Source organism: Triturus cristatus, chromosome 6, assembly GCF_964204655.1.
Source record: "Triturus cristatus chromosome 6, aTriCri1.1, whole genome shotgun sequence".
Lineage (NCBI taxonomy): Eukaryota > Metazoa > Chordata > Amphibia > Caudata > Salamandridae > Triturus > Triturus cristatus.
The window spans coordinates 1,147,308,487-1,147,380,575 of record NC_140589.1 but is presented as its reverse complement, the minus strand read 5'-3'; positions in this window follow the sequence as shown (position 1 = coordinate 1,147,380,575).

Below are 72,089 nucleotides of genomic sequence, written 5' to 3'. Positions count from 1 at the left end.
AAGCATTGGTAAAGCCAATGAAATTGTTGTTCAGCCTTTTGGCTTTGTCAATGCACAACTTGTCTTGCCAATATTTTCATGAAACCTCATTGGTGTGGGTGTTGCTGGGCCCTCATCTTTATAACAAACATTGGCAAAAGCAGAAACTGTTTTGGCCTCAAAAATCACACATTGCACAGTAGTTCCTGGCACTGGATAAAACAACTGTGTGTGAATGTGCTCCTTGTGAAAGAACAGAATGAAGTCACTCACAGTGAAGCTAGCCAAGAGAGGGAGGGAGAGACAACATTTTACTAAACATGAAAGGTCATTGTTACTGCCAGACCTACTTAGGGGCAAAATCATGAAATAAAGTGCACCCATGTCCTTGAATTAATTGCAGATATACACCTGTTGTAAATTCATAAGACTACAGAAACCTATTGTCAAACACCCCGAAACATCGCACCTATATATTAAAACACACATCAAATCTGCACACATTGTTTCCTTGAAACATTACGCAATTACGAAGCACATAATTACAAATGATCAATACCTAAACACAATATAAACACAACATTACTACTTTTCTTTACTCCTATCCTCTGTGTCCCTGGCAAATGTACTGCATCTGAGAATGCATTATAGCACATTCACCTTACACGGTAATCTATTCTTCCCATATTCTTGTGAAGATGGCGATGTTCCTGTTGTGGCTGATCACCTGTCCTCTTCTTCTTTGGACTCAGGGATGATGGGGCGGACCCTTCTCCTTCTGCCTGAATACCTTAGTAGAAAGAAACTTCGCAGCGGGTGTTAATTTATACAAAAACATGCTTCTTACATAATTTCAATGCCACTTTGATGCTCAGTTGATGTGACCTATACATATATTAATTGATCAGGGAGAAGTATATGGGGCGTTAAGTTGTTGTCAGAACGTTGTAATATTTGTGAGTGAAAACAGAGTGATCCATGGGCAATAAACCATTTTTGCTTTCTCTCAATTTATTCCCTTTAAACAGTCCATTTAGGCATTGCTGAAAGCTGTTGCTGCTTTTATATCAAAATGGTCACATGGTCTAGCTGTCAGCCAAACGTATAGGAAAAAGTGGTAGGCTTGAGCCTGTGGTAAATTTCCCTATTTGTATTCTATTTCTAACCAGACACGAGGTGATGAAAACAAAAAACATTGAGCCCATGTAAGCAAACATCCCAAAGACAGGAAATGCAATACACTTCTTGGAGACACAGGGAAGAATCCAATAATAATAACCTCTAATCATTCATTAACCAAGAAAGAAGAACCCAAACAGAAGATAGAAACTTTTAAGGGAGATAAAAACTTGTAGTGGTCGAACTGCAAAATATATGCAACCACCTCTAAAATCTGCAACTTTAATTTCAGAAAGCCTCTCTAAACTCACACCTTTTATTCTGACAATATTGCAATACTGAGCATTGCTTACTCTATGCATCCAGTCTTTTAACATTGACATCTACTTTATATCTGCACATATTAATTATTCTTTTGTATTTTCCTAGTACTGGAGCATCCTACGAATCTCTGGTTGTCTCATATTTTGAAGGCTGCACACAGCTGTGCATATCCGAAAACTTATTCCTCACTTCCTCTCACCCATCTGTATATAGACACATACATATTCCTTCACTGAACTTCTCCACGTGAAACCAGAAAACACTGTATTCAATCTCGGCTTCACCCGTTACCAAATTGTGTCATTCTAGGCAACTAGTCCTTCTTCACTTCCACAAACACAAATACACATACATTTTTCTTTCTACAAAATCCTATGTTCACTACCAAACACAGGAAGCACCTTTCCTGCCTGGCTCAACGTCCAGAATCTGTGGTCGGCCAGGACTGCTACTTCTGAAGGCAGCCTCAAAAATTCGTTAACCCTTCAACACCATGTGACATCCAGACACATGTTGTATTTAATTGTATTTAAAATATAGCTTATTTGAAAATAATATGGCTTTTTTTGTAAAGCGCACGTTTACTCAGAATGGTATTGTGGCGCAAAATAGCAAATCTTTATTGTTCCCCTAACTCAATGGTACTTATTTTATCCAACTTGGAAAGATGAAAGGCTGAGGAGACCTAGCAGCACTTGACGTGTGCCCATGAAGTGGAACCATGGGTATATCTAGCATGCATTCCACTCCATCATTTTATCTTCCCTATTCTGTGCACTTCGGTGCACAAGAAATTTGAAGCGAACAGTCTTCAGTCTTGTTCACCATCTACTCCGACGTTTACGTTGCTCTAAATCTAGTGTCACTAACTTTCTTGGTCATGAAACAAGTTTTCCCTATTGACTAACCCCAACTGTGTGCTCTTTGTGGCACTGGATCTGCCCTAGCATGATGGGCTACTGCTTGTGCCTGCTTCACTTGCTGCAGAATTTGGAACGCAGGTAGGAGTAAATTATTCTGTACTTGGTTGCTCAGTACTACAACATTTGGTGTACTCTTCAGTGTGAATTACAATAGGCCATCCAAATAGAGAGATATTAATAGTATTTTAAACTGAAAGTGTCTCGTTTTCTGCCAGGAAACTATATTACCTATATTGATGGCTTTTTTTAGTCCCTTTCATATTGTGGACCACGACCCAAAAACATCAAGAGGAACAGCTCCATTTAACCTGGTATTACAACTTCCATCATTGTGCTCTGGGCGGTAAGGGACGGCAGTCCTTGACCTCATCTTATTATGTCATTCCTTCTTTTGTGTTACTGGTCTATCATTTGACGCTGGGCCAAGTCTACGGTGTAAGGCAACCAGAAAATGCAAAAAGGTGCTGTGCGTTGTGGCGAAAAGTGCATGCAAAAACCTTTCTCCCTTTCCTACTACCACTTTACTGAATATTCAAGTGGAAGGAACCTGTACTATGGGTGCAAACACACCAGAAAGGTGAGATGAGAAGCCTGAGGTGTCACTGTCAAAGAACAGAATGTACTTAATGTAGAGTGTTATGAGTTAAAATAGTGGAGCCCATTTAAAACTGTGCACAAAAAGACGTAATTAAGAGACGTGAAGGCAGCTACTTGGAAGCTAGACACAGTATTCACTGGATACACCGCGCACCAGTTGCGTGGTCCCTAGTTGAACCTGTCTCAGTTAAAGTGGGTGTGCTTGGCACGTACCCAGATGTTCCTGCTTATCACTTCTTGCCGTAGTGCACAAGAGACGTACACCTACATATAACATCTCCTGTGGTACCACTGCAAGAGAAAGAGATGAGGTGGGCCCATAGGCAAAATAAGAGAAAGTATTTCTCTTCTAAAAACAAAGGTCTTACGTTGAAGTGCCACCTTTATTTATCAAATCATTAACCCAGCAGAGAATATATTCATCAGTTTGTTAACTCCTGAAAGGCTATTCAAAACTACAATTGTAATTCACCAAAAATAGTAACACAAAAATAGATGTTTATGACGCTCAATTATCTAGAAGGCAAACCCTTAAATGAGAAAAGTAATCGTGCAAGGATTTAAAATTTCAATATATATTTAAATGCAATGAAAGGGTGAAACTTCATGGTCCTGGTTCACTGCACCAAGGGAGCTTAATTTGTGGGGGTGCTTCTGCAAAAATATGACAAAATAGACAAATTAACGATAGGGAAAAGCAGCTGTCTTATTTATATGAAAGAAGAACCCCTTTTATTAAAAGAAAATTCAATATATAGAGCCTGGAAGTCTTAGTAAAGTCTTGACATTTAAAGACACATTTCTGGAGTGAAGAACAAACTCATGTAATGCAAATATATTTTAAATCAATGAAAATACTTTCAAAATGCAACATACACTTTACTTCAATGCTAGGAATGCACATGTTAAGTTAGGAGGGACAACCACTAGTGCTTTGCAATAATGATTTAGAATAATGACAATGCAGAGGAGAGAGAAAGAAACCATTTCAAAGCACAATAAGAAATTAGAATTTCAGCCAAAGATGCTCAGATAGAGGGCTGAAGGAGACCACACAGGCGCCAGTGACCCAAGAGGTCACTGCAGCAGGGTAGTCCGTTGAATGCATTAAGGAGCAGATCTTTATACTCTTTTAATGATGAACTATTGACCACAAAAGGACAACATTATCATGTGCCTCTGACCTACAGGACATGGCGCATTTGTAGTCACTTCTGGGAAAAAGGCTTATAAGCCAGGTACGAAAGTGAGAGACGCTAAATTGCAAATCGAGAGAAGATGACAGACTTTATATCTATTAAAGTACACCGCACGTAGCTGAAAAAGGAGAAGAACAGAGGACACCCATTACAATATGGAGAGAGAAGTCGAAAGGCGTTGGCTAGTGCCAGGCCTAAGATAAGAAACCACAATGCAACGTGATGATGACAGTAGCTCCCTTTTTGGAAGCACGCAGTTGCAAAAAGAAGACACTGTTAAACGTTCAAACAATACAATTTACTCCAAATAAGTAATCAAAATTCAAAACGTATGTGAGCTGCCAGATGCAGTCCCATAAACATGTATCTGTGGCTCACAGTGAGACGCCAGACACAACCTCCTGTCACCACGTACATCCCTCAAAGTATAAATGTGAGGAAATAGTCAAACAATTTGAGATATGTTGTTGTGCACTACGTGGTCAGTTATCTGAAAATGATTTGTGCTAATTAAATGTGGTGCTGAGCCACATGGGTCAGACAAGGGGCTAGGGGGTGGCAAGGGGTAACTACATAATACTATTTATTCATAATACTATTTATTCAAAAAAGGCAACAGCTCTAATATATAAAAACAGTTACAATCCTAGTTATTATTGGTCCTAATTAATGTGAATAGCACTGGAAATGGGTGCTGGCTTTTCTTTTTCTTTTATTTATTTATATTCATTCTTAGCAATATCTGCTGTGCTGATGGGGGTGGGGGGTATTCCTGTATGTCGAATATGCACACAGGAAAGAAGGCAGCACTAAACAATATACCTGTAACAATTGTGGCGCTCAAAACTTTAAATCACAGAATCTCTGGAGTTATCAGTGGCAGATCAATACATGTGGAAGTGCAAAAAGCACATCTAAAACCCTCCCTAGTTATTGAATCTCACTAACAAACCAATCTTCTGTATTTGGCAGTGATCTTCTGTTACAATGGTAACCCTACCTAGCAGGTCTTATCCTAATAAAACGATACAGACCAGTCAACATCAATTTAACATAACCATCATGTTCTTATACATTCAATATACATCTGCATATCATAAAACATATCATCAAAAATACAAATAACAAATAACTGAGCACGTAAATAATATGGCCTTACTAAAATCAGCTTCTGTGTCAGCCAGTGACCCTTACTGTAGTGCCCATATAAGCACCAACCACAATAAAGTGCTACTATCACACTTAATAAACCTCTGTATGCATCATTAAACAATATCCGAAATCATACAATCCTGAAAGTCTACGTGTGTTTCAAGAAAGAAGCAAGTCGGGCACGTTTAGAGGGTTTCTATTTTCAAACAATGACTGCATACTTTGCCCACTGAAGGACAAAAAACACGTGCTCCCTATTACAATGGTGCACACACAAAAGGGAAACTGACACACAAAGACCCAAAAACACTTAAACATAATATCCAAAAAAAAAAACATCCCGGGGAACCTCTTAAAATCCTCATAAATCAGGCGATATCCGTTATCCAGTAGCTAAGTGGACCGACAATATCCAACCTCTTTCCTACCTTGTATTGATGTAGGAGAGCCTCCACTGTATCCACTCAGTGGAGCACTTTTCTATTGCTGAAAGAATACGATAGTAAATCGAATCTCTCCTTCTCTTCTACCAGGCCGACCCGTAGCCCCCTGATAAAGAGGCGCTCTCTGTTTCACTATATACAGAGAGACCCAACAGCAAGCTATACCAAAAAGAATAGCATTGAAAAGACTGCAGACATAAACAGCCTCTCCTTATCCCTTATTCTTTTTACTTTTTTATTGTCTTTCTTCTATGCCTGTTTTCCTACAAAAACAATGTAAAAATGTAAAATGTAAAAATGTAATAATAAAAAAGGAGCTAAATAAGCCTGTGAAAGGCGCAAGACGCAGCCTTCTCCTCCGGGCACTCAAGGCAAAAACAATAGCACACACATCTATATATAACAAAAGGAAACAATAAACCAACAACTTCCTGACCGTACTGTCCAGCTCAGAATTCCATGCCGCACACACAAGCCTCCCCAGTTAAAGAATGTCCATAGCGAGACCAACCAGACAGGAGACAGGAAAGAACTGAGAGCGCCGAGAAAAACACAGAAGCCTCACAAGCGCTCCTTTCATAAACCGTCACCAAAGCGTCACCTCACGTCAGGTAGCCTAATACTCACCCGAGTGCTTGTACTCAGAGGCGTCGGCCAGAAAGGAGTCACGAGTGCTCAGTCTGTGTCCCCACGAACCCAGCCGTTACTGCCCCCGTCTGCAGGCACTGCTACTCCGAGTCACTCGGCACCAAAATGTTGGAGGGAGGATTTATTACAGGACAAGGAAGCTAGGGGCGGTACTCAGAGCCCCGGGAGCCACCACAGAACTGAGCAGGAGAGTTAGTCAGGGACAAAAGGGGCACCTTAATTTGAACCGGGGTGCCTAGGAATGCTTGCTCTAAAATTGAAGAAAATAGACATGTGAGACATGGAATTGGAGGCAGAATACAATGGCAGTTTAATGAGAAGATGCAACTTCAAAGAAACTGCAAGACAAAGGCATAAAATACAGAATTCAGATAATCGCATGGAGCTCATCATGATACCCTCCGTATCTGCACTATTGTACTGTCAGAGAGAAAGAGAACACATTTATAAGTGCAATTGAAGAAACCGGTTACACCAAGGAGAAACGTTTCAGAGTATAAGAACTCTGTCACCTAGGAACTCTCACGTTTACTCTAGAGCAAGCATTCCTGCAATTACATTGAATACATTATGTGAATACAAAAAAGGAGAAACAAATAAAGAGAACAATGATTAAACATGACAAGACATTTCATATGGGTAAAATACAACATAATGCTAAGCAGACGCAAGAGCTTCTTTTGCTCTTGGGGAAAACTCTACGCAGTCCGTAACCCACATACAGACAGCGAGGTAGTCCGATGATGTCTGTGTGAGCCCCCCTTTTATATCATTTGTAGGCTATGAAAGGCGCCTAAAATAACCTAATCTTGCGCCACTTCTACCTACGCCAGGCTACCCAAAAAAGCTATGTCTGCAATAGTTACCAGACATCTGCGGTGGCCACTTCCTTAAAACTGCAATATTTACCAGACATCTGCGGGGACCTGTCCGATTCTATGATGTCCATAAAGCCACTCCTATAATGGGTATCAAACGCGGCTGTGAGGTCCAACAGGACCAATATCTTAGTTTGGCCGCCATCCACTTTACGACGGATGGTATCAACTACAACAGTAAGTGCGGATTCAGTACTATGATGTTTTCTAAATCCGTGCTGTGCGTGGTTGAGATATTCACAGGTCTGAAGAAAAGTAGAAAGATGGAAATTAAGATGTGCTTCCAATATTTGTGCAGGAGCAGGAAGCAAAGAGATGGGCCTAAAGTTTTTAAGGAGGCCGGGATCTAAAGAGGGTTTCTTTAGAAGAGGCTTTACGATAGCCTTCTTCCAGATTGAAGGAAATGAACCCTGAGCAATGGCCCTGTTCATGATTCCTAACAAGAGCGGAACAATGCTGCTTCTGCATTCCTTCAGCGATTTTAGCGGTAGCGGATCCATAGGGGAGGAAGATTTTACCTTGTCAAGAAGAAGGTTCAATCCTTCTAACGACAATGCAATGCAATGCACTTGCTTATGCTATATTAGGTTAGCAATATGTGGCTAAATAGCTGCCATTTGTATTCAGGTTATGCAACCTACCGAGTTATCCCTGCAGCATGTAAGCTTTCGTTAGCCAGTGTAACTCCATTTTGTATTTTGTAATCCTTATTAGACTGCTTGAGCTGTGTTTGTACTAGGCCTCATTATTCAGTAGCGCTTACCTCAGTAGGACACTGAACTCCGTTATTATCTTCTCTGCTCAAGGCTGCAACTCGACACACTTATGAACTGTTATTTTTCTCTGCATACCAACCTCAATGTGTAACTTTGCTGAGACTCGGCGCAGTGGCCTTGGGCCACTGATAGCATGTGCCCATCTGGCAGGTGTTAGCTCAATCCTTCTGTGCCTCCTTTGTTCATGCCCAGCCTGAGCCGGTACATTTCCATTGGGGGAGTGGTCGAAGGCTCCCAGAAAGGTTTATCTAGTATTACCAAACGCTGGGGTGTCAGTCGCCTCAGCAGACATCTTAGGGTGCAGGTCTGATTGGACTCCTCTGCAGAGTATATGTTGATTAAATGTAAGTTTGTATTCTCAATTGTTTGACCGACTCTTCATTTTGGGAAGGCATAGCAGGTGGTTGTAAGTAACCCGCGTGGCCCTAGAGGGCCCCGTCCTTTAGGCCTCTGCAGCTGAGGCGTTAATAAGTACATCCTATAGTGCCAAACTGCTGGTCTATATACTACTATGAAATAGGATCACCATTCATTCCAGTGTAGTTTTTCATAACCAGCCATCTTGTGGGAGGTCAAATCTATCACACATGCCCTCCTCCATCAATACTATGATTTATTACTAAAGGGATCACATGTTTTAATGAACCTTGTGGTGCGTTTTAGAGCATGGTGCTGTATCTTGTTTATTACGGTGCCTATTTGATGTTTCTGCTTGTACCTTTACTCAACGTGAAACAATGTATATTTGATCGTAAAATAGCCTTCCAAGTTAATGCAACTGATGCATTTTAATGAGGTAGCAAATCTTCTTCCGTTAGTAATCAAAAGGGAATATTATTTTAACATATGGGCCGGACAATTTTATGATTTGCAGTGTATTCCGAAAGCAAATGGATATGTGCACCTACTTCACACCGTATATCCCATATTCCATGCAGATTTGGTGACAAGCATTTTTGGGGAAATTCAAACACCTCTGGCTTAGCCACTTTACTTGAGACAAATGACTCTTGCTTTGTTCACATGTTATATCTGTGCCTGCGGGATTTTCCTCATTTTTTGGAACACTTACTTCCAATCTCTGTGAATTTCAAGCAGTTTTGCTCACAGCAGGAATGGTACTGTGCACACGTTTGCTCTCCAATGTCAACACCATTGCTTCCCGCTCCTGACTACATTGAACAAGGAGCTAACTTTGTAGCATCTGGTCAAATCTAGCTTTAGTGCATCTGTTTCTTTATGATAGCTGTGTTCAGCCTTGCACTCTTTCAACAACCATGGAGAGTGCAGTTTAATTGGTGGGAGACATGCCTTCTCCTACATGGTTTCTATTGTTTGCTTGATTGCTTTTTAGCATTGCTGAATTGTACCATTGCCCAGAAACAGCAGTCCTATCAGAATTTTCCACATTCTTCAAAGGCTTAATGTAACTCTTAGTGGTTAATCAAGAAGTCTTTTGGTACCCACAACTTTACAGCTCACTATTTGTTTTTATTTGACCCTACGGCAATAAAGTATGAGTTCATGGTGTTCTCTTTCTATGCTACTTAAACTTCCAAACTTGCGATCTTGGCATGCTTTATGATATATACTTTATATACATATACATCATATTGGTAAAGCTTTTACAGAATATGCAAACCTACACAGTTTAGAAACCTACATAAGGTGTTTGTCTTATTTATGCATTATGAGTGTACACTTCTCATAATTCTTTACAGGAACCACATAGTAAAAATCACCCCTTCCTCGCATGGTTAATACTTAATGGAAGCCACTATATGAATCTTGAGCTTTACCTAATGAGCTGAGAGGAACATCTTTAGGCAGGGAGCCAATCAGAATGCAGTGTCTGACAGCACCTGTTTCCTGGATATTCTATACCATGACAGTCCATAAGGAAGTAACTGCCCTAACTTGTTTGTTGCATGAAGAGATCCACATAAACTATTATTTGGAGTTTAGTACTGATTAGTACTATCTTATTAGAGAGTGGATAAGTCGATAATGAAAAATCAAGCATCAACAGAAGAGGTGCATTATTTTGAAGCTGTACTTGAACTTACAGCTATCTAGTGGAGAAGTGTGGCTCAATGGTTAGAGCGGCAGACCCTGATGCAGAGGTCTGGCCCGGGACCAGGGTTCAATTCCCTGCCTCGGTGGGTCTTGGACTCAAAATTCCACGGACCTGACAATTCTTGCCTCGGTGCCTATTCCAATCATGGAGTCTCACTCTGCAACTCTGGGCAATAGCTTGCTTAATCTCCACAATGGCCCCCACAATGCTAAGGATGCCTGGCCTCCACCTTGGGGGTGCCCAGGAGTGGACATCTCACAGGGAAAGCCAGGATGGGTTCCACAGTGGTATTCGTACAAGCGCCTTGAGACCCTTGTGGGTGAGTAGTGCGCTATACAAGTATCAATTTACAATTTATTGATTAATGGTTAGAGATAATAAATCTTGTATTTGACTTCTGCCTTTGTTTGTTAGGATGCTCCATTACGATCCATTAGCTAGTCATATAAACTACAGAAATGATTTTGTAAGACTCAACTTACTTGTTCAAGTCCAGGAACTAGCTTCCATCTGAAAAAGCTCTGTATACTTAACAAAACTCCTAACAAAACCGATATACCCAAAAAAGGAATTTAACTAAGCCTAATGGGGTTGCTATCCAAAAGGCACTGCTAAAACACAAAAAGGGCATTGTAGTGTGCTCCTTCACATTTATCATTTTCACACATACTCACCATAGGACATGACAACATCTTCATAAAGGGATTTCCAGGGTTATATTTTAAGATAGCTAGAACATTAAGCTTTTTAAGCATATTCTCCTAAATACCATTATTAAGGACAGTGCTGTGGGTAAGTACACACTTTGTTCATGTGTATCTCTAATTAAGCATCTAAATATTGCCATTTAACCTTTCAACCAAAGAATGTCGAATTGTAGATCCGATTATATGAACTCGAGAGCTAATTAGCAACAAAAGTCTGGATAAATCATCCCTTTAGTTTGCTCAGATCAAAAAATCTAACCCGAACTCGGGTTTGACCAAACAATACTACTGAAAATACAGAGAATCAGAAGTCACATAGAGGTTAGACAATGTACCATAGCACACATAGAGGCATATTTATGAGTTTTGTGATGCAGCGCAGTAAGTCACCTTGCTATGCCCTACATCACAAGTACAGAGCAGGAATGCAATACAGTGCATTCCTGTCCTTTTCCCTTGCGCGGATGCCGTTTTTGGCAGCCTTGTGTCAATGCACGCACTCTTGCACCATGGTACAAGGGTGCCTGAGTCGTAGGCAGGATTATTTTTGTGCAGGAAGGGGCAACGTCCTGCACCAAATAATCTTGAGACGCTTTTCCTCTTTCTATATGTGTCACAGAATGCAGCTCACATAGAAAGCAGAAAAAACTAGACGAAACAAACATATTTCTCCTTGTTCTGCCTCTCCTGGGGAGTCGTATCTTTTTAGCGTATTCCCAGGTTTGCCAGATTTGCTAAACCTGGAAAAGCGTAAAAAACAAGTTTTGTGGGAACACCCATGCAATGCTTCCCTTGTGCAGAGTAAAACAACACAATGATTGAGCTGTATTGCATTACTCCAGATCTTTCAAGCCATTCAAAGCCACGCAAAGTGCCTAAGCATGGTTTCAAAAATATGATTTAAAGTTTGCGTTGCTCTTGCACCACATTGTGTAGTGCAAGAGCGAGGCAAACCGGGTCATAAATAAGGCCCATAGTGTTTTTCTCTCACCACCTTCTCTATAACAAAATTTCATCTCAAGTAGATAGTGCAAACAGAGAATCCTCAATTTGAGTGCACCACTTGGCCAAGTAGGGAATAAGAAGCCTAATTAAAAATTTGATGTCCCCTGTATAATTGGCGAAGAGCCCATTACATTCTGGTTCTGTGAAGTGCCCCAGAGTATCGAATCAAGTATCTTCCTGACACAAAGATGGCCCCCCATTCTAAGGGTCACATAGTGGCAGGCGGCCCTTAGCTGATATTCCGACTATCCTAAGGTAATCTTTTTTTACCATTATTGCACAGTTCTTTTTTCAAGTTTGGACAGTGCTGTATCTCAGAATTTAAACTTTTCTTTTCAAAGCAGGTGTCCTCCATTATTACGTACTTCAATGAACTTGATCATTAACTTATAAAGTGAGGTTTATTCAACGGTGAGGTGGCAACTCACAGAAGGGCCCGAAGACAGGCTTGAGAGGGTAGGAGGTGCCCCTACTCAGCTTTCCACCTTTAGCCAATATTCTTAAATTCCTAAGTTACTTTTCTATCATTGGAAATTCTATTTTTAGATGTTTGGCTAGTGCTGCATATATGAATTTTAATGTTTCTTTTCAAAACAGTTTTACAGTAGTGCGTTACTTTTAATACATGCTCTGATGTAGTTAGTCCTTAAAATTAAAGCATTGATAAAATATTTGCACGTTCACTTTATTAGTCTCAATGGGATAAAGAGGCGAGATCCTTTTCATTTAAGAATAAAGTAAATATGCAAACATTTGAATTGCACTTTTCTGTCCCACAACTTGGGTCATTCATTTGATAGGGGTTCTGAGAGAATGTCTGCTCAACCCTGGTAGCTATAGCACAAGCAACAGGCAATCACCAGAGAAGTGAGTGTTAATGGTGATGAACACGACACAGTAAAAATCCCAAATCAAAAGTAATCAGTGGACCTGGAGATATGTTTTAAAATTACAAGTCAAAATGTGCCTAGAAAAAGTAAAGAGCCATTGAAGACAACAGTACATGATTGACCGGGGCATAGGCTCAATTTCAGGCTTACTTCAAATTGTGTGGAGTTCAGCTACACAACACAGTTCATTACCATTCAAAGTTTTTACCTTCTGACTTAGACTATGAAATGTAAGTGAAAAACTTCCTGTGTGCAAGGTCCAAACTGTGGCGAGTGAGGGTCTTTCAAAGATGAGTATGTCAACATTGAGCTCCCCCTGAAGCGGCAGGTTTTGGTGACAAACATTCCAAGTAGAAAAAACCTAGCCTTTTCAGGTCGCCACAGGTGATTTCTTGGTTGGACAGATATGCTGCCTTGTTCCAGTGTAAAATTTTACCTTAGGACTTTTTGGGAAATTGAAACCCTCCAGTTATATAGGTCTTGAAGCTGTAGCAGGGTAGGACACCAAGAAGCAGGCTACCTTAACCTCAAGATCCAGCTGAACCTTTTCCAAGTGAAGCAAAAAGCTCTTAGTGTTTTTCTTGCCTGGTTCTTGCATGCCTCCCATGTAATAATCTTAGGCAACCTCAGCAGCTAGTCCTGGCACAACTTTTCTCCCAAACGTGGGAAAGTTCTTTCCAGTCAGTCCTTCAGTCATTATCCCTTCAGGGCAGTCTTCTATGCAACAGCTCTCTCTCCAAACAAATCTCCTGCACGGCTAGTCCTTTGTGGTCATTTATGCTGTAATGGAGTCAGAATTCCTTAACAGTTTTGTGTCCTTGAAGTAGGCAAAGAGGAGGTGTGAGAGGCTGGCCTGATATGTAAATGAGCACCTTGCACCAGTCCAGACAACTCTAGAAAGCTATCCAAGTGGTAGCTGTGGAAAACAACCTTCAGGCATAGTCTTGAAGGAGTGTAAAGCAGCTTGTTTTACCAGAATGCAATCTTATAGTATAGATTAAATGAAAGAGAACCACACAAGGTATTCATAAAAAAGATGTATTTATTATAGAATACTTTCTAGTATGTTCCAGTATGTCCCACACAGAGATAGACACAAAGCACACAGTACTATAGCAAATAAATCACAGTAAATAGCACTAATACACAGCGGGCCCAAACCATATACTAAAAAAGTGGTATAAGAACCACGACTTGAGTCAGGACAATATTGAAAGGATGTAGAATTGCTGGGATCCTAAGGAACCACCCAAGGTGAGTAAATAGGGATCCCACGGAGGGCGCGTGAAGTGTGATTACACAACCGCTTGCTCCGTACAAGTCTATGTGCTAGTCGCGGTAGGAATTTTAAGGCTTAAGGACCTTTCCCAGTGGACTACAAAGAAACCCCATGGAAGACAGAAGGTTAGAGGGCCACCCCACCCATGGATACTGAAGTACCTAAGTTACATAATCCAGGGAAGCCAGGTGCATAGGTGTGAAGTGTCATCGGAAACTGTCATCAAACCTAATGGAGGACTGTTGAGGAGTACCTGAAAGCAGAGGGGACAGAGATCTGGGTCACTTGAGAGTGACCGTGGGCTCGGTAGACGAATGCCCACCGATGACGGATGCTTTAGGATTGTTGATGGTGAACTTGACTCTGCAGCTGCGGGGACCAGGCAATGTTGTGAACAACCAGGAGCCACATGCGAGCTGTTCCACAAAGGATGTCGAGTGCTGAGGGGTCGGTGTCCGACGAGAGCACCAAAAAGCCTTGGTAAAAGCAACCCACGCAGGAAGTCAAGGAAGTGTACGGTTTGGACCAGCAAGGTCCAGGAGACTCACCACAAGCAGGGGAGTCAGGGCAGGCCCAGGGCAATCAAGGGAGCCCAAGGAAATTAAAGACGACCCTCAATTGGACCCACAGGATGGAGGCATAGCAGTCGAGAGAGGACCTTGGGCAGTTTCACAAAACAACAGGCCACAGATCACAGGGTGCAAGGTAGGTGAAGATCTTTGCAGGAGCCAGAGATTGGGGCTACTCAGAGACCAATGCACTTGTCACAGGATTGCCAACAAGCAAATGCACTTGCAAAAGTACGTGGTGCACATGTATTCAGGTATTATATCCCCCACGGGGGATTCTGACCTCAAACTCAGTGAGAGGGCAGCTTGGGCCTTGAGGGACATAGAAACCCACCTCCTGTGTTGCTGAACTTTTCGGAGTCCAGAGGAGCCTGGGATCAGCAGACCGGTCAGCAGTGTTGAGGTGCCTGCGAATGCAGGGGAGTGACACCTTCACTGCAAGGGAGATTATCTTCAGGTGTCTTGGATGCTCCACAGGTCCTACACGGATCCTGTACAGTGAACAGGCACAGACGATGCAGCAGACTGAGAGGGAGACAAACTCAGGCCCAAAAAAATTCCAGCAAAGTCCAGAGTGCCCAGAAGGTCAAAGTGCAGTGGTTTCAGTTTAGAATCTTGTCCACAGCAAATCTAAGGTCCTACAGCCAGATAAGCCCTTAATAACCCACGGGAGAGGGCTGGAAAGATTCAGGGGACTCTCACAGGTGAGGGTCTGGACAGGGGGAGGTTATTCCCATGTCCTGTGTCCAGTTTCACGCCAGAGCAGGAGCCAATGGCTCCCAAGACTTGTTTGAAATTGCCTATGCACAGGGACACAAAATGTGCCACCTCCTGCAGGTTATCAGGCGCTGGTAAACACACCCACCCAGCCCTAATACACTTAATCCTGTCTGGGAGGTGGTCAAACCTCCCTGTGACAGGATGCCTATTGTTCTGCCGTACCCTCCTTGAGCTTGGCTCAGCAGCAGGAGGGCAGGATTGTGCCTCTGGTCAGCAACAATCATTTTGTGCTGTCCGTAGCAAGAAGGCTGGTACTGGTTACACCAAAGGCCCCATATACTAAGGACTGACAAGGGTACCCCAGTATCCAATCTGGGGTTTACCTAAGTACATAACTGTTTAGGAATAAAGCATATAGACTGGGGTCCTGATTAGCAGGATCCCAGTCAGACTAGTCAAAACACCGCTTAGCATGGGTGGCATTATACCTGCTGCAGCCCATGGGAGACCACTGGGGTACCTATGCAGTGGGTACTTGGATGCCATATGCTAGGTACCCCAGTATCCAATCTGGGGTTTACCTAAGCACATAACATAACTGTTTAGGAAGAAAGCATATAGACTGGGGTCCTGATTAGTAGGATCCCAGTCAGACTAGTCAAAATACAGCTTAGCACCAGACAAAAAGTGGGGGTAACCATGCAGAAGGATCCTACCTTCCTACAGGAGGCACCCACTTGACCCTTGAAGAGCCGTTCCAGTCCTTGGGGGCAGGCAGGATTGGGAGTCTTTTAGTCCTTTGCTGAACCTTATTCCTCCAGCAGAAATATGTCTTTATGAGTCTTCTTTCTTCCGGCAGGCTCTTTTTACACAGGTGGAATTTTTATAGGTTCAGGAATATTCTGAGGAGATGATTTTTAATGTACCAGATTAACCATGTGTGCTGACCTCCTTGACAACACTCTTTCTTGGCCATTTTAATTATCCCCGGCTCCCTAGACCACCGAGTCATGAAACACCAAAGTACAAACAGTAACATCCTCCAGGGTCTTCAGGATGACTCATCGTGACTCATCATGACTATGATGATATTTGGACTGTCTCATAGGTAAATGACTATGGGGATATTTGGGATGACTCATAGGCATATGAGTATGAGGGATATTTGGGCTGACTCATAGGCACATACCTATGGGGATATTTAGGATGAATCATCAGGATTTGGGAACAGTATTTATACGGCACTCAAACCACAAGACAGTGATTGGTTTAACCCACCAGTTGAGGAGGACCGATCTTCTTCAGCGATTCCACTCACCTGAACTTCTCCAAGACCCAGTGAGCTTCTTCTGCATTGTGGCTCTCCTTCGAATCTTCAAAGTTGAAGACATCTTCTCCCCTGCAAATCCAGTGATGCAGCGAACCCATCCCTGCAACATCTTATCTAAAAGGAGAAAACATGGTTAAGTACCATCCTTAAGGTTAGTTCACTAGCGGGAAGCGTAGCAACCATAGACTTATTTTTATGATCCTGAAAATCTGAAAATTGGACAACTTTTGAACATTGAGATATTGAGGGTATTATTTAACGCACATACCTGGGTGCCTTGGTATAGGCACCCAGTGACATTCTTATGTGCCATCTTTTGTTGTGTTGTAGTCTATGAATCTGAAAGCACACTCCTGGGCACCTTGTTGCTAGTTTTGAGCAAACAATGTTTACCTGAGTGTTTGTATTGCTTTTGCCAGGAATGCTGCAACTCCAAGGGTAACAGTTGATTATTGGAAGTCTATACTGCAATAGATTCATTATTGTTTAAGTGACTGTTAGTACACATGTTAAAGGCAGGAGGGAATATTTCATGACTACTCATTTATTAAATAACTTGTCTACTTGTATTTGCAGACCAGCCCACCACACACTACATAATGCACATATCATAATGACACTCTACAGGACTTAGAAGAGACATACGTATAACTCCAAGAAGACGATGGGTGAGCTATAAGGCATGCAAGTCTCTCTGTTTGTTATTTTGTCTCAAGCCCCCCCCCCCCCTTCTTTGGTGGCATTTGATTTTTGGTTAAAATTCCCTGATCAGACGCCACCCTAGCAGAGATAGGAGCCAGGTGTGTGGCATGACAGCTAGCTAGCGACTGGAGAAAGTCTGCTACCCAATCATAACTATTTTCGCATAGTCATCCACATCTCTTTGCAGCACTTCCTCTTTGCCTTATTGTAAAATTGCCCAGAAACCCCTGTTTCATGTGGCTGAACCCTTCTGCCAAAGCTTGTCTTCTAATCCTTAGATACTTCCCTATTTAGATGAGCCCTCCTCCCACTTAACTGTGTTCAAACAAGTTCTCTCCTCCACTCCTACTTGGAGCCTGGTGTCCAGGAGAGTCCCTGGAATGAATAGGTGAAGCCCACACTGTCATCTCTAAGCCAAGAGAGGTTGCGCTAATGCTTTTCTGTGTTGTGCCAAATGTTCGTGTTGACTCCCAGATAGCTAAACCTTGTTGCATGGTCAGCAGTTAACACTCCCCTTTCCTTCAAGGGCTCAGAACCTGTCCATTTTCTTCTGGACCCAGGTCATTAACTTAATAAGCCAAGGGTTGGTATTCCAGCTCTGGAGATGCAACACATGGCAGTATTTCTTTTAAGCCAGCTCTTCCAGCCTAAATCATATGTTTACAAGGTTACTAGTCTCCTCAAATAATCTAAAATTCAGGAATTTAATTAAGAAATTACTTTCAAGAATTCTTCTAGAATTATCCCTTGGGAAGATTCAGAAATACATTTTTTAATCACACCGAGCTTATTTTATGAAAAACACAGCTGGACTTTCATGGGCAAATAGTGTTCAATATGCCAGTCACTGTGACACTTTTTAAATATATAGTGTGTTGCTTTCTTTTATGTTAGGCACACTGCCTTGAGGGATTACAAGGAACACTTTATGAGTGACATAATAATATGCAAAAATAGTTTTTCTCTAAATGGCAAAGAGACTTTTCCTTGCCATGTTTTACTGTAATACCTTTTAAGACGGTGGTGCTCCTTTCAGTCACCTATTGTCACATTTACGGATGGCATAAATACACAATGGAGCCTACATGTGTCTTTAAACTTCCATACAACTTGTGCAATTTCTGGGAGTGGAAACATAGCGGTCATCCAGGAGTATGTGGTTGGAAGCTCTTGCCTCTGGGCAGCAAGTACACTTCACCCGTGCACTTGGATACTTCTCTATATGTCCTCAGAGCTGTTTAGCTGATGACTCTGTAAGCTGAGACCCAATGAAGCCATCCTGCTTGTCCCAGAGATGGGCTGATGCTGGATTCTGGGCTACGCTGGTTTTGAGCTGCAGAGGGGCGGGCAGGGGGAGCCAGGCACTGTTGTGCGTCTCACTCTGCTGCAGAAGATCCAGGAGGCCTGCACCAATTTGGAAGTCAACATTGATGGGTGAACTCAGTGCACAGAACTGCTTTAAAGTACTGTACTCAGTGGCATAATGAAACTTTAGGGGGCCCCCCTGCAAAGTACATGGAGGGCCCCCCCAGCTCTAGGCCCAGTCAGGGGCTCTCAAGCCTAGGGCCGTGGACAGTGACAGAGGGGGCCCCTGGGTCTCATGGCCACCTGCACCGCGGGACAGTGGGGGCCATTGTTATGCTACTGCTTGACCCCACTGTCACAGGTTCGCCCCCCAGTGGCTCCACTCAGCCATTCAGCATTTTGAGGTTGATAAAATTAGTACAATTCAGACTTCGGAAGCAGTACACATCTGCTACACTGCCCTATAAAACACCAGGAGAACATGTGCTTTAAAATGCACATTAGGTCAGAGGTCTTCAAACTGTGGGGCGCGCCACCCTGGGGGTCCGTGACGGCATTCCCAGGGGGGCGCAAATGCCGCAGCAAAGAATTGTAAATGAAGATCGCCTGGAAGTGTGGCCTTCTTTATTTGGTGCATTTCCATGGCGTTTTAATTTACAAATAGACTTGAAGTGTAAAGTACAGAAACCCCTCAATATGGGGGCTGGGGTCATTGAGTGTGGTGGCAGGGTCAAAGAGGTGGCTAAGAACAAACGATTCTGCAAGGATTTTTTTTTTATACGCAGTTACAAAGGCAACAAAGTAAACCACACACTGAAAGAAAAAATAAATGCAAGTTAAAGGTCCTGTTTTTCTGGGCAAATCGCTTAATCTCCCATGCCTACAAACGAACGTGACCTTGTGGTCAAATTTGCGCTATTTAAAATTACCACAAAAAAAAAGTAATCTTATTGTGCCAAATGTGACATCTCAGTTGGTTAATGTGATCACTGTAGATGTTTGTGTGTGAGACCAGACAGGCACAGAATTTTATCCTAGTTGGCGCAGTGTGGAATACTGACTTATGTATTTATAGTGCTATGAAGTCCCAGCCTGCGACAGAAAGCACTGTGAATATGTATCATTATTAATTAGTAACGACAGAGGAGAAACACAAAAGGAACAAGATCCATGGGTAGTGACAAAGATACAGTTCAGAACAAGGGGCACTATGTAGGGGCTAATTTTTTTATTTACAAATGAACAGAGATGACTTCCTCAGAGAGATGCCTCCTAGGAAGGGTGCGTTATATAGGGGCGTTTTTAATTTTTTTATAAAAACGCAATCACAATCATTAGTGTAACAGGTACTGAGGCAAGGGTGTAAGTGACCACTGTCCCACAATTATGTCTTCCTTACTATGAAAAAGGTGCTGTAGGGGCCCATTGTCCTCGCTAGCATTAGAGCCCGGATCAGTCTTACTGATTTTTTCCCCCACACTTGAGGCCAGAAAGTATGATTGGTGCTGTAGGTAGAGTGGCACCAGGGCTCCATGGCATGAGGAGCCAAGTAAACCGCAATCATGGCAGTTTTTCCACCCTCGTTGGCTTGCATTAGGTCCTAATGCACACTTGTATGTCAGTGTTGCTTTCAGCCTTGGAGCAATGGCTCAAGGGAGGGGAAAATTGAAGCAGAGAAGGCTCCTTAGTTTAGCCTCACAGAGATGGCAGGGAGGGGGTATGGCAAAATGGGAGCCCTGTTTTTAACAAATGGCAGAGGAGATAGCATCTGCCATGCAAAGCGGGCTATCATTAGTGAAGTAGGTGCAGCAGTCTAGGGTTCTGAGGGGCACACTGCATCACAATTATCATTTTTACTTTAAAAAGGGGTCAAGTGGACTTAATATCATATGTAACTTTAGGGCACCCTTGCAGAAAAAATAGGGATAACATGTGGGAGCTTCTGTTTGTTCTTGGAAGGGACAGAGAGCCTGCTGCATGGTTGGCATGATGGTTAAGCAAGGTGGGGAAGAGGTGAAAGCAGCAGAGGTGATAGCCTGCTTGCCTCAGTTATCATTGGTGCTGCAGGCGCAGTTGCATTGGGCCCAGTAGTGTGAGGGGTTCACAACACCCCAAATATGGGGAGCAGTATTTTGGGTCAATTAGTGGTTTTGTTCGATGTATTTGCGGTTTTAGAAGTCTCACATTCAGTGTGGACTGTGAACTATAGTACCAATGAAATTATCTCATAAGTCTTGTCCCCTGTGCTCAGCCCGTTTCTATCGCTCCCCCAATCCTTCTCATAAAGTTTTGGAGGGGGGCCTGAATTCAAAGCAACTTGCTTAGGGGGGCTCAAAGCAAAAAAGTTTGAAGACCTCTGCGTTAGGTTATATTTTAAGAGCGACAAGCCTTTGATTTCAGGGGGCATTCCCCTCAAAGTCCAAAAAATGAGGTATGGATGAAAAAATAACCGAAATAGCATGCAGTTCCTGCGACAGTCTGTTTATCAAAGCCAACGCAAGGACTGGGCCCACTCTAGAAGGATGAAGAAATATTCTAGTTCCTTCTAAAAGTGTGGGGAGGTCTGCTCTTGTAGCCACAATGGCACTCCATGATGTTGGCACAGTGGGCAGTCACCGAGCGTGGCCTACACATGGAGCAGGCTGTGCTAGGTGTATGAGAATGATCGTGTGGTATGTAAGATTGTCTTATGTGTCACTCTACAAGAGAATGAAGATAAGCACAAAAAATACATACTAAAATGATAGACTCAAAGTGAGGACAATCCTGAGTCTTTCTTAAACAAAGCATCATTGGCAAAGTAGTTCACCTAGATGGCACCAAAGCAACAACTAGCAGAAGGTATTCAAATGCCATGGATCTCGTACAGTCTGGAGTTAACTGGTCGCCCTACTGCAAGGGAAGATAAAAGACATCTTTGATGGCTTGCATTCGAAGAGGGTAAGAGACATCTTGGTTGTTGCTTGGTGACTTCAATGGCAGGATGTTTGTAAGTGCGCTGCAAGGAGGACTTAGATGTGTTGTGGACAACTCTTCTCCTCTGAAACCATCTCAAGAGGAAAGCAACCCAGAAGCTTCCAACCTTCATAAGGACTGCCAGGGAGTGTTTCTGGTTAATCAGGATCTAGGCAGGGTAAAACCACATGGGCAAGAAGGCAGAGATCCAGGAAACTTGGGAAGTTAGACTGTTTGGGTACTGACTGGACAGAGGGACTTTTCTAGGCTACCTCGCATGTCTTGTAGACTAGACCCAGGCACAAAACCTGAAGGGCATCAGGTAATTATGGAATCTACTATAAGTCTTTGATATGAACCATAGTACTTATCAACAGCTGTAGCTGACACCAGAAAGGGGCCAATGGCCTTATTTTGCATGTGCTCTTTTAAAGCAAGCAATTCATGCATTTCTGATTCATCGTGGTGAAAGAGGAAGTCATGGTATGACAGACGTATCCACCAGATACGACACAGCTTCTGTTGGTCCATCATAGACCATCGACAATCTTCAGAAACAACAAGAAATCCTTGCAGTAAAGATGATGGATCTTCAGGCCTATTTTGTCATTGACCATAAATGGTGGAAGCACAGTTAATGGACGGACAGCAACAGTGTCAGATCCATCTATCATGAGTGCACGAGAAGCAAGGGAGGAATACCTATGGGGAAAGCGGAAGATGAGGACCGGTCCAGGGTGACAGACACAGTAGGCACAAGTGGCGAATCCTCCGCTAAGGCGGAGTAGCGTCACCTCACTGCTTTTTAGCAGTGAAAATAAAGGTAAAATAAAATGATAACTCAACGTTATTATCATTTTATTTGTTCGTGGTGTGGCAGCTTTGTGGAGCGGAGCTCCTCCAATGACAGAGGAGCAGGAGGAGGAGTGGTTTGCCCACTCCAAGTGTGCATGAATGTTTGGCTGGCCGTTTAGGACCGACAATGCATTCATGCGAACTTGGCATGCTCTCCAGCCGGGCTGCACTACAGCCTGGGTGGAGAACATGCCTAGGCTCCCATTCCCTGGCTGAGTGTCGAACCATGGCACTTAGACCAATTACAGTGCTGCATTGCAGCATTGTGATTGGTCAGGGGAGCCTGGGTACTTCCTGTTCCATTCCAGACACAAGGAAAAATGTGGCATAAGGTAAGTGTTTTTGTTTTTGTTATTTTAGACCTCCCCACCACTCCCCCTGCCTCCCACCCCGTCACTCCAGGTCTGTGCCGGCCGCCACTGGTAGCCACAATTAGTACACTCAAGACAGACAAGAGAAGTCCTGCACACAAGGGGATGTAAGGCTGGTTGTACTTTTGGAACCACCATGCATGGATCTTTGGGGGTGCTACAAACAAGAGTCAGACTACCACTAAGTGCATTGGTTCTAACAATGAGCAGTATGAGTGATGGCTACAGCGGCATCGCATTTTATGTGTGAAACTACAGGAGCAGCAGAAAAAACAAACCTTTTAATGACAGGGATTCCCATTGGTGATGTTGTGTGTTCACAGACAGCGGGTCAGAATACCTGGTTATTCTGGGTGCGGAGTGGGGATTTTTCCTGAAGAGTAGGATGGAGAATGGTCTTCCCCTTCATAGTGTAGTGAATGGGAGCATCCAGAAAAGGAAAGCTTCTTGGTTGGATATTTTGGGGTTTGGTGATTCAGGGCTTTGAAAGGGAGGCAGGCAATCCTTATGGTGCAGCGTGCCCCTGTCTCTGGTCTCGGAGACAAGCCATTCTGCACATTTTCATCCGTTGGAGTGTAGGTGCGTCCACCCACTTAAATGCGCCGAGATGAAAAATAAAATGGTAATTCATCATTACCATTTTATTTTTCATCCTGACATCCTCCTGTACTGAACTAGCGGCAGGACGAGGCCGCTTCTGAATGACAGCAACAGGGATTGGGAGGAGGGTGGGTTGTTTTTGTCCGTCCGTCTTACGACGGCCAGGCAGACATGCGCACTTTGAAACATCTAACCCAGCAGTCTTAAGACAGCTGAGTTAGAGCAACTGCAGGCCTCCATAGCACTGTGGAGAGCCGAGACAGGCCACTCCCTTCAATCATGCTGTTGAGAGCAGCGCCCTTATTTGTCAAGGGAGTTTCCTGGTGGCCGGGCTGCAGCGCGAGGTCTGGTGCAGGAGGGCCAGTTGTCAGGTAAGTGTTCCTTTAATACAGTTTAAGTTTATATTTGCGCACACCAGCTTTGTTTGATTTTTTTTATTTTATCTCAGCGTGCGTGCGTCCCCCTCTTCCCAATGATGCCAGTTGCCATTTCAGTCAGTGCAGGTATTTCACCAAAACCCCAGTGCTATTCTCATGGGCACAATGCCATCATTTGATCAGTCTTTTAAAGCAAGCAATTCATGCATTTCTGATTCATCGTGGTGAAAGAGGAAGTCATGGTATGACAGACGTATCCACCAGATACGACACAACTTCTGTTGGTCCATCATAGACCATCGACCATCTTCAGAAAGAACAAGAAATCCTTGCAGTAAAGATGATGAATCTTCAGGCCTATTTTGTCATTGACCATAAATGGTGGAAGCACAGTTAATGGACGGACAGCGACAGTGTCAGATCCATCTATCATGAGTGCACGAGAAGCAAGGGAGGAATACCTATGGGGAAAGCGGAAGATGAGGACCGGTCCAGGGTGACAGACACAGTAGGCACAAGTGGCGAATCCTCCGCTAAGGCGGAGTAGCGTCACCTCACTGCTTTTTAGCAGTGAAAATAAAGGTAAAATAAAATGATAACTCAACGTTATTATCATTTTATTTGTTCGTGGTGTGGCAGCTTTGCGGAGCGGAGCTCCTCCAATGACAGAGGAGCAGGAGGAGGAGTGGTTTGCCCACTCCAAGTGTGCATGAATGTTTGGCTGGCCGTTTAGGACCGACAATGCATTCATGCGAACTTGGCATGCTCTCCAGCCGGGCTGCACTACAGCCTGGGTGGAGAACATGCCTAGGCTCCCATTCCCTGGCTGAGTGTCGAACCATGACGCTTAGACCAATTACAGTGCTGCATTGCAGCATTGTGATTAGTCAGGGGAGCCTGGGTACTTCCTGTTCCATTCCCGACACAAGGAGAAATGTGGCATAAGGTAAGTGTTTTTGTTTTTATTATTTTAGACCCCCCCACCACTCCCCCTGCCTCCCACCCCGTCACTCCAGGTCTGTGCCGGCCGCCACTGGTAGCCACATTGAGTACACTCAAGACAGACAAGAGAAGTCCTGCACACAAGGGGATGTAAGGCTGGTTGTACTTTTGGAACCACCATGCATGGATCTTTGGGGGTGCTACAAACAAGAGTCAGACTACCACTAAGTGCATTGGTTCTAACAATGAGCAGTATGAGTGATGGCTACAGCGGCATCGCATTTTATGTGTCAAACTACAGGAGCAGCAGAAAAAACAAACCTTTTAATGACAGGATTCCCATTGGTGATGTTGTGTGCTCACAGACAGCGGGTCAGAATACCTGGTTATTCTGGGTGCGGAGTGGGGATTTTTCCTGAAGAGTAGGATGGAGAATGGTCTTCCCCTTCATAGTGTAGTGAATGGGAGCATCCAGAAAAGGAAAGCTTCTTGGTTGGATATTTTGGGGTTTGGTGATTCAGGGCTTTGAAAGGGAGGCAGGCAATCCTTATGGTGCAGCGTGCCCCTGTCTCTGGTCTCGGAGACAAGCCATTCTGCACATTTTCATCCGTTGGAGTGTAGGTGCGTCCACCCACTTAAATGCGCCGAGATGAAAAATAAAATGGTAATTCATCATTACCATTTTATTTTTCATCCTGACATCCTCCTGTACTGAACTAGCGGCAGGACGAGGCCGCTGCTGAATGACAGCAACAGGGATTGGGAGGAGGGTGGGTTGTTTTTGTCCGTCCGTCTTACGACGGCCAGGCAGACATGCGCACTTTGAAACATCTAACCCAGCAGTCTTAAGACAGCTGAGTTAGAGCAACTGCAGGCCTCCATAGAACTGTGGAGAGCCGAGACAGGCCACTCCCTTCAATCATGCTGTTGAGAGCAGCGCCCTTATTTGTCAAGGGAGTTTCCTGGTGGCCGGGCTGCAGCGCGAGGTCTGGTGCAGGAGGGCCAGTTGTCAGGTAAGTGTTCCTTTAATACAGTTTAAGTTTATATTTGCGCACACCAGCTTTGTTTGATTTTTTTTATTTTATCTCAGCGTGCGTGCGTCCCCCTCTTCCCAATGATGCCAGTTGCCATTTCAGTCAGTGCAGGTATTTCACCAAAACCCCAGTGCTATTCTCATGGGCACAATGCCATCATTTGATCAGTCTGCTCTGTTTTGCCTGTGACGCCATCTTGCCTACAGCACTATGCATTCTGCAATTCTGGCTGAAGGAGTCACACGTGTTATGGCGCCAGGAGCTAAGCACCCCTTCTAATCGATAAAGACATAACCTTTGACCCCGGTGATGGCAACAGTGCAATTTGATTACATAACTTTGAGGGGAAAAAACTCCAGGCAGCAGTATGTTAATAAACAGCGATTTGTGACAGACATAAACTGCTGTAAAGCTAGCAACAAAAAAAAAAGAAAAGAAAATGTAGAGTTGCGTTAGTAACGTCATTGGTTAACGTTAAACGTGGCTGCCAAAAAGCCCCAAATCGTTTGTGAATTCTTCACCAAGCCCTGGATTTTTACCTGAAAGTACTCTTCATTCTGTCTTTTTTCTCATAATTCTTATAAAGGTAAACTCAAACCCTTAGCCCCAGATTGCTGTTCTCTGCACAACCAGGAAAGACTGGGGGTGTCACGTGAGATATCACAAGACCATTTGCAGCTATTGGCTAATTAGTGCTCGCGCTGTGGGCAGCTGCTGCGATGCCCCGTCCCTCCATCCATTTTTGCTTCTTGTGGGAGCAGAAGTGAACTGAGGGTAAAATTGAGCTGGGCGAGGGGTTCTCTTTCCTCCGTGCACAGCCTCCCTTTGTGTCCCTAGGGGTAACCAAAGGAGCTTAAGAATGTTTTGTTTGCCCCAGGAAACCATGCAACCAATTCACATGGCAAAGCGCCTTAAACATTCAAAGCGCTTTGCATGATAACCAGGGCCCCTTCATTAAGGGGACAAAGGGCTGCAGAGGTGGGCACGCCACCGGAGTCCTTCTACATTCATGTGAAAATGAACCCCAAAAAGCTGAATGACTGAGTCCACATGACACAAACATGTGTGTAGCTCGGGGCTTACAGGTCAAGCTTACAGTAGGAAGTAGTATCTTAAACACGTCACTGGATAAAAACGCTAACAAAAACGTTTAAGCAGTTTGTAGGCTGATTTCGATTGTAAATTTGTTACTACTCCTGGAAACCCCTATGTGGAAGCATCTAGTAGGCGTATTTTAATATCAGAAGCGTCGGGTGCTCTATTTATTCCTGGACGTTATTCACCATGTGATATGGACAAAGGGAGGACGTAAAGCATTGAAAGACTCCAGCATATTAGCCAAAACAGAGGGTCTCCCTTTAAATCAGGGAGGGAAGGGTGGTGTCATTTCGCTGAAAAATGATTTCGTTTTCCTGGCACAAAAAAACCTGCAGCGTTGATCTGAGGTCGGGTTTTAGTTCTGCCTATACGGAATTAATGTTTTTAGTTTTTGAGCAAATCTACAGAACATGTATCCCCTGAAAGAATTCCTCAGCACCCCCCTAACCTCCCCACCCCAACCCCCCTCGTTGTCATTGGCCTCTAGAGAACCTTTGACCAGTGGTACCTTCTAGGGTAGTAAAGCCATGTGCTTCTGTTTCTACACCCTGCCATTTGTTCCTGTCTCCCTTGGAAAGGATGTTGAGGGAGTGGGGCGGTGGGGACACATCTCCCATTGGAGGGTGGGCTAGACGTTTCACACATGGGGTCTCTTTGATAGCGGCGTAAGGGGAGGGCTTAAGAATTGCAAATTTTTTGGGTGAAGATGAATATGACTTTGAAGCCTCGTATTTATTTTTTTATTTTTATTGGGTTGGCACTTTACGGTCATAGCTGATTACAACTGTAGCGTTCCATCTATTAAGCGCTTTTGTCAAAAAAGAGGCACTCGGTTGGATACTAACTTGTCATATTTTATATTCATTCCGCTACACATTCAGTTTTTTCAGAAGTTACGAAAGAAATGGCCTCAAAAGTGGTTTCCCTTCAAATTAGACAAAAAGTAAATGATCTGTTCTTAAGTTTTCAGTCACCCTGCCCTGCCAAATTCCAGCTGTGAAACAGATGCGGCCGGAGACAGAACACTGACCACACGTGCAGGGCAGCAGCATTAATCATTGTACGCAAACCCCCGACCGATAGCCTGGCAATATTAATGCTGCACGGTTTTAGGAATGTTCATCCTCTAATTCAATATAATACTGTGCGGTAAAATCGTAGTGTTCAAGTTTTCCCTGGTGAGACATGACTTCCCCATCCATAGTTCTGCCTGTCGAACCATGGAACAAGACAGTAACCACTGATTTCTCCCATTCAAAGCCCGCAGATCTGGCATCTTACACTTTTTTGGTGCACACATTTCACGGCGTTTCACCTGAAGAAATTTGTCCCCAGAGGTGTGTGCACAATTTGTACACAAATAATAATCCTGTTTGTGCAAACATGTTTACTTTACACCCAAGCCCGGATTACCAGTCCAAGTGTAACAGGGACCTTGAATTTTAATGTCAGTTATTCCCCAACTCTCCAATGAAGTCATCTAGGGCATAATGGGGCGTGACCCCCACGTCAAGCCTCCATCACTCGTATAAACACGAACGAAACGTACATTTGTTTCCCATGAAAATCGCAAGCATTGCTAAAATGAAAAGGCAACGCCAAGTGACATCACATCCGGTAAGGCTACGCCACACCAGTCGTGCCTGAAGAGACGTCTCCCATCTTTAATACAACAAAATGCACGGTGTGAGGAAGTGACATCGCTCGCCCTTTGGCCTCCATGACATCAGAGTTGAACCCTTATCCTGCTCTTAGCCTCTATCTATTGACGTTCCTACCTCCATGAATTCTGTCATGGGTAAACAAGCATTGGCAAAGCTAACACACGGGCATTGACGGGTGAATGATAGATGAAGTAGAATCAGGGCTTTAAGTGGGATGAAAAATTGGGGGGTCTCTCAAAGGGGCGTGGTCAATGTAATTAAGGGCATGGCTTAAAAACATGTAAGCTAAAAATCTGTGCTTAACATAGTGTGCCGCCCAACTTGTATTTTGCTGTTTCTGTCATTGCATCCAGATATATCATACAACAAGTAACATCATACGTACAACAAGTCAGGACTATTGGCTTTGTCAATGGTTGTTAGTTGCATAAGATAAATAAACACCAACTATGGTTTGTATTTGATATTTAAAAAGCTTCCACTTAAAACCATGGTGACATCACGACAATGTTGCTACTCTACTGTAGAATATAATTGTGAAGGTAACTCTTCTAAAAAGGATCGCATTTGGCTCTCTGGGTCGGATTAAACATATTGCTGAAAGGGAAGATATTTGAATCCCTGCTAGTTCAATGTAGAAGGACTTTCGGAAGCGAAACACAGCTCTCCAGTTTGCCCTGCCTGGCCCGAGTCCTGCTGAGGGCCCCATCCTTTCTCCGGCTTGGCTCTGACTGAAGAGAAACAATGTAACTTGTTACATTGTTTCTCTTCAGTCCTGGGTCAGTGCGGAGGAGCTCAGAGCAGGCTGCACACTGGAACTGCTTTAGAGCAAACCTTCAAAGCTCCCTACCGAAGAGCTGAGGCCAGGCTCGGACTGGCCGGAGCGGGCACCGGGCAATCCCCCGGTGCGCGGCACGGGTGGGGGCCGGTTTTGGGCCCCTGGGGGCCATTTTTGTTACAGGGCCGCTTTTGCAGCATAGCTGCAAAATCGGCCCTGTAACAAAATTTGGCCGAAAACCGGCCCTGGCAAAGTGTTCGGCGGCACCCCCAAGCCCGGGGGGGGGGGCGGCCGAGCACTTTGCCAGGGCCGGTTTTCGTTCCCAGTCCGGCCCTGGCTGAGGGGGCCCTCTTCACCTACTGAAGACTGGGGGCCCCCTGCACTGCGGGGGCGTTTATTACGCCCCTGACTGTACTGGAGCTTGGTTTGGACGCAAGTGCAAATTCTAAGGAATTTCCGTGCTTAAAGCAGAAAGGAAAAATAATATTTGAATCTTAAATGTAGCAGAAGGTGTAGAAGGGTTTAAACCTAAAACTCTTTGTCATGAACCTCTTAACAGATGCACTGCGACATGCAACTGACACAGTGGATCTTGCGCCTGAAAATCCGAGGAGACATATGGATCCATTAAATCCAGGAAGGAAGAAACCCCCCAAAAATCTTTTTAAATTAATTGTAAGTTTCCGTGAAGAAAAAGATCCCGGTTTCTGCACCAACTAGAACAAAGCCTTAGGACCTGAGATATTGCATTCTCAATTAGATCAGATATTTCTCACTCTACGGAAGAAGAGAGTGAGATTAATGTAAGCAGATGGAGGAGTTGAGGAACTGTGGAGGCAGTGTCCATCTGAGGTTTCCAGCGCTGCTGAAGGAAATTAGAGACAATAAGATGTACAACTCAAAGACCCAGAAGAGGTTGATACATTTCTACAGTGTTTTGAAGCAGGTGACGGAAAAACCTCAGCTAAAAACTGCAGAGAATGTGATCACCCAGAGGGTGATCTTCAAATAGAGGTATAGATTAAGACTGGAAGACAAGTAGGGAGGGTTTCCACGGGTGAGGGTAGGGGCTTACATAAGGTGGAGAGCAGAGGGGAAAACATGTAAAAACACAAAGCAGAAGTCCCCTACCACTGTTATCGTTATGATAAGTATACCCACGATTGATAGAGGGATAAAATATAAAAAATGGACCAGATGAAGGGTTATGAGAGCAAATTCGTCCAGTTCTGTCTATTCTATGGTGGAATGTGAATGCCCTCATGTTAAGCGCAAGCAGCACCACTTTTTGTACTTAAAAGAAAATGTGGCACATGTAGTTTTGTAGCAGGAGACCCTTCTACTAAGGAAGGAGGGTAGACAACTAATGCTGAGACAGCGATGGGCAAAGCAACTGGGGCCATGGATCAAGCACACTGCACCAAAGAGGCAGGGATCATTATTAGGGCAAATGCAGGCATGGAGTGTGAACAACCACCGGCGGGAGATCCTTCTCCCACCTTGCCGCCAAGACATGGAACACCCTCCCACTGAGCCTACGACAGACCCAAGACCTGCTGACCTTCAGGAGGCTACTCAAGACCTGGCTGTTCGATCAGCAGCACCCCCCCCCCCCAGCGCCTTGAGACCCTCACAGGTATGTAGTGCGCTTTACAAGTGACTGATTGATTGAATGATTGATTGGTGCAAGTATGATGAAGGTAGGTGCTGGGTAATTGTTGAGATTAAGTTTCAACAACAGCTCCTTACTATGGTGGGCTACTATGTTACAGACCTAATATTGATGATGTTGCACCCTTAACACAACTTTTTAGTGCACTGTCGGAATTCAGGTCCACAGTCTTCATGGGGTACTTTAATATACTATTGAATAATAAATAGCCTTAGCAGAACATCAATGAGTTCCCAGGTTACCTCCCCAAAAATACAAGCTCACCTCTTCTCCATGATGGAGAATCTTAACTTATGTGATGCATGGTGAAAGAGAGCGGAGAAGTATAGAGATTATATATTTCATAGTACGAAGTATGGCCATTACTCCAGGCATAATTATTTTCTTGGAAAGAATGGGGAGATGAGTTTGACTTTTAGAACACCTTCCAATCCTCCTGTCTGGCCATGCTGTTATGTATATGCTAATTGATCTGTCAGGTCAGAAGAAGCCAGCAAGATGGACGCTGGACAGGAAGCTCTTCCTCCAGCCCGAGAAGATTTTGGAGATTAGAACTGAGGATTTTTTTCAAGTAGAATATAGGAACAGCCCAGATTGAACTGGAATAAGATTTGTATAAAGCCTACTAGAGTGGGAGGAGTTCTGCGGAGCTTAGTGGTGTCTATGAATAGAAGAAAGAGAGGCAAGAGATATCGTGGTTGGAGGACGGGATTACTGAGTTAGAGGGGGTGTTGAAATCAGCATCAGTAGGGATAAATGAACAAGCACTTTTAGAATGACAGGTAAAATTTAAGGCTAAGGAGAGGCAGCAGTAGAAAGTGAGCATGAGACCAACCTAGATAGAAGTAGAATTTATGTCAAAGGAGTAGTGGATGGGAAAACAAAATCACTTGTAGAGTATAATAAGTGTATTGAAGAAGCGTTTACATTTTTTCAAGAGCTATATTTAGAAGCTTCCATTCCAGATAAAGTGCTGCAAGGGAAGTGGGTGGAGGATTAGAGGCTTCCTTTCCTTGCAGCTATTGTTAGACCAGGGGATAAATGGTTCAGAAGTACTAGCTGCAATAAATAAATTAAAGAGAAGAAAAGCTTCAGGGCCTGATGGGATTCCAAATGAAGTATATGTCATCCTAGCCAACAATGGGATCCTTTTCTGGTTAACACTGTTTCATTTGATCTTGCTATGGGGCTCTCCATTACCCTCATCGTGGAACTAGGCAACCATCTCTTTGATTTTACAGCCAGATAAAAATCACTGTGAATGCCAGTAATACCATCCCATATCATTATTATACTGTGATTGCAAGGTTTTTGTGAGTATCTTAGCCAACCGATTGGACAAAGCAGTAGGGAGTGTGATACACCAAGATCGGAAGGGTTTCCTGTACTGAAGGTACTGGAGGGAGTTATTGCACAGTGTGATTGGTACTATTGATTTAGAAACTGCACAATCTCTCCCATTAGCCATCCTCACATTAGACTCAGCTAAGGCCTTTGATCCGGTCAATTGGGAGTATCTTATGACTTTATTAAAGAACTTCAGGATTAAAGGGATATTCTGTATTCTGTGTAGTTCTCCAGAAGATTTACAGCTCTTCTTTGCGGGCGAATGGGAATCAATCCCCAGTGGTTTAGGTAACGAGAGGGGCTAGGCAGGGATATCCTCTATCCCCTTTATTGTTTAATTAATACATAGAACTATGAACTCAAACCGAAAGCTGAATAGAGCTATAGTGATGTTTTTATTGGGGGTGGTCACAAAGAAGACAGCCCTCTATGCTGATGATCTTATGACTTACACCTCAGACATTAATGGAGCCCTCTTGTGCATAGTGCAAGAGCTGGCCTTATAGGGAAGTTTTTCAGTATATAAGGTTAATGTGTGTAAGTCATGAGTTATAACCTGGACTTTAATCAATCAATTAATCAAGCCATCAATCAATCAATCAATCAATCAATCAATTTGAATTTGTAAAGTTCTGCTTATCACCGGTGAGGGTATCCAGGTGTTGGGAGTAGCTGCTACTGGTCCTGGTCAATCGAACAACCAGGTTTTTAGTCTGCTTATGAACTCTCAAAGGGATGGGGAGGTACGGAGGTGGAGGGGAGGCCATACCAGGTCTTGGCAGCCAGGTGGGAGAAGGAGTGGCCGCCGCTCCTGCTTTGGCGGAAGCATGGAGTATGGACAAGGGAGACGGATACGGAGAGCAGATGTCTGATGGGTTGGTGGAAGTTCAGCCTGTAATTAAGGTAGGCTGGTCATTAGTTGTGCAGGGTCTTGTTGGAGTGGGTCAGCATTTTGAACTGGTACCTCTAGTGGACAGGGAGCTAGTGGCGTGTTCAGAAGTGAGGGGAAATGAGGGTTTGCCTAGGGAGTTTGAGGATGAGCATGGCTGCTGTGCTCTGGTTGATCTGAAATATGTTCAGCAGCTGAGAGCTGACCCCAATGTTGAGGGTGTTACTGTAGTCCAGACAGCCGGTGATGAGGGCCTGCGTGATGTTGCATCTGGTGCTGATGGGGAGCCACTACAAGATTTTCCGGAGCATGCGGGAGCAAGGAAACAGCCTGAGGACACTGCATTTTTCTATTTTTTCATAGTGAGCTTGCTGTCAAGTATGATGCCAAGGTTCCTAGCATTATCTGGAGTGTGGGAGGGAGGCCGACCTTTGCTGGCCACCAGGAGTCATCCCAGGGGGATATTTTGCTTTCAAAGATGAGTACTTACATTTTGTTGGTGTTGAGTTTGGGGCAGTTGTTTAGCATTCAGCTGGTAACGCTCGTCATACACCTGTGGAAGTTGGCTTTGGTGTTCGTGGGGTCTGCAGATAGGGAGAGGATGAGCTGAGTGTCATCAGCATATGATATGATGTTCATGCCGCGGGATCTGACCAGGCTGACCAGAGGGGCCATGCATGTGTTGAGCTGGGTTGGGATCAGTGAGGACCCTTGGGGAGCTCTGCAGATGATGTTCTTTGTGCCCGAGGTGTAGGGTGGAAGACGGACACACTGGGTTCTCACGTTGAGGAAAGATGCGATCCATTTGAGAGCATCCCCTTGGTTGCCTATCTGGTGGAGTCTTTTTAAGAGGGTGTAGTGGGACACAGTGTCGAAGGCTGCTGAGAGTTTGAGTAGGAATAGGACTGCGGTTTCTCCCTGGTCTAGGAGAGACCTGATGTCATCTGTGGCTGCGAGTAGGGCGGTTTCTGTGCAGTGATTTGAGCAGAACGCTAATTGGAGTCCAGGAGGTCATTGTTCTCAAGGTAGTCTTGCTGGTAGATTGCTTTTTCCAGAACGGTTTCAGGGAAAGGGAGCATGGAGATGGGACAGTAGTTCTTGAGCTCTTCCGGATGTGTGGAAGGTTTTTTGAGGAGTGGCTTGACTTCTGCATGTTTCTATTCCACTAGGAAGGAGGCAGAGGTGAGGGATTTTATTTATTTATTTTTAGAGTTTTATATAGCGCGAACCAGACCCAAAGTAGGGTAACAGAGCGCTTTACATGGTGATCAGGGTGCAAGTAACGCAATTAGTATCAACATAGCATACATAAAAATAAGACCAACGAATACAAAGTAACAGCATAGTATAACAGAGATCGTCAAGATCATTATAGTCAAGTTAGAGGATATGAGCTGACATGGTGTTGTGCAGACTTTAGGGGAGGAGTTTGCTCATCAAGAATGATTTTGTTTCCTTTTTGAAGAGGGGTCTCGAGGTGATTTTTCTGATGGATGGCGGAAGTGAGTTCCAAATTCTTGGCGCTGCACCAGAAAAAGCTCTGTTGGAGGTTTTAGTCTTGTTGAAACGTGAGGGTTTCAGGAGTAGATTATCTGCACTCCTAGAGTGTCTGTTTACTCCCGATAGAGTACATTTTTGGGCTAGGTATTGGGGGGTGTTGTGGTGTAACGCCTTGTGTGTGATGCAAGCCATCTTTAGTTGAATACGAGCATCATAGGGTAGCCAGTTGAGTGCCTTTAGGTGTGGCGATATGTGGTCAAATTTCCTAGATCCAGTTATGAGTCTAGCTGCGGCGTTAAGACAGGCTTTTAGTGGGGCGGTAGAGATTTTGGGAAGCCCTGAGAGGGTAGTGCATCCATATTCCAGCCTCGATATAACTAAAGATTGAACTGTCGTTTTGAGGTCTGGATTCTCGATGAGTGGCTTTATTTTTCTGAGGTAGCTGAGGTGAAAGCGGGCCTTTTTAACCATCGAGTTGATGTGAGCTTGCATGTTAAGGTTCTTATACAGTGTGATTCCAAGTGATATTGTGGAGTCCACCAACGTTGGTGTGCAGTTCAAAGCAGTGATCATTTTGGTCCACTCCTTTATTTCCTGGGAGTTATTGGGGGGAGAGATTAAGAGAAATTCAGTTTTTTGTGAGTTTAGCTTGAGGAAGTTGGTTGTTAACCATTGGACGTTTTTTTCGAGAGCAAGATTCATTGTCATTATCTCTTCCATGGAGGTGATCTTAATGTAAAGTTGGGTGTCGTCCGCATACATATGGTGGGAGATGTTCGCCTGCTGAAGTAGGTCGGTAAGTGGTTCGACATATAGGTTGAATAGTGTGGGGGAAAAAGGTAGAGCCTTGTGGTACTCCCAGTAGGTTAGGTGAGGAGAGAGAAAAATCTTGTTGGTCATGAACGATTGTGTTCTGTTTTCCAGAAAGGATTTGAACCAACTAAGGACTGTGCCAGATCGACCCATCCTGCTTTCTAGTCTTCTTAAAAGTTTGTCGTGATTGACAGTATCGAAGTCTGATGAGAGGTCAAGCAGAACTAGTAGGCAGGTTTCATTGCGGTCAAGAGCTAAGAGGGCGTCGTCTACTATATGTAGGATGGCAGTTTCTGTGCTGTGGCCAGGTCTGAAACCCGATTGATGGATGTTTAATTGATTGAAGTTTGTGATGTGTTGATTTAGTTGTTGCTGAACACATTTTTCCAAGACCTTAGCTAGCATGGGGATGTTGGTTATAGGTCGGAAGTTGTTGGGGTCGGGGGTGTTAGCTGTCGTTTTTTTTTAGGATGGGGTGACTTGACCAGTTTTTAGGCAGTCTGGGATGTGACCTTGTGTTGGTGAGGCGTTGAGGATTTTTGTCCAGAGAGGAGAGATGATGTGGTAGAGGTGAGGTAGGCAATTAGCTGGGACAGGGTTATTGAAGTGGTTATTGAGTTTGGTAGTCTCTATAATGTTTGTGATGCCCTTGAGCTCGTAAAGTTTGGAGGTAGACCAGTGAGAGTTATTTTTGGGCAGACTTAGCTTATGTTGAGTCTGGTTAGTGGCTTGAGTGATCATTCGAGTGGCTAAGTTGATAGCCGCCGATCTAAGTTCAAGTTGGAGGCAATTTGTTTTTGTTGTGAAGAATGAGGAGAATTCTTCACTATTCAGCTGTGAGGTCATTGTAACGGTTGATGATTTGGCAAGTTTGTTCAATTGTTGTTTCAAAATTTCGAAGAGTTTTATTGGTTTCTTTTTGGCATTCTCTAGTTCTGATTTGAAGAAGTCTTTTTTTGATTGTAGAATGCTTTTATTATATGAATTTCTGGCTTTTCAAAGTAGTTTAAGATGGAGGGGGAGGGATGTTGCCTCCATTTACGTTCCTTTTTTCTGAGTTTGCGTCTCTCATCGTGCAGGGCTCCGCTGAACCATGGGTTTTTATCCTTGCCTGGAATTCTTTTGAGTTTTGGCGGAGCGGCTTGGTCGAAAACCTTGGTCATCGTGGAGTTATAAAGGGCAGTGAGGGCACTGACGTCTGCCATGTCATTAGGGGGGGTAAGGACCTTCTCACATTGGGAGGCTAGGTTGCTCCAGTTAATGTTCTTTGTGTCTCTTATCCATTGTTTCGGCTTGATTTGTTGCGAGGGAGTTTTCTTTTTAGTGAATGGTATTTCGAAGGTGAAAACGTGATGGTCTGACCAGTCACAAGGGGTAATTGAGATCGATTCAATTGTGTTTTGTTTAGAAATGAGCCAGTCGAGGGTAGCGCCCTTTGTGTGAGTAGGCTTTGTGATAGCTTGAGTCAGGGAATGGTCTGCCAGGAAGGTTTTGAGGGCGTTAACCTGCTTGTCGAGTGGGTTCTCCCAGTGCAGATTGAAGTCGCCAAGGAATATGTCAGTGGAGTGATGTGTTGAGGATTCAGGTGAGGTCCTTGCTGATGGTGCTGTTCTCCAGGTTGAACATGTGGTAGGGCTGGGGTCCCTGGGTGGTCCTGAGTGGATGAAGCTCATGATGGTGGCGGTAGTCTGCATGGTGAGATGGTCCCACAGTGTGATCCTTGGGTTTGAGTTGGAGTCGGTGTGGTTAAGGAGGCTGTTGATGCTGGTAATGGGTGGTTTGGGGTCAAATGTTTGTAGAATGTGGAGTTTTTGCTCTGAAAGAAGTCTGCAAGGGTGTTGCAGAGTTCTTGAGAGTGGGTGACAGTGTTCTTGGATGCTAGAGGGTCTGAGAACGCTTTAATGATGCTGAAGAGCCCCTTGCTGTGGTTAGATCTGGCCCTGAGGTGGGTGTTCAGGGAGTTATTTTTTGCTTTCTCCAGGAGTCGGTGGTATTCCAGTCGTTTACAGGTGGGTTTGGCAGAAATAAGTTCTGGAGTGAACCAGCAGGTGTATTCGGTGGGTCTGCGTGGCCTGGCCGGTTTGACGGGAGTACTATTTTGGCTCATTTGGTGATCCATGAGCTAAAGTTTACGATGGCCACCTCAAGGGTGAAGGAGGCGTCAGGGGCGGAGGCAGTGAGGTTGTTGTTCCAAAGATTTTTGGTTACCTTGTTTCAGCTTCTGTGGGAGGTGCTGGTCATGTTGGAGGTGGTGTTTAGAGGAGATGTGATGGAGAAGTGGACTATCTAGTGGTCGGACAATGTGATTTCAGAGGCATGTCTTCTGATTCTGTTGCTGGCTGTGGAGGGGAAGTCCTGTGTGTGCCAGGCGATGTGCATGGCGTCAGTGGCTCAATGGCATATGTTGTTCATGCTCTCGATTAAGTTGACTGTGTTGGCATTGTTGGGGTCATCGATGTGAAAGTTGAGGTCCCCTAGAAAGATGAAATTCTTGAAGTTGATGGCCAGAGGGGCGATGAAGATGGAAATGGCCTCGCAGAAGGTGGGCCGTGGTCCAGGCAGTTTGTAAACAAGCGTGCCACTAATGGTGGTCTTGTTTGTGTTGAGCTAGAAATTGAGGTGTTCCATGACGGGTGTGGTGTCATTGGTGGCAGCTGTGCAGTGAAGGCATTCCTTGTGGATGATGGCTATTCCACCTAAGTGTTTGTTGGTGCAGTACTGATGTATAATTTTGTATCTACTTGGTATGGTGATGGTGATGTCAGGTGCTAATGTGAGGTTAAGCCAGGTCTCTGTCAGGAAGATGATGTTGGGGGTAGTGGAGGTGAGGGTCCCCCAGATCTAGGTGGTGTGTTTGTGGAGCATGCAGGAGTTGATCAGGAGGCATTGAATTTCTCCTGGCTCAGTGGTGGTAGGCAGGGGCCCATGGGAGATTGCTCTGACATTGCAGGAGAAGTGGCAATGGTGGCAGGAGAAGGGTCCTGCCATTTTTCATGGGGATGTGTGGCTGCAGAGATCGCGGCCGGGCGCGGGGTTCAGGGCAGTTATCTTGATGCTGGTGTAGCTGTGGGTAGATGGCGAGCCAGGGTCCTGGAACTGGGTGTGGTCCAGGTGCAGATGGGTGCAGATGGGTGCAGACAGGCTTGCCTTTGGCGTGGCTGGACAGCAGCCGGCATTAAGTAGGGTCCTGGGACAGGACGCTCGGCAGGGCCATAAAAATTGATACAAAGACAATTTTTTCCCAGGTTAAGTCCCTTTGTTTTTTAGCCTGGCACTTAAACGAATGTTACAGTTGTAGGTCCGCTTTTCGGAGCAGGTCTCTTATGAGTGAAAAGAATTTCACTCCTCGGCATAGCAATTGGATGGAGGCACCTCCCAGGCAGCTGATAATAGCTTGCCTACAGGTAGGGATGTTTAATTCCTGGAAGACTGTTTAAAGAAGTGTCTTCCTCTGGTCCATAACTGTTGGGCACATGCACATGAGGTGACTTATTGATTCAGTTCTGTAGCCGCACACACAGCAATTTGTGTCTTGCTTCCTGCCCTTCCATGTTGGAAGCAGATCATTTGAATCATGAGATCCTAAACGATACAGTGAAGTACCATAAAAATAAACTAAAGGACTATACCTACCAATAGTCCCAATACCATTACCAGTCTCTTGACCCTGTACTGAAAAAAAGCTCCCTGATGTAATCATCAGACCAGCACTCTTTGCCCGTTTGTCCAGTACTCCAAAGTTACCATAACTCAATCCTACTCAAGTTATGGCTTGCAGCATCTAATGAGTGCATGTGTCTTACAGAAGCTGCCCAATCAGCAATTGTTGTGGGTTCAGCTTTTATCCACATTTTACAAATCTCTCTTCTTGCTAACAGTCTCAGATACAAAATATTTTTTTCCCTTTTCTCTTCGTTGATCTCTGGCCTGAGTTCTCATCCACTAATCCTGAAAAGATAGGTTAGAGTTACCTTAATCTCAAATTTTAAGATTCCACTCATTGCCTTACCCATATCACTCCAATACGCCGCCAGCTTTGGGCAGTTTAAAAATGCATGCGTATCATCTGCTGCTACCGTGCCACATCTCCTAAACCTCATCTCCAAATTCCCTTTGACATTCAAAATCTTCGCTGGACTCCAATAGCATCTGTGCAAGGTAAAGAGATGATTCTTTCTTAAAGTAGCTGGTCTGACAGTGCTATAAAGCAAACTTAAGGATGCTTGCTGTGTATCATCCAAGTTGACTCCATACCCAGGATGACAGTAGTACATACTTCAACCTGGGGAAAGTACCTTCAGATTTCCCCATCAGCTACTCCCATGGCAGCAACTTACCTTTTGACACCTTGTTCCCCAAACACATGATCTTGCTCTTCCTGATTGAAAGACACAATTTGTCCTTCAAATACTCCGGCTGCCCAGGTGAGTTCCATATTAAAGCAAACCTACTGTAATAGGGGATCCCCATCATCACTCTGACTTCAAACCAGAATCTTGCTGCTGTCTGTGGTACCTGCTGGCTCACCTTCTTCAAACATCTGGGCAAACCAAATTTATGAAAAAAACAAATTCAGCATCATTCTTTATCATGCTCTTCAGCACCCTTCCCAATGCATCCTCGCCCAGGCTGTCTATCAGCACCCTGCAATTTTTCAGTTGAAAGGCCCAACAGTATAGCTGCAAGTTTTTCCAGACTATTCTCACTCCCTTGCAACCCCACATTAAGCTAGTAATGTTCCCTTGTGCTCTTTTAAGGGTATCTTTTTTGAAGGTCAAAGGTACTCAATCAAATAGAAAAGTGTACTTAGGAAGTATCATAATCTCCACAAAATGTATTCACCAGTATAACATTAGCGGGAGAGTCTTCCATTTGTTCAAAAAGGCCCTAGTTTTATTGATAACTCTGGTTAAGTTCACCAGGGTTAGCTTCTTCAAGTCACCTGTCACCTTTACTCCCAGATATCTCATCACTTCTCTCTTTCCCTGCTCCTCCAAATTACAGTTCAAACTCATGAATTCTGTTTTTCCCCTCATTCACCTGATACCCGGAATATGACCCACCAACTCCCACTTCCTCCGTTATCTTTGTTGATGTCTCATGTGCTTCAGGCTTATACACCATCAGATCATCTACGTATAAGGCTACTTTCATCCCAAAAACATTGCAATGGAAAGGTATTATTCTTTTATTAAGCTTCAAACTTTGTGCTAATGGTTCTATATATAAATTAAACCATAGTGGGAATAAAGGGCAGCCCCGTCTAGTTCCTCTTGTAATGTTCACTTACTCTGTTAACTTGCCATTGACCAGGATCCTTGCTTTGGGTGTTCTATAAATTAAGTGGATAACCCCACAAAACCTTTTTACCATCTAAGGTCACTACCATCAGGGGGGTTCTTCCTCCAATGTGTGATCCACCAGAAACAATAATAAACTAGGAACAATGAATGTATCTCTTCCACAGCCCGTATATTTCATTCCAGTAACCAATGCTAGTGACAAATATCTGTTATTGTTACTTCTATCTTAGTGTAACCCTTATAAGACATGTTATAGACAGTCACTTGGCAATCACAAGCCCTGCGTTTTGCCAAATCACAGGCTTTGCAACTAAAAAATGGCATTTCCTGGGTGATTTTCTCATTTTGCATTTTTGAGTTGCAAAAAGGGTTTACCAACTCATTCCAAACCCCATATACAAAGGGGCATAAAATCAGCTTTACACACTGTTTGCAGTACACAATGTGGTGTGACTACAATGGCAAATGCAATACATTAAAGAGTTAGAGAATCCTTAAAGGAGGTGGTAATTCACAAAGTGAAAGCTGTCCTCTTTGAATTGCTTCTAGCTTCCCCTACAGTAAATGCATTGGCTGGTCCCAAGAGTAGCAATCAATGGCAGAGTGGACCACAGACTTCTCCCCAATGTATCGACAAACTGGAAACATTTATTTTTAAGCAGCACCTGTTCCTTTAAGGAACACAGAGGGGCCGATTCCGATAGCCGGTCGGACAGCTGTCCGTACCCTTACCGTGCGACCGACACGTACCCGGAGCCGGTCCGTCCTGTAGAGGAAGTACGATGCGCATAACTGCCAAAAACACGACCGACACGTAGGCTGTGAATCAAGCTCCATTCTCCGTCCGAGCCGTAACTCCCAAAGAGGAACCGTGTCGCTCGGAAGCAGTATCCATAGCAGTTTCCGGCATGACAAGTACGATGCCACCCCCACTCGCAGGGCTTATGTTGCCCATCACCCCAGCCTCCCCCACCCATAGGGACTATGTTGCCCATCACCCCTGCCACCCCCACTCACAGGGGACCTGTTGCTCATCACCCCTGCCACCCCCACTCACAGGGCTTATGTTGTCCATCACCCCTGCCACCCCCACCCATAGGGACTATGTTGCCCATCGCCCCTGCCACCCCCACTCACAGGGGACCTGTTGCTCATCACCCCTGCCACCTCCACCCATATGGACTATGTTGCCCATCACCCCTGCCACCCACACCCCTAGTGCTTATGTTGCCCATCACCCCTGCCACCCCCACTCACAGGGGACCTGTTGCTCATCACCCCTGCCACCCCCACTCACAGGGCTTATGTTGCCCATCACCCCTGCCACCCCCACCCATAGGGACTATGTTGCCCATCACCCCTGCCACCCCCACTCACAGGGGACCTGTTGCTCATCACCCCTGCCACCCCCACCCATATGGACTATGTTGCCCATCACCCCTGCCACCCACACCCCTAGTGCTTATGTTGCCCATCACCCCTTCCACCCCCACTCACAAGGGACCTGTTGCTCATCACCCCTGCCACCCCCACTCACAGGGGACCTGTTGCTCATCACCCCTGCCACCCCCACCCATAGGGACTATGTTACCCATCACCCCTGCCACCCACACCCCTAGTGCTTATGTTGCCCATCACCCCTGCCACCCCCACTCACAGGGGACCTGTTGCTCATCACCCCTGCCATCCCCACTCACAGGGGACCTGTTGCTCATCACCCCTGCCACCCCCACCCATAGGGACTATGTTGCCCATCACCCCTGCCACCCCCACTCACAGGGGACCTGTTGCTCATCACCCCTGCCACCCCACTCACATGGCTTATGTTGCACATCACCCCTGCCACCCCCACTCACAGGGGACCTCTTGCTCATCAGCCCTGCCACCCACACCCATAGTATGGGTGATGCGCAACACATCCAGCATACGCAAACATCAGGTATGTCTGCAAAATACATCCCCTATGACATCATGACAACAGTGTGTAGTCTGTGACAAATGCCAACAACAGCGATTATGGCTACGAGCATACAATGTAAGTAACAGCACATGTGTGACCAACACATGAGTGTGACATACACAAGGCAAGCATCACCATAGCACAGTGCCAATGAAAAAAGAACACCACCTCACTGTGTAGAACAAAAGTTAAGTGTGGGCTTCCAAACTGCAGCAGATGTTGAGCATTGCGGTGATGGGGTCTAAACCCCCCCTCATCACAGTGACCAAAAGGTAAGTGTCATCATGGTCAAAGCTGCAAATAACAAACAGCATGTATGAACCCTGCTCCCAACACATTAATCACTTCTGGGGTGAAGTAGTGTTTGTGTCCCATTCCCACAGAGATGTGGTGAGGCTAACAGTGCTGTGAAAACATAACACACTCTCGGCCATGTGCAGACAGGCACCACACATGGGGGCTGACAATGCATACAGTGTACAATGACACAAGAGAATAAGTGACCATCACAAAGCATAAACACATCTCGAAAATAGACACACTAACCAAAACAACCTGTGTAGACTGTAAGTGTCAGCTCACAAACTCCATTCCATGCCAGCAATGGCACCTAACAACCAGGATGAATGTGCACAATAATGTGATATGACTCACAGGGACAGCATGCAAAATCACAGAAACAGCATCCAGACAAAGGCCCACAACAGCAATACCAATACACTGATGCAGATGCTCAATCACAAACAGGCAACCTCATACTGCACATCTGACACATGTGTGTGTGTGTGTGTCTCAGTATCGCCAGGCAACTACACAACACATGAGGGGGGTTGAACCACAGTGACACAGATGTGGACACAGTGCCATACAAAAGTAAACCATCATTGGGACACCCTCAGTGGGCAATCAGGCGTTGGGAGACGAGAGTAAGCACCACAGACAGATGTGACACAAGCTGGAATGAACACCAACGAACACAGCAAGAGACTGACACACAACACCACTACCCCCAGGGAACAGACAGTGGGGTGACACACGCATGCTTGACACCTCCACTGTGATGACAAAGGCAGATGTCGTACAAACTGGGAAACCCAGACATGTGTCCTGTGCCACAAACGTACATCACACATACACAAACACAAATCACTCAGCATGGCCCGTCATCCATGGACAAACGGGAGCTAGGGGACCATCCATGCAAACATTCACATCAGTCCACCATCAACACCACACACCTGAACTGCAACAATGTGTATCTGTGAAGTCCACATGGACAGGTGACATTGCACACGCACCCATGAAAAACACTGGAATGTTGCCAGGAACTAAGGTGCACACACACATCACACAAGGACTGTTTACAACCCTGGGAAATGACAGACACACTGCACAGTATGCGGTACATAGCCATGACCTCAAAGGTCATTTAACCTTCAGAATCACTGCCACAGTCCCAGGACTATGCAGATGCCAAGGAGGAACACAAGGCACCCATGCTGACACCTGCCAGCATCGCTGCCGTGAACCCGACAAGTGGGAGCAGTCACACACACATACAAATGTCTCAATCACTGAAAACTACCACCTAGGGACAACTACTTGATATTGTGAACAAACAAGTGCCTTGAGGAACCCTGACTGTGTCCCATCTGTGTCTGACAACATCATCAACACTCAGAACTGACAAATCACAATGATGATACAACAATTAACAGTAGTGTGTCATGCACCCACACATCTGGTAGCCCATTGGAAAAGTAGTGGGATGAACCCAGTACCACTCAGCAAGCATCAACAACAGGTACATATCAAGGGAACCCTGTCTGTGTATGAACAGGGATGTGGACACACACACATGCACATACAACACACACCATGGGCCCAGGCCATGTCACTGGACAACACACTAACTTGAGGGGACACAACTCCTGTGGGAGCCCAGCTGTGCCAAACATATTCACTGCAAGTCCCACTCATGTCTGCAGAACACTTGGTCAGTCAGCCATCAGTTACCACACAATGAAGGCTCTGGTCACAACAGCCTGGGTATGGGAGTCTCCCCTAAGTCATCTGCACATACCCAAAACATATGTCTAGCAAGTTACACAGAGGACCCAGTTGCTCCTATTACAATGATGCACACACCTGTAGGGCCTGTAGTGATGAGCACGAGGTATGTGGAAGTGACAATTTGGACAATGGGAAGCACATCATATGTGCAGGGGTGCAAGCCACAGATGTGACCATGCCAATGAAATGCTCACAGAGAGATGTACACAAATAGTTGATCCTGACACACCCAGGTAGCTGCAAAGGATGACATGGATACCCACCAAAATAGGATACATATCTCATGGACCACAGGGAGTACCTCACATCAACACATCAGTATGCAACAGTGTAAACCAAGCATTACAGGTGCAAGGGCACGTAAAACAACATCAACATGATGTACAGCTAAATCAAGTTCACAGGGACAAAGTAAAAATCTTTATTCAGCATATGAAAAGTGAAACGTCTGTTCCAACAAGAGGCCAATGGCGAGTCCATGTCCAAATGGCAAGGAGTGAACTAGAGTAACAAATTCAGTATATAAAATGCTAAATGTCTGTGCAACCAAAAGGCCAATGGCCTGTCCATGTCAAAATGCCAAGGAGTGAACTAGAGTGACAACTGTCACACCTTGCTTGCCTGCACTGCTAAGGACCGGGGTCATCTTGCTCTTCTTGCACCGGGGGGACTTGCGGGTGGGCGTCTCGGTCTGACTGCGCCTGGGGGAGGCTGTACGGGTGTGATGGGCACTCCCTTCTGTGTGAGGGGACTTCCTCTTCCCCTTGTAATCAGGATCTGCAGGGTCGGTGGGGAAGATGCCAAGGTCACAGAGGAAGAGCTTCTGGGGGGATGGGGATGCAGGAGAGGCAAGGGAAGGGGGCTGGGAGGGAGAGGTCTCGGAGGACCGTGGAGTGGTTGTGGATGACTGTGTGTGTGTCAGCAAACAAGCCCCTGTGAGTGTGTCTTCAGTCCCCTGCACTTGCTTGTGTGCACGTCTAGCCCTTGGTTTGGGGGTTTCTGTGCTTGGGACAGGTAGGGTGCTAGGAATTGTGGGTGGTGCAGGGGTAGGTGGGGTGTGGGACTGTTGGAGGAGGGACACTGCTGCCGTCAGGGAGGAGGCCACAGACTGGTTGGTCCTCTGTAGGGCAGACATGCCCGGGGAAATGCCCTCCATGAATGACACCAGTTGTGTCAACAGACCTGTGTGTGCATGGAGGACCTTCAGCATTGACGTCTGACCTACATGGATCTGTCTAAGTAAGTCCACAGACTCCTCACTCAGGGCAACAGGGGACACAAGGGCAGGGGGTGCGGTGCCTGGCACAAAGGAGACATGCTCACGAACACGGGAGCCCACAGGGACCTCTGGGATGGTAGCCGATGGGAGGGGGATGGTGGTGGTGGTGGTGGTGGTGGAGACAGCCTCAGTAGCTGGTGTTTGGTGGCTGCTGACAGCCGCCTCCACAGGGGAGTCATCCTCAGAGCTGCTGTGGCCTTCAGCTGGGGTGGATGGTGCTGATGACTCCTCTGTGTGGCTCAACTCACCCTCCGTGCCACTGGGTCCACCTGACTCCTCTCCTTCTGTCCCTGTAAGGCTCTGTGGCTCCTCCTGGTCCGTGGAGCTGTCCCCTCCTGTGGCCATGGATGTATCTGGATAGGAATAGGAAGTAAGAGAACAACATCAGTCACCTGCACCGACTGCACACACCACAGTGAGTACATCACATCACAGGGCAAGCCTTGGCATCATCAGCTGAACACAGCTCAAAGTGCCAACACTGTTTAGGATGAGACAAATGTCATTCTCAACATCAACCATGGCACACATATCCCTCCTTGACTTTCACAGATATGTCTGTTGCATGTTGGATGCTAACACACCAATGTGCCAACATGCACCACCCACACATTAGTTGTACATGCAAGTGAACATGTAGGAGTATGTCACTAGACACACAGCACATCTCTTGCGACTGACTCAGTACAGGTGTCCGGATGAAGGGATGGGAAGAGACTCATTTCACATGCTTGGGATGCATGCCAGCAACTCACACTATGATGTACTCATGTCCTTATGGGCAAGGCCACAATGGGGTGCATGGTGCACATTTGAACACAACGCAGGCTCACTCATAGCAAGTTCAATGCCATGGCACTGCGATGCCCTGAAAGTCAGTCAACACTGTCTCCTGTCACAGGGGCAGGGCATCCAGACAACAGCAATATGCACTGACTCACAATCCTAGCTCAGGGGTAAATCTGACTCTGCAGATGAGCGGCGCACTTTCCCATCCCATGCAAACAACATATCCAGGACCCAGAAGACCCCACATCATGCAAATCATTCATATGAGTCTCAGCAAACACAAATCCATGTACATTAACACAACACAGTCTGCCATGCATGTAACCCAGCTGCATGAGGGACACAGTTGCATACACCATTGTGCGCTGTCAGATGATCACACACCTATATGTCACACAGGTCTTGTCTCCCACAGTCAAATTGCAGATGTCATTCTGACCCTTCGAATCATGGACACCCCAGTTGTACGTAGCAACAAGCCACACCCTAATGACACAGAGGCACACACCTGAGGGCACATGTCACTAAGCACAACCTGCAATTTCATACACAGGAGTGGGATCACAGAGTGTTTCGGAATGCCCTTGAGGGGGCATGACTGGGCAGGACTAAGTGAAACAGTGTTTTTCCCCGGACAGTAGTCAGGTGGCTAAGCAATTGTAACATACTTGATATACATACTCCTGATGCCCAAAAATTGGAGTCCCCTGCTGCATGGTTTTGTTTTGAATACCCCAGAAACATGTTCCGAGTCAGACCAGCAATTGGTACACATCTCAAGGGCACACACAGTTCACATGTCAGATCTCAGGCATTGTGTGAACAATTGACCCACCCATGAAACACACAACAGAGTCACGGGAACTGATGCTGACTGGTACCTGAAACATAGCTGACTGCAGGGACACAGTGCCCTAGTGACACAAGCAACAGACTGTAGGGGCCACACCTGTGTAACAGATGAGGAGGGTGCATCACACAGGTGAGGGACCTGATTTTGGGACTACAAGACCTACGTAATGTGGAAGTGTGACCTGGGCAAAAAATTGCTATTTGCATGTCAGACATAGTACACAGATCGGGCATGGACTTACCCCCTTCCTGCTGCTGTCTGGCCTTCAGCTGCCTATCCAGGTCCGGGAAGACCATCGCCAGTATCCGGAGCATGTGGGGAGTCAGGGTCCAGTGTCTGCCCCTCCTACGTGGAGGTGACAGCTTCAGCTGGACTCTAGCTATCCTCCGTGTCCAGCCCCGAAGGTCCTGCCACCTCTTCTGGCAGTTGCGGATGCGGCGCTTGTAGACCCCCACAGAACGAACGGCCCGGGCGATGGTCAGCCCGATCTCCTGCTTCTGGTGGGCATCAACCTATGAGGATGACAAAGTGAAAAGTACATTAACACACATGCCCCACATTTGGGCAGCACACAATTGATTATATACATTTCATGATCACGAAGGGAAATAAATTACACAGGTATTGCAACCATGGGGAATGAAAACTCACATGCATGTCTGACATGTTAACAATGCCTGGATAGTTTAAGCTTGCAACAATGCACTTTAGCAGCAGGAAAACTATTCATTACATGTACCTACACACTTTGGTGGATGAAAGTAGTCAGTGAGAATGCTTGCCACTGGTGTACACACTGCTAGTACTGCTAGTCAGACAACATGCATAATTAGGAAGGAAGTGGACAGCACACTCACCTGCTCCCCTGGTGTCCCATAGAGCTTTCGGTACTCTGGAAGGAGCCCGTCCAGCAGGGCCTGGTTCTCCTCCTCAGTGAAGGCTGGGGCCTTCTCCAGTGTACGTGCCATAGCAGGAGCCAGAGGATGCATAGACAGCAGCAGTGATAGCAGGGATGTGTTCCAGTAGCATGTAGTGCAGGCAAGTGAGCTCCCTCAGGGCCAGCCAGCCTTATATCTGTGCTGCAGAGGCAGACTCTGTGCCATGTGTCCCAAGTGATAGGTCCAACACAGTTGCATCCTATGAATCTGGCCAATCCATTTAAAAATACGACTCGTACACGCCTTCCGCATCGCTCAAATCTTCACCTTCATGGAACACTTGAAATTGCAACATTGTTGTAAGCATCCAACTGAATTTCCAGTGCACAACTCGTACAAGTTTTGAATCCGCATCCGTCTCCATGACAGTCCTGAGCCAATGGGTGCACCCGGCTTGGTCAATTGACTGTACACCGCGTATTTTGAATATACACATGCACCCGTCTCCATACGATTCAATGGCCAAGGCGTACGCCTGTCTCGGACCATGCCGGTCCGACGCGTATGCATGATAGTCACCCGCATCGGACCTCATTGCATTCAGTGACAAGGCATACGCACGGCTCGGTCACGACCCGTGCAATGCGTATGCATTGTCACCCACGTCGGACCCCATTGTATTCAATGACAAGGCGTACGCACGGCTCGGTCATGACCCGTGCAACCCGTGCAATGCGTACGCATTGTCACCCGCGTCGGACCCCATTGCATTCAATGACAAGGCATACGCTCGGCTCGGTCATGGCCCGTGCAATGCGTACGCATTGTCACCCACGTCGGACCCCATTGCATTCAATGACAATGCGTACGCACGGCTCGGTCATGACCCGTGCAATACGTACGCATTGTCACCCGCGTCGGACCCCATTGCATTCAATGACAAGGCGTACGCACGGCTCGGTCATGACCCGTGCAATGCGTACGCATTGTCACCCGCGTCGGACCCCATTGAATTCAATGACAATGCGTACGCACGGCCCGGTCATGACCCGTGCAATGCGTACGCATTGTCACCCGTGTCGGACCTCATTAGTGTGACTATTATACGGATGCAACACACATATACTGGCCATGGACACCTGCACATACCTGCCACACCTTAGCATTGGCCACACAGTGTCCCATGGCATGTGAGGCTGCATTCCCTGGGTGTTTGAGGGGGCCACAGTTGTTTTTTTGTCTGGCACTTTGTGCAGCCACTCCCAGGCTGTTATCTTGTACATGGGGGCAGAGTCCTTTGTGTGTTGTGCACATTAGCACTGTGATGTGCAATTGGACAGTAATGGGCATGAGTGAAGGCCACAGTGTCAGGTTGGATATGTTTAAGACATGTCACATACACCCTGAGTCCTGGGGGTGATGGCATGTACGTCACAGTGAGACCTGCAGCCCCAATACTGATGTGCACCCACAGTCTGTGTGCATGTCGTGTCTCAGATGTGTCTAAGAACATGTTACCAATGGGTGACAGTCTCCACATCCATGTGGTATATGCATCAACCTTGATGGGGTGTGTGTCTAAGAGACGTACATGTAGGGCCGGCATGAACAACATTGGCCACTACCTGTGGGACTTCAGCTTGCCTTGTGGTGTGTACGTGCTACGCCATGTCCATTGCTGTGTTGATGTGGCAATACAGGGACTCTGGGTTTCTGCATGGCAATGATCTGTGATGCCTGGGAGACATGAGTCCTCATTTGTCACTGGGGTGGGTTTTTTGAACATTGCAGCAGCACATAGGTTGGGTGACACAGCCAGATGATTAGCCCATTGCACTACATGGCACTCATGTGGACATGTGGAATTGAGATGTGAGGTGGTGGTCTTGTAGGTGACATATGTGTCCATGCCCAACACCACACACCTCAGTACATTGTGTAATGTCATGAACTAGCATGTGATAGTGATCGTGGTCATGGCCACATGGCTGGATGTACTGACAATCTTCCTTTGTGCATCTCTGTACTGCAGGGCACCAGCTGTCCATCGGCCGTTCCCAGTCCTTGCAACCATGCAGGAACGCGACAGCATCAGAAGGTACCGCTTCACCAGGCCACTGATTGAGGAGTTGGCGGAGCAGGTGGCGCCACATCTGCTACCTGGCCGGACATACCCTACAGTACTGACCCCAGAGGTGAAGGTGATGGCAGCCCTGCACTTCTTTGCTACCGGTACCTTCCAGTACACTGTGGCTACTGCTGGTGGTATGTCGTAAACGATGTTTAGTCGGGTGCTACGCCATGTCTTGGAGGGGATGCTGCAATTCCTCGACCTGTATATCAAGTTCCTGAGCCAAGATGAACTCCCTAAAATTAAGGATGCCTTTTATACACTGGGGAGGATGCCAAACGTCATTGGATCCATTGACGGGACACATGTTGCCCTGATACCACCACAGGCACATGAGCAGGCATACCGGAACAGGAAGCACTACCATTCGATCAATGCTCTGGTGGTCTGTCTTGCTGACATGTTGATCACACATGTGTGTGCACAGTTCCCTGGTTCGCCGCACGATGCCTATATTATGAGGAGTAGTCACATTGCAACGCTGATGTCACAGATGCCAGCTCAGCGTGCCTGGCTTGTCAGTGTGTACTGACTGTTTCTCATTGTGTGTGTTTGTCAGTGTTGTATTCCGCACTCCTACAAAACTCAGCTACTTGTTCATTTTTGTGTGTGTAGGTGACTCTGGATACCCTAACATGCCATGGTTGCTGACACCCCTCAGGAACCCTGTGACACCAGCCGAGCTGCGCTACAATGAGGCACATGGTTGGAGCAGGAGGGTGATTGAGCGGACATTCGGCCTCCTGAAAAGCTGCTTTCGCTGCCTGGACAAGACCGGAGGGGCCCTCCCATATGAGCCTGCAAAGGTGTGCAAAATAATACTGGTTTGCTGCATGCTACACAACATGGTGGTGCGGAAGGAGCTGCCTCTCATCCAGATGATGATGACGACGACCAACGTCCGGCACCTGTGGAGGATCCCGACCTGGGCCAAGATGCCAGTGATGATGCAGATGATGGTGACGTCCGCTCCCAGCTCATCAACAACTTCTTCACCTGAATGTGAGTTTCTAGTGTTGTTATGTGAATGTATGGAGGTGGAATGTGTTGAGCCAGCTCTGTTGCTGTCTGAGTGTGTCTGTGTGCCACTTGACTGGATGCGTGCTGTGATGTGTCCATTCAGGTGGTGTGTACTCCACAATAGGATGGCACTGCTAACTACTGTTTGTGTAGGTGTTTTGCAACATGTTTTGTGAATGTGTATTGCATTTCTCTCCTGTTCGTCTGTGCTTTTGACTGTATCTTGTCTGTCCTTCCCAGGGTCCTTTGCCTGTTGTGTGGTCAACACTGACCCCCAACACCCAGAAGCCAACACCAGTGTGGAAGTTGACAATTCCCATCAACTGATGTACCACACATCCCTGGACTTCCATTCTCCAACACATTGTGAGCATGTGTCCACTGTTAGGTAGAATTATCGTGCAACTAGTGTGGAATAAACGTGTTGCTGATGTGTTATGAACCTGTGCTACGCTTTGTTATGTGCGTTGTCTGTCTTCCCACATCTGAGTGACATCTGCTTACCTCACCTGTGGACTTGTTACCACTGACTGGGGTTGGTGTTGTGTCTGTGTATGCCAATGTGTTTCAGGACAACATCATTGTGTGTGATGAGTAACATGGCCATGGTGAGTATGTTTTGTGTTGCCATAGTGGTGTGTCTCCCTCACATGTGTCACATCCCCATGACTCCCCTTACGTTGGTCACATTGTTGCAGTATTTGGCATGCACTGTGTTGTGTAGTAGATCGACTTCGCCCTGAATATGACAAGTTGGAATCACAACAGAGGCAAGTATGGTATACTGGTGAGTTTATTTACAAACATGTGTGAGTGAAGTGCACAGGATGGTCGGTGCTGTACAGTGGTTTGGGAATCCAAAGCTCACATTGGAGTTGGAAGTGCTGGTAGATGAAATGTCCAGAGTAAAGTCCACAGTCGTCTGCTACATTGGCCCAACATGAACCCTCCATGTAATGTGGGCGAGTTGTGTGTGATTGGACAAGGTAACGGGTTGCGCACAAAGAACATTGTCCAGAACAGGTTTGGAGGCCCTGGGGGATGTGCTGGGACATCTGCCTCTCACATGTCCTTCTTCGGACGACCCCTCTTCTTCCGGGGGGGATCCTCATGTGCAGGCCTCTGCGGTGCAGGGGACTCTCCGCCAGAGTCCTCCTCCCTCCCTGTGGCGCTGGCAGATGGTGTTGCAACAGATGTTGTGGGCACACAGGGGGGTGGGGACAGGTTGGTGTTGATCTGACAGAGGCATTGTAGTATGTCCCGATGCACCGCAGTTAGGGCATCCCACTTTGCCTCCATGCAGGCATGGTGGGCGACCTGCTTGTGTTGCATGCCCTTGAAGATCCCCACTACCTGGCCAAATCTCCGGTGCTATCCTGGTACGCATCTAAGATGCGTGCCAGTTAGGGGTAATCATGCAGTCCAGACCCCTCTGCAAGGCGTGCCCTGTGCCTCCCACCCCTCCCAGCACCCCTCTCCACACAGGCAAGACCAGCGGCAGTACGCACAGGTGACACTGGGACCCCTTGGGTGGTGTTGCTGGTGGTGTTGGCTGTAGCTTCCGGGGGGTCCTGTGCCCTGTGCTGTGGGTGTTGATTGTCCTTGGTCTGTCCGTGTTGGCGGGGGTGCCCTGTTGGTGTCCAGATACTGGAGGCGTAGGTACAGGGGGGCAGATGTTGCTGCTGCTGGTGCTGCATGATGGCTCACACCGGAGGGGCCAGGTTGGTCGTCGTCATCTGAAGAGGACAGTGAGAGAGTCAGACCAGAGAGCTCAGTGTCCACCAGAGTCTGGGACTGGGTATCCGCGTCATTTGGCACTGGGGGCCCAGCACGACCTGTGTTTGGAAGAGACACACAACGTGATTTATGTTTCTACATGCATCGTTGGTTCACAAACATGACATTTTCTACTTTTCATACAGATGCCTGCCTGTACACTGCTTTTTCCCAGCTTGTCACAGACAGAGTTTGATCTTGTTGTTGGCCATTTGCCAGCATGGCCTTGTGCTCCCCACAGCAGAGCCCAGTGTCAGACATCTTGTCAGTCCCTTCCCACTCCCTGTGAGGCGAGTATAGTTCAGGTTGATCTTGCAGGGCCATGTGGGTGGGTTTAGGTTGTCTGTGACTGCGAGTCCCATCATACTCTTGGCTACACCCCTCTTCCCAGCATGCCCATGCTTCCTCCCTCTTGACTCTGCTTCCCTGTGAGGGGGGGTGACATCAATGGCAAGATGGCTGACTGTGAAATTCTGTTTCTTGTTTGGCTACAAGTCCCAAGTGAGCCCCTGTGCTTCACACAGCAGCACCCAGTACGGGGTATCTTTTGCTAATATTTCAATGAGGTGTGTGTCAATGCATTGAACCAGGTGAGTTGTGTAGAGTTTGTGTTGGGGGTGTCTCCCCATGCTGATTAGTATGTTCAGGGCTGTCAGTCCTTTCTCCCATCATGAAACGTGCTTCCATTGTAGGGCGTGTAAGTTGTCTTTCAGGATGTCAGTCAGTGGTGTCCTGCTTCTGATTTGCACACAAGCCCTAGCAGGGCCTTGTGCTCCCCACAGCAGGAGCCAGTGTCAGCCATCTTGTCAGTCATTTTCCACTCCCTGTGATGTGGGCATGTTTCAGAGGGGTCTTGATGGGCCAATGAGGAGGGGGATCATTATCTGTGACTACAGGCCCCATTATGCTTTTGTCTACACTCACTTCACCTGCATCCCCACTATTCCTTCCTGACAGTCAGCTGCATTGTGAGGTGGTGTGTTTTTGGTGGCAAACTGTCTGGCTGGGTGTATTTGGCTTAGTGCCCCTGGCTTGCTCTATTTGTTTGTAGGTTGGTGCATGTCATGACACAGTCCCCAGTCACTATGAGATGGCAGGTATTGTATATGTGTGACTGGCATACACATCTTGGGTTGATTATCTATTTAGTGTAGCTTTGCTTGGGGTGCATGGTTTCACTGTCCCCTTGCCACACAATCTTGGGTATGTTGTTTGTGTACTCACCAGTCTCTGGGATGTCTGTTAGGCCATGGACGCTCTCTGGTGGTAGGATGTCCCGCACCTTCTCCTCCCAGGTCCTGAAGTAGACTGGTTTGTCAGGAGGGCCACCGCCGGTGCGCTGACTCGATGAGTTTCTTGACCCTCCTGCGCACGTCATACCACCGGTTCTGGATATCGTTCTTTGTGCACAACGTTGGTGCTTGTGCGTTCACCTTGTCCACAATCCTCGCCCACATCTTGGTTTTCTGTGAGATGGGGGTCCTTTGAACCAATGTACCAAACAAATGTGGCTCTATTCTGATGATCTCATCTACCAGCACTTCTAACTCACTATCTGTGAACTTTAGATTCTTCTTTGGAGGCATGGTGATGAGTGGTGGTGGTGGGGGATGTGTGTGTGAGGGTGCAAGTGATGTTGGGTTGGTGTTGGTTTTGCTGTGTGTGTGCTTTTGTATGAGGTGCTGATGGTGTGTGATGGGTGAGTTGTGAGTGTGTCTGTGGTTGCTGTGTACTGGTGTTTGCTGCTGGCTGTGTCTCCTGTTTGCAAGGGGTGATGGTATTGATTGCAGTCCTTTATATAGTTGGAGTTGTGGGTGTGTCTTTGTCCAATTAATTTTTTTAGGGTATTTATTGGCTTAGTCAATGCTTGTTTGGTCCTTTTTTTGTGTTTTTTCCTTTGTGTTTTGTAGGCATGAAGGAGACGTTCATGTGATGGAAACGGACGCTGCTGTTGTCTCGTGCGGGCTTCTCCGCCTCGTTCACGCTGCCTGTCTTCTGTGTTTGGTACTCGTCGTTCGCGGCGGTCTCTATTGCTTGTGTGCCGGTTTGTCTGCGCGTGCCGGTCATGCAGCTTGGTCTCCGTGTGAGTCGGTCTAGTTTTACACGCATTGCATCGTACTGCGCGAATCGTACATCACGGGTACGGGTCGGTCGGGTTGATTCCGGGTTCGTGTCGGTCGGTGAAAATCGCCTCGGTTTTCCGGCCGGATCACTATTTTCCCTCCGGCTCGGTCGTACGGCTTGTATTCCGTACTTGTCGGTTGTAATTCACTCGCGTTGCATCGTACGGCACGGGTCGTATGGCGCTGGTCCGTGTTGGTCGGTATTCGGTCCGGGTCCGTGTCGGTCGGTTCGTTTTGCGGCTGGAATCGGCCCCAGAGTGTGTTAAAAAAGTTTCTCATCTGGGAATGCAAACACAGAATGATGGCTATTCCTCGCAGGCCACCATGTCTATTATTGTAAACAATCACGGAAGGTCACAAATAATTAATATTCTTTAGGCAGGTTGTTCTGCAACCCCCTGTGACTGGAGATTTTGAAAAGTGATATATTTGTACATATGTTGCATTGTAAAATTAGGACAGATAACAAATAGTGCCCAATTTGCGACCACTAGTTGTGACCAGTCTCTTTGCACATCGGAGCTTTAGTCTATAGTTAGGTTGAGATATGTCTGTATTACCCGGACTAAATCTTTTTGGCAAATTGATATTGAAAGATTTTGCAAAAGTTGTATTAATGCTAAACTATGACAATATGGTAGTATATAAAACCACATTATTAAAACAACTCCAGCCCCAAGCATCAATTGCCAAAATGCATTTAAAATCTGGCACAGTACACAACAAACAATGGAGCAGATTTACAAGCCCCTTGCACCCCTTTTGCGTCAATTTTCCCATGTTAAAAGTGCCACAAAAGTGGCGCAAGGGGCTTGTAAATCTGCCCCAATATTTCTATTGGAGCGAGAACCAAGGAGGACAGTAAAACAAGATCACACTGTTTTGAGCATATGGAAAAGGCCATAGGCATTGATATGAGAGTGTACAGTCATAACTGTCATACATATCCCAGTCCCAGAATCGTTGGTGGTTTGGAGTAGCAGTGGTTCCAGAGAATTGCTGTGTCTGTCCTCTAGCACTTTGTGCAGATCACCAGTTCAGCCTTTGGGACTGATAGCCTGTCAGAACCTTGGCATAAGTTATTGCCCAAGAGGTAATTGACACTTCCCCTTCTCTCATTAGGCTTCCCAAGGATCTCCTAGGGGCATATGTATCAAGCCATTTTTCTGTTCGTAAAGAGGCCGATTCTCAGAATCGGCCTGTTTATGAACTGGAAAAAGCCTTTTGGGATGTATCATCCCAAAAGGCCATCGCAAAATAGGGAGTCGCAAAATTTGCAATTCCCTATTTTGCAGATGCACTTAAGGAATCGCAAATTGCCATGCCTTAAATGCAATTCTGGAAGCAACCAAGTTGTGCGAATTTGCCTTAAGAAATCACAAATTACCACCAACATCAAGTTGGTGGTAATTTGCGATTTCCTAAAAAAAAAGCATTTTTTCCATTTTTCAAAGTGCCATGTGGTGCATATACATGCCCTTACATGTATGTGCGCCACATGTGCACACATGCATATTTCAGGGGTGCAACAGGGTGTCCTTTTGACACCCTTGCACCCTTGAAAATGCATTCGCAATTTGCGAGTACCTAATGGGTACTCGCAAATTGCAAATGTCTTCCCATTCATTCCTATGGGCCTCTAGGCCCATAGGAATGAATGGGCAGGTATTCCTTAATTGCGAATCGCAATTTGCGATTCGCAATTAAGGAATACGTAGGAATCGCAATTAATATTGTGAAACCTACATACATTCCATTTTGCGAGTCCTTAATAGCGGTTCGCTAAAAATCGCTATTAAGGACTCGCAAAGTGGTTGTTTGATACATATGTCCCCCAGTCCTCACTTCCTTGCTGTGCCCTCTGCTCATGTGTCTATCATTCATTTTCACCTCTCTGCCGTCTCTTACATTTTGGGCCATGACTCAACAGTCTTAAATGGTGCCATTGTTCCTGCACCTCCTCCTCTCCTCATACGTTTCCTTCATCACTTCCACAGTAGACAGTGACAGTCGCCATTCCGAATCCATATTAGTAGCCTCTTGGGTCTGATTTAGGATAGACAGCAGTTGTTCTAGAATATCATCCAACCCCTTAAAGGAGAAGCGAATCTCAGCGCCACCCTACCTACAGCATAGTCTGTACTTCCATGACCATGACATTTTCCATTTCGTCTGGTAAGCATCATGCTTCTTCATTCTCACAAAAAAGAAACCTACATATGACCCTAAAAACAAACTAATCCACTTCTAGCCCAAACCAAGGGGACCTCTTTCTTTTCTTTTCTCTACCACACTTTCTCACACTGAATTGGGTGGTCATTTAATAAGTGACACACCTTCCAGTGTCATTGTCGCATTTGGTTCAGGAGGGCTTTGGTGCACACCAAATGTCTGCCAGAATACATGGCCTTCTTTTACACTGCAAAATGTTCATTTTTGAATTCAGCGGCATCACTGTCTGCATTTGTATTAACCCTCAAACAATTTAAATGATGGGGCTATCATAAAATGAGTTCATGTTCCACAGCCAATAGCTATTTCTTGCCAATTGTTTCTATTCGGTAATGATTAGGTGCACACATGCCCTTTTGCATGCACACGGTCACAGTGTGAAGAACTGATAAACATGTTGTTAGTTAGCTGTTTGTCACTGCCTTTGCAACTCTAATTTTCATTCTCATATTAATTGATTGTCACGTTTGGAAACTTGCAGCCATCTGATGACAAGGATCATTTTTCCCTGTGAGCATCACTAAACTCCATGGGATTCCTCTTGTCACCAAGAGAGCTTCCCCATTCCCAACCCTATGTATTGGGCATAAAAGAAGTGGCCTCAAATGAATGACTAGCAGAAAGATAGATCCTCTTCACTGAGATCAGTGAAGCTGCACTTGGGAATTCTAGAGTCTGATTTTGTAAGTCCCTTCTTTGCACTCCTTGAAATAGTGGAATACAGAGAATCGTTCCTCAAACACTGCTGTACCTTCTCCCCCACTCTTTGATACCTCCGTAGATTTGCTTCTCAATTGACAGCTTGAGCATGGATGTAAAAAAACACTATGTCTGGCACTAATCCTTAAATGTATGCAAATGGTAGGCACTGGCTCTCTTTTGGAGAAAGAGATTGGAGAGCAGTTTGCAGCGAGTACAACCTTTTCTATAAGATGGTTAATTGGGTGTCTCAATTTTTGCACTAGGAAGAAGTATCATATTATACAACTATATTATGAAAATTTTATATCTTCATATATATCTCACACCCAGCAGAATATGGATAAGTGGGGAAATAGAAGCTTAAGGCGGACACCTGCCCCGTGGTATCAAGATGCCTGGCGTAGAGCAATAGACGCTTCCACAAGGAGCTGATGGAGAAATAGTCATTTCAAAGTTTCAGTGATGTGTTAGTTGTATGGTACGTTTTTATCATTATTAAACAAAATGCACAATGGGAAGTGTGTGCTGGGCCCAATTTTCTTGTTTACCATTTATCTACAAGAAACCAATCTGGCCGATTGAACCTTTTTACTTGCCCAATAGCGTGGAAGGAGCAAACACAATTATCAGAGAATACTTTCCGCAATTTGACATAATTAAGGACTCAAACTCTTTCTCTATTGCTCTCGGCTTTTTATTATCAACAAAAACATCTGCAGGTATAAGTACCTTAATACAAGGTACAACAGGTAAATAGGCACTAACACAAATGCTACTCTACGAAGAATCCGCATACGACTAAATATAAACAGAAGTACAAATTCTAAAAGCATGAGGTAGATAACTACCAAGCCAATGTCGATATTAGGAATCACTAGACCAAAGCATCTCTGTCCCTACTCTATGCTAGATGACATCCCTACTTAGCGTTCCCTTGAGACCCAAAAAACCATGAAAAGGTGTCAGAAGTGAAACTCCCTAAGAAGTCTTCACTTAGTGAGAGTTCGATTTAAAGTATTCCTTCTAGCTCCTCGCCCACCTCTTCTCTCTGCTCTGTGCTACTCTGTTCTGCTCTACCCTCGGGGTGCTGCCCCTAATACGAAACCCCAAAACATAGAACACGCCCTCTGGCACACCTCCTCGACCAGGTCTTCTTCCAGTACTTTTCCGTCCTGCTCTGTCCATCTTCCATCGTCCATCAGCTTGGCCTTGAGTCCCAGACACCGTCAGCACGAGGAGTTGCGATTGGCACATTCCAATGCACTCCCATGTCTGGCTTTCTCCATAATTCAACTCTTAGACAAAGACCTTTTTTACTAACGAACCAACTGTCCTTGCACCTGCGGTGAGATCATGGGATGGAGAACTACTTCACATCTTTTAACTTTTACAATTTACTGCAGCCTAAAACCTTTAACCCCTTCGATGCTCATGACGGAATGGTTCCGTCATGAGCATCGGTGCCCCTGTGCTCATGACGGAACCATTCCGTCATGAGGCCAGGGGCACGAAATCCCTCTGCTGCAGACAGCAGAGGGATTTCTAATTCATGGCTTTGACCTTGGGAGCTGGGGATGAGCTTCCCCAGCTCCCGAGGCCCCCTCCCTGGTTTCTGTGCAATGAAGATCAGCGCGCACGTCGCGCTGTCTTCATTGCATAGAAACCGAAACTGAAATGAGCCTTTAGGCTCATTTCAGTTTCACTTTGTATGTGCTCAGGGGGCTATCTCAGCCACCCGGGCACATAGAAAGACGGGAGAGGTATCATTGGAAAGGGGAGAATCTCCCCTTTCCAATAAGACCCCTCCCCAGTGGATCCCTGCTTGGGGATCGCCCCAGGAGGGCGATCCCCAAGCAGGGATCCACCCACTAGTCACCAGGGAGGGGGGAGCGGCCCCTTAGGCAAGGGCTTTTGCTCCCCCAAAATATTTTTAGTGCCATTTAGTCTTTTTGTCCTCCCTGGGGGGCAGATGGGGGCAGTAGCCCCCAATCTGCCCCCCCCGGGGGGGCAAAAAGCCCACTAGACACCAGGGATGTATTTTTTCATGTGAATTGGGGTGGGGGCTGCCCAATATGGGCATGCCCATGCCCCCACCCACCCTCTGCAAAAATGACAGCCTTTCTGCCCCCCCTGGAGGGCAGATGGGGGCATTAGCCCCAAATCTGCCCCCCCCCGGGGGGCAGAAAGCCCACTATACGCCAGGGATTTTTTTTTTTTTTGTAAATTGGGATGGGGGCTGCCCAATATGGGCATGCCCCCACCCACCCTCTGCAAAAATGACAGCCTTTCTGCCCCCCCTGGGGGGCAGATGGGGGCATTAGCCCCAAATCGGCCCCCCGGGGGGGCAAAATCCCACTAGACACCAGGGATGTATTTTTTCATGTGAATTGGGGTGGGGGCTGCCCAATATGGGCATGCCCATGCCCCCACCCACCCTCCGCAAAAATGACAGCCTTTCTGCCCCCCCTGGAGGGCAGATGGGGGCATTAGCCCCAAATCTGCCCCCCCCGGGGGCAGAAAGCCCACTATACGCCAGGGATTTTTTTTTTTTTTTGTAAATTGGGGTGGGGGCTGCCCAATATGGGCATGCCCATGCCCCCACCCACCCTCTGCAAAAATGACAGCCTTTCTGCCCCCCCTGGGGGGCAGATGGGGGCATTAGCCCCAAATCTGCCTCCCCCGGGGGGCAAAAAGCCCAGTAGACACCAGGGATTTTTTAGGCAAATTTTAATTAGTGTGGGGGCATTGGCCTGCCTGTTTTGGGCAGCCCCCACCCTAATTAAAATTTGCCCAAAAACTCCTTGGCGTCTAGTGGACTTTCTGCCCCCCGTGCGGGCAGATGGGGGCATTAGCCCCCAATCTGCCATGCCAGGGGGGCAAAAAGCCCAATAGATGCCAGGGAGTTTTTTTGGGGCAAATTTGAATTTGGGTGGGGGCTCCCAAAACGGGCATGCCCATGCCCCCAACCCCCGCAAAAATAACAGCATTCCTGCTCCCCTGGGGGGCAGATGGGGCAGTAGCCCCCAATCTGCCCCCCAGGGGGGCAAAAAGCCCACTAGATGCCAGGGATTTTTTTGGCAAATTTTAATTAGGGTGGGGACATTGGCATGCCCGTTTTGGGCAGCCCCCAACCTAATAAAAATGTGCCCAATAACCTCCCTGGCATCTAATGGACTTTCTATCAATCCCCCCCCCCCGGGGCAGAAGTGGGCTTTAGCCGCCAATCTGCCCCACCGGGGGGGCAAAAGCCCACTAGATGCCAGGGATTTTTTGGGGGCAAATTTGTATTAGGGTGGAGGGTCCCAAAAAGGACATGCCCATGCCCCTACCAAAATTACAGCCTTCCTGCCCCCCTGGGGGGCAGATGGGACAGTAGCCCCCAGTCTACCACCCCGGGGGGCAAAACCCCCACTAGACGCCAGGGATTTTTTGGGGCAAATTTTAATTAGGGTGGGGGCATTGGCATACCTGTTTCGGGCAGCCCCCACCCTAATTAAAATTTGCCCCCAAAACTCCCTGGCGTCTAGTGGATTTTCTACCTCCTCTGGGGGGCAGATTGGGGCATCAGCCCCCAATCTGCCCTGTTGGGGGGAGTAAAAAGCCCACTAGACGCCAGGGATTATTTTGGGACAAATTTTAATTAGGTTGGGGGTTGCCCAAAACTGACATGCCCATGCTCCCACCCCCTCCCTGCAAAAGTTACAGCCTTCCTGCCCCCCGTGGGGGACAGATGGGGCAGTAGCCCCCAATCTGCCCCCCTGGGGGGCAAAAAGCCCACTAGACGCCAGGGATTTTTCAGGGCAAATTTTAATTAGGGTGGGGGCATTGGCATGCCCATTTTGGGCAACCCCCACCCTAATTAAAATTTACCCAAAAAAACTCTATGGCACCTAGTGGACTTTCTGCCTCCTCTGGGGGGCAGATGGGGGCATTAGCCCCCAATCTGCCCCACCGGCGGGGGGGGGGGGCAAAAAGCCCACTAGACGCCAGGGAGTGTTTTGGAGAAAATTTGAATTGGGGTGGGGGTTGCCCAAAACTGGCATGCCCATGCCCCCACCCCCTCCCTGCAAAAATGACAGCCTTTCTGCCCCCCGTGGGGGACAGATGGGGCAGTAGCCCCCAATCTGCCCCCCCGGGTGGCAAAAAGCCCATTAGATGCCAGGGATTTTTTTGGGCAAAATTTAATTAGGGTGGGGGCATTGGCATGCCCGTTTTGGGCAGCCCCCACCCTAATTAAAATTTGCCCCAAAAACTCCCTGGCGTCTAGTGGATTTTCTACCTCCCCTGGGGGGCAGATTGGGGCATCAGCCCCCAATCTGCCCTGTTGGGGGGGGGGTAAAAAGCCCACTAGACGCCAGGGATTATTTTGGGACAAATTTTAACACTACATTAGTCACCCGTGGGAACTTACCAGAGCGGCATGGTAACCCGTACTCTTCTCGTGGCGGTCTCGAACGAATAGACAGAATCAAGAGTAGAGCGTATTTAAACCCTCCCGGTACTGTGATAGGTAACACCTGTCGGATGGCCGAAATAGAAAGAGTCTATAAGCCGCAGAGTCACAAAGGAGCGTGGCGGCCATCTTGGAACTGCACGAATATGTGAATGTCTTATTACTAATATGATGGTTTATATCTCCAAAAAGACTGCTTCACTCAACTGATGCTTAAAAAATGTACATTCTATATAAATTTATTTAAAAACCATTTACACGAGTGGAGCGAAGAAAAAGTTTCTACATCCTAACATTTGTCGTATTTCGTTAAAAATGTACCAATAAGTATTGCTGCTAAAATAAAGTCATTTAGCATGTCAAAAATCATTACAATAATGAAAGCAGTGTTTAAAAGTCAAGATGAGGACGGTCAATTACGAACAAAGCGCGCAATTACGGCGGCCATCTTAGGACGGCATAATCAATGTTAAGCCTGCTGGATACGAAAATAAACAAAATAATACTGAATAAAGCAAAAAACTGTCAATGTATCCTATGAAAAAAAGTAAATATTAGGCAATGGGCAATCCTTAAACCCGCCTCTTTAAAATCAAAGAAGTGACTCGTGAAGATACTTCCTAGTATCAGAGCAGCCAGAAATTGACACTTAACAATAGACTGAAGCAACCTAATCAGAATTCTTTCAACAATGCCTATAAATGTTCATAGGGGTATGACAAGTCATATGGTCAACCCATTGAACATGTGTGCGAGGAGTATTGCAGAGAGCTCTGATATGAAAAGCAAAGCGGACTGAAAACAGACCAAGTCAAATGAGTCATCCAGATAGATCAATGTAGATGATATGTCAACATGGTAATAAAAACAGTGGAGCAAAATTCATCGCATCATGTACAGCATTCAACAAGGCCACATATGGACTAACAGAGTATGGTACAATCCATATTAATTTGCCAAGATTTAAGATCAACAGTATATTGATGGCATAACTGTATTATAGGAAATGGTGTAATTCATCGTGAGCATTAAGACCAAACTTATTGGGCCTGAGACGGCAAATCCAAGATGCCTCCCGCTGCCTGAGTAACAGTTCTCTATTCCCACCTCTCTCAGGCATTCTTACATGATCAATGCCACAAAATGTAATGGTCTTGTCATTAGGATGCTCATGATTTATATGTACGGCGATGGGATATTTAGAATCACAGTTTCTTATTGCTCGTACGTGTTCCTGAATTCGCAGTTTCAGACTACGGATACTGCTACCAACATATGCCCTATCGCAGGAGCAGGTAATCATATACACTGTAAAAGTCGTATTGCAGTTGATAAAGCAATTAATTGCAAACTCCCTCGATTGTCTACTCTTAAAATTCTTTTGTTTGTTCAAACCAAATTTGCATATGGAACAGCTATCGCATGTATAAAAACCTGATGGTTTTGCTGGTAACCATGTGAGATGAGTGTCTGGTACATCTTTCACATAGCTCGGACTGAGTATATCTTTGAAGGTTCTATTTCTACGATATACTATTTTGGGTTTATTTGATACTATATGAGCCGCTAGATTTTCAGCTTTCAATAAATTCCAATTTTTTCTTAAGATGTTGTAAATGTGATAACTAAAGTTGTTATATTTAGTAATAAATAGAACTTCTGAAGGTTGTGTTTTAGCACATTGTCTTCTAGCGTTACTAGTTAATAGCATCTCCTTTCTGTTCAACGTGAGAGCTCGTTTCTCAGCATTATTCAAACATGAATAATTATACCCTCTCTTTGAAAAGTTATTTTTGATTTGGGCAATGTTGTTAGTAAAATCTTTATCCATGCTACAATTTCGTCTAGCACGTACCATTTCACCATAGGGTATTGCTTTGATTGTAGACTGAGGATGAGCACTCGTGGCATGCAAATAGCTATTGCAAGATGTTTTTTTCTTGTACATGTTGCTGTGAATCTTAGTGTCACTTGTAAAGAGTTTTAGATCAAGAAACTCAATGCTAACCTCAGAGTATTGGATGGTTAATCTGACATTGAAATTATTCCTATTCAAATAATCATGGTACATGTTAAGACTTTCAACCGTTCCCTGCCAGATCATAATGATATCGTCGATGTACCGTCCATAAAAAATTATACTGTTACTCCATCTGCAAGCCCCTGGACCCCAGACATGCTCCACCTCATACAGTCCCATAAAGAGATTAGCGTAAGATGGAGCAAATCTGGAACCCATGGCAGTTCCCTGTATCTGAAGAAACCACTTATCATTATGCAAAAAGGCATTGTGTGTTAAAATAAGCTCCGTCATTTCAAGCAGCATGTGGGTATGCTCAAGGTGCTGAGCACCCCGTTTAAATAAGAAATATTTAAGAGCTCTTATCCCATCCTGCATTTGAATGCAGGTGTATAGACTTTCTACGTCCATTGTAACAAAAAGTAAATTATCCAAATCCCATGAAAAGTCCTCTAATTTGCACAAGAGGTCAGCACTATCCCTCAGGTAAGATGGTAGATTTTTTACAATCGGTTGAAGAAAACCATCTACATATTGGGCAATGTGTTCCGTAGGTCCACCATTGCCAGAGATAATGGGCCTCCCTGGTGGAAAGGGGCCCCCCTTATGAATTTTGGGTAGCATGTAAATACACGGCAGTCTGGAATGGTGGGCTTGTAGAAATTTATATTCATGGGTAGATAACAAGCATGATTCATGCCAATCCCATAACTTGGAATTCACATTGTTTTCAATTTGGATGGTGGGATTCGTCAGCAATTTCTTATAGCAGGACATGTCATTCAACTGTCTGTCTATCTCCTTCAGGTAGTCATTGGTGTTCATGAGGACAATATTCCCGCCCTTATCAGCTTCTCTGATGACCAGATTTTTGTCATCTTTGAGAGTCTGCAAAAGTTTATGATCCTCAGCACTGAGATTGTTTTTGTGCATACAAACTCTTCTTTTATAATGTAAATCCTCTAATGCATGAAGATCATTAGTCACTTTTTTATAGAAGATATCAATGGCCGATTCACCAGTCTGTGGAGGTATGAATTTAGAATTGGGGCGTAAACCACTGTCTATGGTATAATCTTGAGAAACACCCAGGTCATTGGCTACCTGCATAACACTGCCAACCTCTTCTTCATCATGTAAGGATGCAAGGAGATGTGTATTGTATACATCAGCAATGGAAAATTCAGAATTGACATTCATATTAGACATAGAAACACTTGGAGCAACAGGATGGTCTGCAAAAAATTTCTTTATTTTCAGTTTTCTAACAAATTTAAATAAGTCCGTGTGTACATCGACAAAATCACACTTGCCAGTAGGGCAATAGTTAAGGCCCTTACTAAGAACAGATATCTCTTCTGAAGAGAGACATTTGGAGGACAGATTGACAATAGTAAGTGTGTTATCTACAGAAGAGGTATTGGAGCATTCATTAAAATGCAACACAGACGGATCTAATTCTTGTTGGCAGCATTCTGTTCCCTTGCTTTTATGCCTGATCTTGTGTTTCTTGCCACCCCTCCGCCTACGTCTGTACTGTAAGACTTTGTTCGATTCCCCAACCGGTACCTCCGTACTTCTTGTAAAAAAAACGAAGGTGGATTAATGCTTGGAGTGCCACTGGTGCCCTCTCCTGGATCACTCTCTAAAGAGGATATTGAGGTATTGCTGGAGCTCAGGCTAGCCGGTTTTTCACAAGCCTTTTCCTGTTTAAGGGGTTTTGCAACTAGGTCATCATATTTCCGCGCAAATGTAAAAATGCGGCCTCTTCTATAGTCGCCCTCATCTCTTAATATTTTTTCCTGTTTTTTCTCCTTCAGATATAGTTGGTAACTATTCAACTCTTTTTTTAAAATTTCCTTATTTTTTTGTATTACATCCTTAAGGCTGCTCTCATTGATCTCTATTTCCAGCAATTTAATCTCTTCTTTGATTTTCGATACCTTTCTTTCTGAGTTATTGATGAGTGTACCCATCATTTTGTAGGAAGCTTCATATAAGCCATCCTCCCATTCCTTAAGAAGGTCAGGATCTAAATCCTCAAAGTTGGGAAAGATGAGGATCCTAAGTCCTCTTGGGATGCGTCTGTTCTCTATATATTTCTTGAGTGTTGCTCCATCCCACCACTTGCTTAGTTCGGATTTTCTTAGTTTCTCTAAGCGCATGAATTTGCTTTTAAGGCCCTCATTCTTATTCAGACTAGGAGGTGGATGTGCTGTATTACAATGAGTCTTGTCGTTGAAGAGATCACCTAGTAATTCCTCTCTCTTGTCATCATAATCCATGATCGTACTTATTCAAAACAGATTTATTCAAAATTATGTCTTTAACCTCAAATGACAGTGCAGGTAGCCCAAAAACAAGTTGTATAATCAAATACGAAGAGGGAGAAGGCTGTATTACCGCACCTGACAAATGAATAGTGTCGTTCAGTATAAACTTGAATAGTGCAACGAACCAAGGAACACTTCCCTCTGAGCTCCTTTGGTCAGGACAAAGTCCTTTCAAAACATACATGCAAATGGGTTCAGCACTATTTAAAGAGAGTCCATAGTATTTAAAGGAATTTCCAAGAAGTCACTTTGATTTTCTAAATAATTCTTCTCTTTATTACATCATATCACAGGTATGGAATGTAACAGTCTTGATAGCACAAGAAAGCCATAGCCGACGCGTTTCGTCTCCTACAAGGAAACTTCTTCAGGGCTATAGAAAAATACATACAAAGTATACTTTAATTCACAAAAAAACAACATATATATACATTCAAATATACAAACATTCTATAAACTTAAATTTATGAAGAAAGTTATTAACAGTGCATCTTATTTAAAGACATCAAAAAAATTTTTTTTGAAATTTTTTTTTTTGATCATACTGAAAAGAAGAGGGCCTATGAACAAGACAAAACAAGATATAACAGCATTATATCACCTTTATATGATTATTGTATCTAGCATTCAAAATTAAGATAATCCTGTATTTAAATAATGACAGAACTTTGTAAATGAGCTCATATTAGGCATATCATCTCATTGATCATTTGTGTCAGGACAAATCTTCCTTTACAAACATGTGCATCATTCTCCTTAAGATAGATTTTTAAGATGTAAAAAAACTATATGATGAAAAAAGGAGAAAAGAAGCATGTGAACCCTAAATGACCGTCAGACATCTAGAACAAATAAAGATGAGCAAATAGTGGATTTTCTACCTCCTCTGGGGGGCAGATTGGGGCATAAGCCCCCAATCTGCCCTGTTTGGGGGGGTAAAAAGCCCACTAGACGCCAGGGATTATTTTGGGACAAATTTTAATTAGGTTGGGGGTTGCCCAAAACTGACATGCCCATGCTCCCACCCCCTCCCTGCAAAAGTTACAGCCTTCCTGCCCCCCGTGGGGGACAGATGGGGCAGTAGCCCCCAATCTGCCCCCCTGGGGGGCAAAAAGCCCACTAGACGCCAGGGATTTTTCAGGGCAAATTTTAATTAGGGTGGGGGCATTGGCATGCCCATTTTGGGCAACCCCCACCCTAATTAAAATTTACCCAAAAAAACTCTATGGCACCTAGTGGACTTTCTGCCTCCCCTGGGGGGCAGATGGGGGCATTAGCCCCCAATCTGCCCCACCGGGGGGGGGGGGCAAAAAGCCCACTAGACGCCAGGGAGTGTTTTGGGGAAAATTTGAATTGGGGTGGGGGTTGCCCAAAACTGGCATGCCCATGCCCCCACCCCCTCCCTGCAAAAATGACAGCCTTTCTGCCCCCCGTGGGGGACAGATGGTGCAGTAGCCCCCAATCTGCCCCCCCGGGTGGCAAAAAGCCCATTAGATGCCAGGGATTTTTTTGGGCAAAATTTAATTAGGGTGGGGGCATTGGCATGCCCATTTTGGGCAGCCCCCACCCTAATTAAAATTTGCCCCAAAAACTCCCTGGCGTCTAGTGGATTTTCTACCTCCCCTGGGGGGCAGATTGGGGCATCAGCCCCCAATCTGCCCTGTTGGGGGGGGGTAAAAAGCCCACTAGACGCCAGGGATTATTTTGGGACAAATTTTAATTAGTTTGGGGGTTGCCCAAAACTGACATGCCCATGCTCCCACCCCCTCCCTGCAAAAGTTACAGCCTTCCTGCCCCCCGTGGGGGACAGATGGGGCAGTAGCCCCCAATCTGCCCCCCTGGGGGGCAAAAAGCCCACTAGACGCCAGGGATTTTTCAGGGCAAATTTTAATTAGGGTGGGGGCATTGGCATGCCCATTTTGGGCAACCCCCACCCTAATTCAAATTTACCCAAAAAAACTCTATGGCACCTAGTGGACTTTCTGCCTCCCCTGGGGGGCAGATGGGGGCATTAGCCCCCAATCTGCCCCACAGGGGGGGGGCAAAAAGCCCACTAGACGCCAGGGAGTGTTTTGGAGAAAATTTTAATTGGGGTGGGGGTTGCCCAAAACTGGCATGCCCATGCCCCCACCCCCTCCCTGCAAAAATTACAGCCTTTCTGCCCCCCGTGGGGGACAGATGGGGCAGTAGCCCCCAATCAGCCCCCCTGGGGGGCAAAAAGCCCACTAGACGCCAGGGATTTTTCAGGGCAAATTTTAATTAGGGTGGGGGCATTGGCATGCCCATTTTGGGCAACCCCCACCCTAATTAAAATTTACCCAAAAAAACTCTCTGGCACTTAGTGGACTTTCTGCCTCCCCTGGGGGGCAGATGGGGGCATTAGCCCCCAATCTGCCCCACCGGGGGGAGCAAAAAGCCCACTAGACGCCAGGGAGTGTTTTGGAGAAAATTTGAATTGGGGTGGGGGTTGCCCAAAACTGGCATGCCCATGCCCCCACCCCCTCCACGAAAATATTACAGCCTTCCTGCCCCCCCGGGTGACAGATGGGGCAGTAGTCCCCTGTCTGCCCCTCCGGGGGGCAAAAAGCCCACTAGACACCAGGAATTTCTTTAGGCAAATTTTAATCAGGGTGGGGGCATTGGCATGCCGGTTTTGAACAGCCCCCACCCTAATTAAAATTTGCCCAAGAAAATCCCTGGCATCTAGTGGACCTTCTGCCCCCCGGGGGGGGCTGATGGGGCAGTAGTCCTCAATCTGCCCCTCTTGGGGGGCAAAAAGCACACTAGACGCCAACGATTAAGCTGGCTTTTTTATGTGTGGGGGCTGCCCAGAATGGGCATACCAATGCCCACACCCCCCAAAAAATAGCCACAGTGTTTCTGCCCCCCTTGGGGGCATATCGGGGCAACCCCCTCCCCCCGATGCCCCCCCGGGTGGCAGAAAGCCAACTGGGCACAGAGTTGTTTTTAGCAATATGCCTACCTGTGGATTTTGGGCAATAGCGCAGCCGGCACATAGGGAAACCTACCAAACCCACTCAGGGTTCCCGGTATTTTTTAACCGTTTTGTCGACTTCAACCATATATCTCAGAAGAAACCAACTTGTGCCTAGCCTTGTGGTGCTTGTCAAAGGCAAATGTCTCTGACAGGCCCCCACTTGGTGTGACTGTGGTGCTTGGACCGGACCACGTCTCCAAGGCCTGCATGGACTGCAGGACCATGAATCTCGAGGCTATCTGCGAGTGGGCCATTAAACTTCTGGCCTCTCGCAATGCGTCCCTGCACCACTCCAGGTTCTGTTCGCAAGCAAGATCCTGGGACCACTCTCAAAGTTGCCTGTGCCTGTTATTATTGTGATCCCGGTCTTCTTAAGGCAAGTCCCACAAGATGTCAAAGAGCTTCCCATTGGTGAGGCACTATTTTTACCGGGAGACCTGGGGGAACGCTGGGTGGTGCAAAATTTGTGTGAGCACGGTGATGCCACAACTTTCCCACACCAAAATGTGTGAAAAAAGTGATTTTTTCAGCTAAAATTGAGGTTTGCAGGGGATTCTGGGTAAGGAAACGTTGGGGGATCCATGCAAGCCATACCTCCCTGGAAGCCGCCGGGTGTCTAGTTTTCAGAAATGTATGGGTTTGATAGGTTTCCCTAGATGGCCGCCGAGCACCGGGCCAAAAACCCAAGTGACCCCCCTTGCAAAACCAGGTGTTTTTGCGATAGGCCATTTTGATGTCGCCTCACTATGTTTTGGGCCCTTGCCTGCCGCGGGTACTTGGGCCTCCCACACAAGTGAGGCACCATTTTTACCGGGAGACCTGGGGGAACGCTGGGTGGTGGAAAATTTGTGTGTGGCTGGTGATGCCACAACTTTCCCACACCAAAATGTGTGAAAAAAGTGATTTTTTCAGCTAAAATTGAGGTTTGCAGGGGATTCTGGGTAAGGAAACGTTGGGGGATCCATGCAAGCCATACCTCTCTGGAAGCCGTCAGGTGTCTAGTTTTCAGAAATGAGTGGGTTTGGTAGGTTTCCCTAGATAGCCGCTGAGCACCGGGCCAAAAACCCAAGTGACCCCCCTTGCAAAAGCAGGTGGTTTTGCGATAGGCCATTTTGATGTCGCCTCACTACGTTTTGGGCCCTTGCCTGCCGCGGGTACTTGGGCCTCCCACACAAGTGAGGCACCATTTTTACCGGGAGACCTGGGGGAACGCTAGGTGGTGGTATATTTGTGTAAGCCCGGTGATGTCACAACTTTCCCACACCAAAATGTGTGAAAAAAGTGATTTTTTCAGCTAAAATTGAGGTTTGCAGGGGATTATGGGTAAGGAAACGTTGGGGGATCCACGCAAGCCATACCTCCCTGGAAGCCACCGGGAGTCTAGTTTTCAGAAATCCGTGGGTTTGGTAGGTTTCCCTATGTGCCGGCAGAACTAGGGTTCAAAAACTACAGCTAGTCACTTTGCCAAAAAAGGGTCATTTTTCACTGCAAAATTGAGGTGTGACCACGTTGCGTTTTGCGCCGTTTCCTGTCGCAGGAACTAGGTCGACCCGCACAAGTGAGGTACCATTTTTCTCGTAGGACTTTGGGGAACGCGGGGTGGGTGGGAATTTGTGGATCCACGCAGATTCCAGAACTTTCCACCATAG